A 65,637-nucleotide genomic window follows, 5' to 3' on the forward strand; every position below is an offset into this window, starting at 1 on the left:
CATGACCTCCTGGTTCATGGGTTGACACAACCACTGAGCCACACCAGCTGCGTGGTTCCAGAGATTTGATGTGGCCATCTTTTGGGGACTCCCATGTAGTTTGCCACAGGGCAGTGCCCTGACATAAGAAACATGGGTCATAGCACATGCTTTGACACATGTATGCAGGCAGCAGCCAGACACCAATAGTAACTCAGAGGCATAAACCAACCTCTGCATTCTGAACACAGACACAAACACAGAGACACAATGACACCAGCATCCAGACCCAGAGCAACACTCTCCAACACAGTATCTCAGACACACAATGACCCCAACCTATAGAAACACACATGACATTGCATGAGACCTGACCTCCAGACATGCTGCAGCCTGAGCATACGTGTGCTAGGTCCAGAAACACTCCCCCCCTGTGTCCAGCCACCTGGAAACTAACGCAAGTATCTTCTCACCTAGAACAAGACACAGACACACCCTGACACTGATGTCCAAAGGGGATGTTGCCCGACATACATGGTCAACGACATACATGGTCGCTCGGACACACACCTAGCAACACTGACACATCACATACAAGGACATGCAGACTTACACAGGGAGAGCGGACAGCCTTGGATGTACCTCTGGGCACGCACGCTGACCTCTCCCAAAATCCTGTGTCCATGCGGGAAGGACATCCTCTCTCCTGTGGCCACACAGGCCTCTGATTTCCAAGGGAAGGACTGACCACTGACCCTCCACAGAGTGCCCCACCTTGCCTCTGCCTCATGGGGAGACCTTGGCCTTGAGGAAGCAGATCCTCAGGGTCCCTGTGAGAAGTGGACCTCAAATGTGCCATCTTTTGTGCCATGCCCCCAGCAGTGCAGCCGAACCTGCTCCAGGGTGGAGGGTGGGGTCAGTGTGCGGGTGGGTGGGAAGGGCCTCAGGGAAGGAGGTGCACCTTGTAACTTCGTTTCCAACTAGCACTCCTTCCCCTCTCGCATTCATTCCCGCGTCCTGGTGGGGTTGCTGTCCATCACCCCCACACCTGACACCAGCTTCCCTGCAGGGCGCCACGTTCTGGGGCACAGAGGAGCAAGGCAGTGGCCACTGCCCAGGAACATCCCATCCCAAAGCAGACAGGCTGGTCTAAATGGTCAGTAGACCCAGCGGAGCGCGGCCTCACACGCCAGGAGCCAGGTCCCGAGGGTGGCCACGGGCAGAGGTGTCCAAGGCTGGATGGGAGAGGCCGGACTCTGCTCTGCAGGCCACGGCCGCCACGGCCAGCTCAGGTCCCAGGACCCGGCGGCCGCACCTTCTCAAGGCCGGACGGAGCGGCGGCCGGTGGCTTCCATCCGAGCGCGCTGGGCTCGGGCAGTACCCGGCGCCCCTAGGGTGCCTCAGTTTACCCCACTGTCTGAAAAAGCGTCTCCCGCCCTATGGGCAGCATAACTGGCCACTTCGTACCGGAGGCCCGGCGGAGGCCCCCCTAGCCCCGCCAGCCGGCCGCCCCCTCCCTCCGCCGCGTCCCTCGCGCGCGCAGGATACCGCGAGAGTCCCGCCCCCCAGCTGTCAAAGGTGGGAGGGGCGGGAGCGCGCATGTGCGCAGCCCGCGCAGCCCGCGCCGCCGGCCCCGCGCCCGCGCCCGGTCCGCCCGCCCGGCCCCGGCCCCCGCCCCGCCTCCGGCCCGCTGGGCGCCGCAGGTAAGCGCCCGGCCGCGCCCGGCCCAGGCCCCGCGCAGCCCCCGCGCTGGCCGCGCCCCCGACCCTGACCCGAGCGCCTGTGGGGGGGCCGCGCCCGAGCCCCCGCCCGCCGCCCCACGCCGCGCCCGCCACCCCCACCCCCGCCCCACGCCGCGCCCCGCGCCCCGCGCTGGCGCTGCGGCTCTGCCTCCTCCTCCTCCTCCTCCTCCAGAAAAAGTCGCCATTTTGGTTCACTGCCTACCCCCCTCCCCAGGCGCCGCGATCGGCCCTTCCGGGGCCAGGCCGGGCCCACCCCGCGCAGGTGACAGGTGTGCCGCGAGGTCAGCCGCCAGGTGTGCATCCCCTGGCCAGCTTCTTAGACGCGCCGGGACCGCAGCTGGGGTCCAGGGCCGAGGGGCCTTGCCGTTGCCCGGCTGGCTGCCTGTGGTCAGCGCGTGGTGCCCCCACAACCCAGCGAAGGTCCCACCTTTTCGTCCTTACTGGGCCCTCCGGGAGGGTGGAAGCCCTTTCTCCTGTTGTGCGAGTTGCAGGCCTGGATGGAAGGAGGGTCTCTGCCTCCTAGGCCAGTCCTGGCCCCAGGCCCCCCAACTTTGAATTGTCCTCAAACTGGATAAAGACTGGAAAGGGGGTCCCAGCAGGAATCTGCACCAAAGGCCACTTGAGGTCATCATGGGACTGGGGTGACTGATGTTGGAGGGTCTCCTTTGGAAGCTGCAGTGTGAGGCCTTTCAGAGAAGTTTGTTCAGACCTTTCTAGACCTGGAACTCTCTCTAGGGCCAGGACATGGGCACCTCCTTGGCAATGGGCAGTGACTGTACTGACCTCTGACCTCAACCTTACCGATAGCTTCTGTAATTCCCTTCCCATCCTCTCTGATCTAAGTTAGTGAGAAACTGCCAGGAGAGGGGTCACTTGTTCACAGAGCCCCCTACCCACCCTCTTCTGCAGGCTTGGGTGTCCTCATTAGAGGACCAGGGGACTGAGCTCAGAGCCCTCCAGTTCTCATGCCCATGCAGGCCCAGCTCACGTGGCGAGGTGTTCCCTGTGGCTGGTGGCCAGTAGTCTCTGAGTGGTGCTGGTGGCCCTGTAGATGGGGACAGAGAGGTTCCAGGGGGTGGAGGTGAGGAGGTCAGCCAGGTGGAGGTTGGCCGAGGAGCCCAGCCTGCATGAGGTCTCCATCGGGGTGGAGGGGCCCCAGCAGGAGCAAACAGAAGAGGATCACGTAGGAAGGATCCACTAGCACAGGGACCAGGACCCGGTGCCGCAGGGTCCTCCTTCCTTGGTCCTGCCTCTGGAAAGGGACGCACGTAGTTGGAGAGTGGTTAGGGGCCCTCAGTGCCCGCACTGGCCATCTTCCATCCGTGTCCTGGGGAGAAGGATCCAGGGGCGCCTGCCTGGGTAGGGTGGCATTGCCTTGGGCCTGGGTGGGGCTGAAAGGAAGGTGTCCCAGGGTGCCCGGCCAACACAGCCTGGTGCCAACAGCCATGTGGCATCGTAATTGGCCCCAGAAGGAATGCTGTTAGCCTGCTGCCCGAGCACCTGCCTCTCCTGGGGCCACCTACCCGGTGCTGGGCGTGAGGTGCGTGGCTCTCGGCACCTCGGGGCTGTGTCCAGGACTCATGGAGCCCATTGGACCTGGTGAGGGTCTCAGGAGGGGTTAGATCCTTCCGAGCTGATGGGGTCTCCTAGGGAGAGCTCAGCTGGGCAGTCACTCCCCTAAACTAGAAGCCCCCCATCACCTGCTTTCCCTGTGACCAAGAGCACAGGCAGGCTGGCTCCCTTTTCTGCAGCCAATGAGCAGGTCTGTTTGGGGGGCTGGGGGAGGGTGTGTGCAAGGACAGCCATTTCAAGTCCTGAGAGCCGGTCCTGATGGACCTCACAGGTCTGTCCACTTGCTCTGCAGCAATGACTGATCCTTTCTGTGTTGGAGGCGGCCGCCGGCTCCTGGGGTCCAGCAAGAGTGGGTCTGGGAAGGATGGCAGCCAGAATGAGGCCCGGCTTCCTGTGCGGCATGATCCAAAGCTGGGTAAGAGGGGTCAGGCTGAGGTCAGCTCCAGGCTGTCACAAGCAGCAGTGCTGAGTGTGGGCCACCTCCTGAATATCCAGCTCCCGGGTCCAGGTAGCTGCCTGGGCTCCTGAGAGCCTTCCCAGGGTGGGGGCAGCCAGGGGCCCTGGGTTCTCGTCCTAGGCTGACGACAGCCTTCCACCCCCACCCCATGCCCCATGAGGGGAGGGAGGCTTCCCCCAGGCCTCGCCAGCCTCCTGGAGAGCAGGTAAGATTCCAGGGAGCACAGCTCCAAGCCTTGATGTGCCGTGTGCTGCAGGGTTGCCGGTGTCCCGGGGTGGGCAGACAATGCCTAGCCAGGCCCCACTCTGCTTTGACCCGGGAAGTCCAGCCAGCGACAGGACAGAAGGGAAGAAAAAGGGGCGTCCGAAAGCTGAGAACCAGGCCCTCCGAGACATTCCCGTGAGCTCCCTGAGGGCTGGGTGGGGCTCATGCTGGGGTCTGCCTGTTAAGGCCATTGCCCTGCCTTTGCTTGCCACCCACATGTCCAGCACCACGCCCTCAGCCCACATCAGTGGGCCACTCTGTGCCTAGGGATTCGTGGTGTGGCCCGGGGCCCCGTGGACCATGTTCGTGGGCCCCTCGCGAGCACCCTCACTGCTCAGGGTGGCCTGGATCTTGCTGCGGTCCCAAGGTCGAAGGGCTCCTGCATTCTGCCTGCCCTGCAGGCCAGGGCAGGTGCTGAGTCTGGGGCTCGGGTCAGCAAAGGCCGGGGTGGCTGAGGGTCAGCAGCCTGGCCTTTCCCACGCCAGCTCTCCCTGATGAACCAGTGGAAAGATGAATTCAAGGTGCACTCACGGGTGAAGTGTCCCAACTCAGGGTGCTGGCTGGAGTTTCCCAGCATCTACGGGCTCAAGTACCATTACCAGCGGTGCCAAGGGGTAAGGGGCTGTGGGCTGGGGAAGAGGAGGCCTGAACCCACCCTGCCCAGCTGTTGGCTTGGGTGTGTCTGCACAGAGGCCTGGGCAGCCCATCCCACGCCTGCCCTCTCCACCCAGGGCGCCATCTCAGAAAGGCGGACCTTTCCCTGCCCCTTCTGTGAGGCCGCCTTCACCTCCAAGACCCAGCTGGAGAAGCACCGGATTTGGAACCACATGGACCGACCCCTGTCTGCCCCCAAGCCTGGGCCAGTCAGCCGGCCAGTCACCATCAGTCGGCCCGTTGGGGTCAGCAAGCCCATCGGAGTGAGCAAGCCTGTCACTATTGGCAAGCCCGTGGGTGTCAGCAAACCCATTGGGATCAGCAAGCCAGTGACGGTCAGCAGGCCTGTGCCGGTCACCAAACCAGTGCCCATCACCAAGGCTGTGCCGGTCACCAAACCAGTGACGGTCAGCAGGCCTGTGCCGGTCACCAAACCAGTGACGATCACCAAGGCTGTGCCGGTCACCAAACCAGTGACGGTCACCAAACCAGTGACGGTCAGCAGGCCTGTGCCGGTCACCAAACCAGTGACGGTCAGCAGGCCCGTGCCGATCACCAAGGCTGTGCCGGTCACTAGACCTGTGCCAGTCACCAAGTCTATGCCAGTCAGCAAGCCAGTGCCAGTCACTAAACCAGTGACCACAAACAAGCCGGTGCCGATGACAAAACTTGTAACGGTGACAAAACCTGTGCCGGTCTCAAAGCCCGTGCCGGTCAGCAGGCCCCTGGTGGTCGGTAAGCTGCTGACAGTCGGCAGGCCCCTGGCCATCAGCAGACACACACCGTCCTGCAAAATGGTGCTGCTGACCAAGTCTGAGAACAAAACTCCTCGGGCCACGGCCAGGGCCAGTGGAAAGAAAAGGTATGGGGTGCCTTCCAGGTCAGGGGTGGGGTGCTCACTGGCTGCAGCCTGGGATAACGGCCCACAGCGCGCCCCTCACCCCCCTGCCTCCTGCTCCGTACCTCCCTTCCTGCAGGGCTGCGGAAGGCCTGGACGCCTGCCCCCTCCCACCCAAGCAGGCGCGGTCAGAGAGCGGGGAGTGTGGCCCAGCCACCACAGGCCAGGGCTCAGCCTTCCAGCCCAGCACAGACCCCAGCAGTGGCCCCCTTTCTCTGGGCAGCAGGCCCTTGGGGGGCAAGGAGGTGCCAAGGGCCACAGGCCCTGTGTCCCTGCCTGAAGAGGGAGCCGAGCGCATGAAGCACAGTAAGACGGGGCGAGGGGTGCGGCAACAGCCAGGATGGGCAGCGGCCAGCCTCCCGATGGTTATTTGACCAGATCTTGGCCCTCTTTTCTCTCCCCTGAGTCAGGAAGGAAGCAGAAAACACCCAAGAAGTTTACAGGGGAGCAGCCATCCATCTCAGGAACCTTTGGACTCAAAGGTGAGGCCCCAGTCAGCCAGGCACCTGTGGGACGGGGTCCTGCACAGGTGTGCTCAGGCCCTTGGCCCACACCTGCGCCACCCACATGTGCACACAGGCCTGGCCAAGGCGGAAGACAAGTCCCGAGGCTACCGTGCCAAGAAGCAGGAGGGGCCTGGCCCCGAGGATGTCCGAAAGAAGGTGCCGGCCCCTGCCAACACTGTCAGCAAGGAGGTGCCGGCCCCCGCAGCCCACTCAACCCAAGGTGGGGGCCACTGTGTGGCGGGGCACAGGCTGGGTCTTGACTGTGAGGTGGTTACTGGACCACACAGAGGGGGGCTGAGTGTGGACCCCGGGCTGTGTGCTTGGCGTTCAGGGCATCTGGGAGCCCAGGACAGCCCCTGAGGCCCTGGCTCTGCCCCGCAGGTGGCCCCGAGGAGCAGTGGCAGCGGGCCATTCATGAACGGGGGGAGGCTGTCTGCCCCACGTGCAGCATGGTCACCCGGAAGACCCTCGTGGGGCTCAAGAAGCACATGGAGGTGTGTCAGAAGGTAAGGCTGCCCCAGGGGCTTCTGTGGGGAGGTGCCCAGAGCAGCTTCTCATGGGTCACCTGTCTGCAGCTGCAGGATGCCCTCAAGTGCCAGCACTGCCGGAAGCAGTTCAAGTCCAAGGCCGGTCTCAACTACCACACCATGGCTGAGCACAGCGCCAAGGTACGCCACAGGGCCCAGCTGCCATCCCGCCTGACCACTGCCACTGACCACAGACCTTCCCTTCATCTCACCCACCCTGCCAGCCCTGCCCACTCACCTTTCACTCCCACACTGCCTGCCCACGGACATCTGTGGCTCCAACTCGGGGCAGGGGCCCAGTGGGGATGGGGCACTGAGGCTGGGCCTGCCCCCCAGCCCTCTGACACAGAGGCCTCCGAGGGGAGTGAGCAGGAGGAGCGCGAGCGACTGCGCAAGGTGCTGAAGCAGATGGGGAGGCTGCGCTGCCCCCAGGAGGTCAGTGGGACAACAGGTGGGACAGGGTGGGGCGAGGCACAGCCCCTTGCTGGCCTCTTACTGACCTGTGACCCCCAGGGCTGTGGGGCCGCCTTTTCCAGCCTCATGGGCTACCAGTACCACCAGCAACGCTGTGGGAAGCCTCCCTGCGAGGTAGACAGTCCCTCCTTCCCCTGTGCCCACTGCGGCAAGACCTACCGCTCCAAGGCCGGCCACGACTACCACGTGCGCTCGGAGCACACGGCCCCGGTGAGTGGCCAGTCCTGTCCTTCAGGCACTGAGCATGTGTGCCCCCCACTTGTTCATGCGCCCTGCCCACAGCACGCGCCTGGCTCCCCGCACCTGCAGGCCATGTGGCTCCTGTCATTCACCTTGGCCTCCTCACCTTGCAGCCCCCCGAGGAGCCCCAGGACAAGCCCCCTGAGGCCGAGGACCTGTTGGGTGTCGAGCGGACCCCCAGCGGCCGCATCCGCCGCACGTCGGCCCAGGTGGCCGTGTTCCACCTGCAGGAGATTGCAGAGGACGAACTGGCCCGAGACTGGACCAAGAGGCGGATGAAAGATGACCTGGTGCCTGAGACGGCTCGGGTGAGCGCCTGGGCTCTGAGCAGGATGTGCCTCCACGTGGGGTTCCCTGTGATGGCCCTGCCCCTGTGACCTGGGCCAGCGTTGACCTCGAAGGCTCGGATCTCCTTGTGGAGGGTACAGCTGAGGGCCTCTTTAGAGCAGTGGGAGTGTCGCTGTCAGCTCGGGCCCAGCTGCCGGGGCTCACCCCGGTGCCTGCCTGTTTTCACAGCTCAACTACACTCGGCCAGGCCTCCCCACACTCAACCCCCAGCTGCTAGAGACGTGGAAGAACGAAGTCAAGGAGAAAGGCCACGTCAACTGTCCCAATGACGTGAGCTGGGGCAGGCTGGTGGGTGGGCATGGGGACGCTGGGACTTAGGGACAGAGAGCCCAGGTATGGCCCTGGGTGACAGCCTTCCAAGTGGCCAGCCTCCCTGTGGTCCCTGGGCCTCTGCAGGGTGCTCAGACAGAACCCTGTTGGCAGAGAGGCCTCGACCTCAGCCCCCGAGGCCCAGCCTGCCCACAAGTCTCCATGGGGTAGGAGCTATGATTTGTGTGGGGGCGCTGCCGGGAGGTCCTCCCCATGACTGTCTCCTGCCCAGTGCTGTGAAGCCATCTACTCCAGTGTGTCCGGCCTCAAGGCCCACCTCGCCAGCTGCAGCAAGGTGAGTCCCAGGCTGTCCACCATGTGCACAGGTGCTCAGCGGTGCCCCCGGGGCCCCACACGTGGAACATGCGGGCTGGCCTTTTGGGCAGCCTCCTCCGTGAGCCCAGGACTAGCTGGTGCTCCGTGACCACCTCAGCCCAGGACCCTTTGCCACCCCCCAGCTACAGACAGAAGTCAGTCAGTCCCAAGTTGTTCTGCCCATGGCTCCTCCCATGGGTGCCAAGGGGCATGCTGACCTGCCTAGATAAGCCGGGGCCACCTTCCCGTAGCTGCAGGTGGGGGAAGTCCTGGGCCAACCCCTGGGGCTGGGCTGCCGTGTCTTGCAGGGAGACCACCTGGTGGGGAAGTACCGCTGTCTGCTGTGTCCGAAGGAGTTCAGCTCTGAGAGTGGCGTCAAGTACCACATCCTCAAGGCCCACGCAGAGGTGGGTGGCACAGCCTGTGCGAGGGGCCGGGGGCCTTGTGCCTGGACGGACTGGGCCGGGGGTGGGGGTGGGCGGTGATGTTTGAGTGAGAGGCCAACGTGGGAAGACCGGGTGCCTCTTGTGCTTCTCGTCCATGTGGCTTCAGCTTCCTGAGGGCCGAGAAGCTCGGCGCCCTCCGTCCCGGGGCCTCCACGGCTGTTTCTCTCCCCCAGAACTGGTTCCGCACTTCGGCAGACTCGCCTCCCAAACACAGGAGCCAGGAATCGCTGGTATCCAGGAAGGAGGAGAAGAGTCTGGCAGGCGGGAAGAAGCGGGGCCGCAGGCCCAAGGAGCAGCTCCCAGAGGAGCCTGCGCCCAAGATGCACCCCCGCCAGGAGGACTGGCCCCCAGGAGGCAGAGACAAGGGGGCCCGGGGCTCCACTGGCCGGAAGGTGGGAGCCAGCAAGTCCCCCGAGAAGTGAGCATGGCGGTTGGCAGGGCCTGGCCCCATGCTGGCCGAGCCCTCCTCTGTCCAGGGTAGGGTAGCTAGCTTTGGGATGCCCTGCCCGCCAGTTCCCCAGCCCCACCCCTGCCTCCTCCTCTGTCCAGTGGGGCAGCCCTGCTCTTCTCCGTGAAGGCGGCCCTTCCCTGGCAGGCTGCTGCAGGCACACCCGGGCTGGGCTCCCTGAGAAGGGCCAGGGGCAGTCACAGAAGTGCAATCGCCTGGAGGGACATTCATGGGCCTGGCAGAGCCTGGAGGGGTAGAGGGAGGGTCTGCAGCCTGGGCCTCGGTGCCATGGGGGTGGTGCAGAGTGGCCAGATGCCTTTTGGCCCCGGGCACGTGAGCTGCGTGCCCCACCTGCTTCCTCAGGCCCAAGGCTCGGGGGTCCCTGGTTCTGGGCTGGGTACCTCAGCAGCCTCGCCTCTCTACCCAACACTGGAACCCCAGCACCCCCAGCTACCTCCCTGGACAGACCCTGAGTCTGACCGCTGCCGTGCTGACCTGATGGTCCGTCCCCGTCACCCTTCCCGCCTCTGGTTCCTCAGCTTCTGTTCTCTACCTCTCCAGGCCCACCCTCCCTGCCTGTGTGACCCCTGCTGTGCTTGGGCCCCCCCCCACACACACTGGCTTGTGTCCATTCTGGTGGGGAGAAAGTGGCCCCGCCCATGGGCTCTCTGCCATCCCCAGCGGTACTCCCTGCTTGGGGCAAGGGAGGGCCTCTGGTTTTCCGCTTGCAGGGCTGCAGGAGCTGGGGCCATGAGGAGCACGCTCCAGCTTTGCCGTCACTGCGGGCCTGGCTGGATAGCCTGATAGGTTAGGGACAGGCCAGTCTGGGCCCTGGGCCGTGGGCAGGTGGGGCAGGGAACAGCCCAGCTCTGGAGTGACCACTGCAGGAAGCAGCCTTCTGTCTGCTGGTCTGGTTGGCCTGTGGCCAGGTTCCTGTGGGAACACCCTACCCTTTTTGTGCCTGCCCCTCTGTCTCTGGTTGTGTGGTCTTTCGGGAGAGCTGAAGGCCAGGGAGGGCTTGGCCAAGGTCACAGTGGGTTGATGGGAGCTCTGGGCTGTCTTGGCTCCCTTTGGGGCCTTGAGGACAGCTAGGCCTGCAGGCTGGGGTTCCGGCTGGAGTCCAGGGCACCTGGAGGAGTGGGTGGACACCTCTGGCCTCCTCCCTGGGCCCCGCCTCCCAGCTGTGGCATTGCCTCGGGGAGGAGGACACTCGGTGGCACTGGGTTTGGATGGAGGCTGTTTTCCACAGGGGGGGGTGGGCTGAGGGCTCGGCCTTGCCGATCCTGGACGATGTGAATTTGGATATTTTCCTGTGTGCTTGTTCCTCCTGGGTGTGCAGTGGATGCCAGTCTTGTGGCTGTGACAAGTAACAACCTTTTTTTATTCTGTTTTTTATACAAAAACTTACAACAATCTGACATTTTGGTGCTAAGGGTCTCCTGGTGCCAATGGTGGATCTGGGGGCTGGGCTAGGGTCCCTGGGGCCCCTCCCCTGCTCAGGGAGGCAGTACTGACTGGGCACCTTCCGCCCCAAGCTGCCATCCTCACCCAGCCCTGGAGAGGAGGGCTCCAAGCTGGACTGGGCTCTCCTCCCCCTGCATAGGGGCCAGGTCACTGTGCTGCCTGCCTCTGCCTTCTTTGTCCAGAGGCTCTTCCTGGGCAGCCCTGGCCTGGTGGTGTAGGGAGGGGGTGTAGAGATGTGGATCCTTCCTACTCACACGTATGGCACATGGGAGTGACCCAGTGTCAGTCAAGGTGGGCGCAGGGGCGGGGCTCTGGGACAGAGGCTTTCCTTCCTGTGCCCTGGGTGTCACTGTGGTGCAGAGCCGGTGGCGGAGGTGGGTCAGGCAGCCACTGCAGGGGCAGCCTCGGGAGGGAGGGGAGCGGGAAGCAGGCGCTGACGGGAGCCCCGGTACACTTTCTCCGCCCTTGTCACCAACGGCTGGCGGAGGTTGGACCTCAGCACCTCTACTGGGGACAGCCGCCTGCCCCAGCCTCTCAGGTACTTGGCCCTTGGGGTGTGGGGGGCTGGTTTTTGCTGGGGGTGTTTCCAGGTCACCCTCCAAAGTCCACAGATGGTCCCTGGAGTGGGACTCCCGCCTAGATGTGTGGGAAGAGGCGGGGTCTTGGAGAACTTGAAGTTTAGCACTTTACCCCCGTCTTTGTCTTTAGAGTGGGTGTGGGGCTGCTGCCCAAGGCGGCTGGTGGTTGGACCCGCCTCCCTGCTCCCCTGGCTCTGGCTGGTGAGTCAGTGGCAAGCTGGATGCAGAGGCCTCCTCGCAGGGGCAGAGCCCTGGGTGGCTCAGCAGGACCTGCCCACCTCCACTCTGGCAGGAACACAGCCAGGTAACCTGGCCTTGGCTGACACCTTCGGTGAGAGGGTCCCGAGTGGCAGACTCCGGGGTGTAGTAGGCATGGACTATGCCCGAGACCCAGCCCAGGGCATAATGCCGGGTCCCTTTCTGAAGATCTACCTCTGGCCCTGCCCACCCCCTTGCCCTGAGAACAGGAAAGGGCTGACACTTCACACAAAAATAGGATGCACTTTATTTGCTTGTGCAAAGGCAGATGGATGAGGGTGTCTCCTGATGTGACGGGTGGCCCTCAGACGTAGCCTGCCCCCCCGCCCCGCCCCGTTCCTCTAGTTCAGAAGGGAAAGGACGGTGCACCCTGACCTGCGGGAGGCAGGCTGTCCCCGTGTGTCCTCGCTCTGCCTGCCTCAGGAGGCTAGTCCTGGAACTGAGGTTCAAGGGGGCCGGCCAGTTCCTCCCGCCTGGCAGCCACACATCCTGTACTTTGGGTTTCTTGGTTTAGTTTTTTTAATGCCAGTTCTCCGTACTTAAGTGCATTTTGAAAGAGAGGTCCCAGCTATCCCTTGTAACCATATATAAACATATATATTCTATCTACAAAGTGTTTATTTGCAAGCTGTTTTGACGGCGAGCTCGGGCCCTGCTCACCTCGTGACTGTCCCGGTCCTCGTCCCCGCCCCCAGGCCCTGAGTGGCACGGGCGGGCCATCAACTGTATGTATTAAAAATGGCTGTATCAAATAAATGTTTATTGATTGTTTTCCAGGGGTTGTGTGCGGCTGAATTTGTGGCAACACGCGGGGTAGGGTCCTTCCCCGGGCTGACGACGCCCCCTCTGGGGGGTGGGGTGGGGGCTACCCAGCCGCGTAGCCTTGTGGGATTTGTAGTCCGCGGGCCGCGCCGGCAGGCTCCGAACTGCGGCTCGAGCGGCCCTCCCCGCCCATTCGTCCGCGCTGAGGCCTGGAGCTCCATGGCGGCGCCTCCGGCCTCCGCCGACGCTCCCCGCTCGTCCCCGCCGCCCCCCGCGGCCGGAGACGGAACGGACCGGACGGCGGCGAAGAGCGAGGACCGGTAGGCGTGGCGGCCGAGTGCGGCCGGGGTCGCGCACGTCCCTCCCGTCCGCTGTGGGAGGGGCGGCCGCGGGAGCCCGAGCGCCCGCCCTGCCGCGGGCTGGGGCGAGGCGGCCTGTCTCCGCGGCGCACCGCACCCACGCGCTCGGGTCCCCGGCCGCGGTGGGAGGTCCCCGGCGGGCGCGGGCTGAGCCCGCAGCTGGGCGCCCCGGCGGAGGCTGGGCGGATGGAGCGCGTTCTGCTCCTCGAGGCTGACGGGTTTCTCTCCCGCGTGGACGGGCCTCGGGCACCCGGGCTGCCGCGTGTGCCTGCCTGACCCCGCGGCCGTCCGTTCTTCTGGGGCCCGCCCCCGCCCCCCGAGAGCCCAGCGCTCAGGATTCTGGGGGTCGCGTGGTGCAGGCTTGGTCCTCGGCCGCCCGCCTGTGGGGGAACACCCTCGAGGCTTCTGGAGGGGTTCGCGAGGCGACGTCGTGGGTGGAGTGGGCGGGGCCTGGCTGGCTGGGAGGCGGAAGCGGCCGAGAGGAAACTGGCTCCTGCTCGGGGCCTCGGGGCCGGCCACCAGGGGGCGGTGCAGAGCAGCGCTGGGCCGCGCCCCGGCCGAAGGCTGGCCTCCCTGCTGGTCCGCGCTGGGCCCTGGGAAGGCTCCGCGGGGGGCTCAGCCTGGGCTCCTGGGCTCCGGTGGGCCGTCAGGGGAGGGAGCCTCCAGGGCAGCCTGGGTGCTGCAGGGAGAGGAATGAGGCCCGGCGCCCTGCCATGGCAGCTCCTGCGGAGTGTCGGCTGTCCTCCTGGGCTCACACCCTCCCAGTGCGCAGCGACAAGAGCTGGGTACGGGGTGACGGCTCTAATAGGACCTGTCGGTGACACCTGCTGGTTCCAAAGAGTCTGATTTGGCCCAAGCTCAGAGGAGGCAGGGCCAGGCAGCTTCCTGAGAACAGCGCTCCCCGAGGACAGGTTGGTGGCAGCTCCTGCCCGGGCCTGCCCTGTGCACAGAGGACGGTCCCAGGACCGGAGGGCAGTGACTGGACGGCAGGGCTCTCTCCGGAGACCATGGGTCTGCCCTGGCGCTGCTCACCGCCCTTCCCTGACGCCGAGGCCTAGGGCCCCCCTGCAGTCCCTGCACCTCCCTGGAGGGCCCAGAGTTGGCTCTGCCGGAGTCCGGGGTCCCTGAGCCTCTCCCTGCCCACTGTCCCATCTCCTCCCACCTGTGGCCACACCTGTGGCCTGTCTATCTTGCCATCGTTTCCTGTGCCCGTAGAGGGTCAGCCCCATGAGGACAGGGACCTCGAACTCCCTTAACCCTGGCCGTGCTGGCGGACAGATGGGCACCTGTGGCGGGACCTGCGCTCCTCGGGCTGTCCTGGTTTGGTCCAGGTGGGGCGGGGCTGCAGCTGTGGGGTGCAGGGAGGCTGGCCCAGAGCATTGGGAAGGAGGGGTCCTGCCAGGGGCTCCAGGGGGGTGGGGATGCAGCCCCGTTCCTGCACCTGCCCCGAGAAAGACACCCTGAACCCTCTGTCCCTGAGCCCGGCCCTGGTGAACCAGCCCCCGTCTCTCCCCTACCCCTTGCCTCATTTTACTCACCCTCCCGGCAAACTTCCCTCAGCCGGGATGGGGTGTCAGGCAGGAGTGGAAGCCGTGGGTGCCTGCCCCACCTCTGCAGTCCTGCCAGCCTCCCTGGGTGTGGGCCAGCCCCTCATCTGCCCAAGCCCAGGGTCAGGAAGGAAGCTCCTGTGGGCAAAGCCGGACAGGCAGTCCCGCCTCCAGATGCCTCTGGCGGGTGTGGACACGCCCACGGTACCTAGGCAGGCAGGAGAGGCCCCTTTCAGATGTTTGACCCCTATCTGGAATTTTCTCTGGTGAGGTTCTGGCAGCCGTACGGATGTTGGAAGCTGAGTCAGGAGGAAAGCTGGCCCTGGCCGGTTTGGCTCAGTGGTTGGGGCATCAGCCCGCAGACCGAAGGGTCTCAGGTTCCATTCCCGATCTAGGGCATGTACCGCCATTGCTGGTTCCATCCCAGGCCCCGTTCGATCATGTGAGGGAGGCAACCGATAGATGTGTCTCTCTCACATTGATGTTTCCCTCTCTCGCCTTCTCTCTCCCCCCCCCCCCTTCTCCCATCCTTCCATTCTCTCTGAAAATGAAGGGGAAAGTCCTTGAGTGAGGATTAACACCAACGAGGAGAGCCAGCGACAGGCAGTGACCTGGCGGGAGGGAGGAGGCAGGACTTGTGGGCAGCCCCTGTGCTCCTTCAGCGACTCCCCTTTCTGAACCGCTCCTCTTCCGTGGGGGGCATGGCTGTGTCATCCCCCCACGCCGAGCACGGTGGCCTTGGGGGACATGCTGGAGCCTCGCTGTGGAGGGCGGAGCAGGCAGTTATTCTCAGATGCTCGGGAGGGTAGAGTTTCAGATTTGTTTATGCCTCTAGGAGGCACCTTGGGGACGGTGGGAGGCCCAGCCCGCAGCGGCGTTCACCTCAGCTTGGCCAAGACCTAGCTCGCTGCCCCTGTCCCGCTGGGCGCTCGGCCCTGCAGTGCAGGCGGGCCCGGGCTCTGAAGCTCTGTTCAGGGTGTTTCAGGGGTGCACGGTGGTCCTCACCACGCCCTGGGCCAGCCGTGTGCCAGCCTGTGCCCAGGGGCAGGTCACACCCGAGGCTGGCCTGTTCTCCAGCAGGGTCAGTGCTATTAATATCAGGCGAGTGCACAGCCCCAACTGGGTGATCCTCTTATGCCTGTGACCTCGGCTCTGGGGCCGGTGGTGAGAGCTGTTCCTTCGGCACAGGGGCCTGAGGGGCCTCCCAGCTGCTGGCTCCCTGCCTCCCAGTGGGTAGCCTCTGCAGCCGGGGGTCTGGCCTCATACTGGCTGCCCACCCACCCATGGAGGAGCAGTCACGTGGTTCCTGAGTTGTCCTAGGGGGCTGCTGTGGACCTAAGGTAGTGTGGGGTGCCCCTGCAGACACCTCGGATCACCTGTGTCCAGCCATGAGCAGCCCCCCAGCTTACCCTGGCATCAGGATCTCAGGGTGCTGGGCCCTGGGAGCAGAAGGCAGGTGAGTGGCAGGCCGCTGGTCCGCAGCTGTGGTGAAGAGCCCCGCCTCCCCTGCATCTCGTCGGTTCCTGTCGGGGGCGCTGCACGTCAGGGAGCAGGAGCCGGGCAGGTGTCGGGGCGGGAGGGCCACCGCCCGCAGGCACGGGGCTGCTCACTGCAGGCGGTCTGTCCCCCGGTCCTGTCTCTGGTTCGCCCCGTCGTCGTCGTCGTCAGCGTGCCCTGTCCGCCTGGGACGGGACGGGAACGAGGTCTGTGCGAGTTTGCCTATGGAAATCAGACGGCCGCGGTGAGAGGCTCGCTCTGAGGCACAGGAGGCTTTGTCCCTGGCTCCCAGAGAGCCGGGCTTGGAGAAGGCCGGGGCCGGGCTTGGCCGCAGGCCCCTGGCACGCCGAGGCAGGCGGGTTCCCGGCAGTCCTCCCTGGCCCGGGGAGGCGGCTGCCCGGGCTGTGGGCAGCCCCAGCCTCGGAAGTCGTCCTTGCCGGTGGTCAGCAGGACCTCAGTAGGATGCGGAGCAGGCACAGCAGGGACCTGGAGGCTCCCTCCAGAGGCCACCGGTCTGGGTGCGAAGCAGAGGGACCGGAGCGGTGCCAGCCCTGCCCTCCGCTGTCGGGGTCCGTTCTGCAAGGCCATCCTCAGCACGGCGCGCCCTTGCTGGCCAGGTCTTGCCCTTTGCAAACCATAATTTCTCGGGGTTTCCTCCCTGAGTAGAAAGCACAGAGGGGAGGGGCTTCCTTGTTGCCTGGATGGCTCCGTCTGCCATTTCCAGGGTGACCAGGGCCTGGGGACACCGTCTGTCTCCAGGGCGGCCGGTCCGTGCCAGTCTTGAGTCCCCCAGGCGCTCACGGTCCATGGTGGTGCTGTGGCCTGTCCCCACGCCTGCCTGCCACTGGGTCATCGTGGCGCCCAACGCCATGGCGATCATTAGCTCCGGGTTCTGAACGGAGCCCGAAGGTAATGGCCGTCCCCGCTGTGGGAAGCTGCCCCGCCCCCCCCGCCCCAGGGGGCCATGTGTCTCTGGCAGCGCTGCGGGCTTGCCTGCCCCTTCCCCTGCGGACATCGCTCTGCCCTCGGGGCTGTGGTGTGCCTGTCGCGTGGGGGCCGCGCTCCGCGCTCCTGCTGTCCCCAGCACGGGCACAGGGCCACCGGCGCTGCGGGTTGGAGCGGAGACAGGACTGAGCTGCAGCCCAGACCAGGACTTGGTCTGGTTTTTGATAACAAAGGGCAGAAATCCCTGTTCCAAATCTCGGTGCCCAGGGCAACCGTGGCACTGCTTCTAGCTCACTGTGCGCATACACGTCCCACGCACATGCGCAGACCGAAGGGCAAGCAGGCTGGCAGTCCACCTGCCGGTTTCACATCAACATCTTTGTTTACTTCTTGCCCGATCCCCTTCCAGGACCCCTCCCGTGTCCCCATCCGTCTCAGGCCTTTCCTGAGCAGGTGTCAGCCACCCAGAAGCCATCCCCGTTGGTTTTGGGGCCTCAGGCCAGTCACCACACTGGAGCCAGGCGGGCAGGATGTCCCCTCCCGTGAGCAATGCAGCGTGGGGATAGCTGGGCACAGGTGCTGCCTGCCTTTCCCAGACGGAGCTGCCACCTTGCGGCTGTGGGGCCTCCGCCCTCCGCCCCGCAGTTTGCAGGGTGCTGGAGGGCGAGAATCCGTGGCCTCCCCGAGGGCCTCCCAGCTCAGTCTCCCTCCCACATCCTCCACGCCACGGCCCTTGGCATGGACGGCACTCCCCCTGCATTTTCGTTGCGGTTTGCTGTCCCTCTGAGCTTGTGTGGACGGTGACTGAGGCCACAGGCCCTGCGGGTGGGGGCAGGTGGGTTTTGTGTGCCACCTCAGCCATGCCCGCGGCCCGCACGGGGAGGACGTCGCAGAGACGGCCACGCTGGGCCTGACGTGGCGGTGGGCGCGGCGGGGCCGCCGAGCGAGCCGCTCTCCTCCTGCAGCAGCAGCACCGAGGCCCTGGACAGGCTCCTCCCGCCCGTGGGCGCCGGGCGCTCGCCGCGGAAGCGCACCACCAGCCAGTGCACGTCCGAGCCGCCCCTGCTGCGCACCAGCAAACGCACCATTTACACGGCGGGGCGGCCGCCCTGGTACAACGAGCACGGCACACAGTCCAAGGAGGCCTTTGCCATCGGTGAGCCGGCTGCCACCTCCCTGTCACCCGCGGGCGCCAGGGCGCTCTCCGGCGGCAGAGGGCGGGCTCCCAGGGGCGGCGACTTGGTTGGAAGGCTCTCCGGCCCCAGCCCCTGGGACCCAGGTGTGCCGCCACCTCCTCTGCTCCCCGCAGGCCTGGGCGGCGGCAGTGCCTCTGGGAAGACCACTGTGGCCAGGATGATCATCGAGGCCCTGGACGTGCCCTGGGTGGTCCTGCTGTCCATGGACTCCTTCTACAAGGTGAGGTGCCGGCGGCGGCCGCTTGCCGGGGCCGCCCGCCCGCGCTGAGCGCACGCCTGCCCCCCTCAGGTGCTCACCCGGCAGCAGCAGGAGCAGGCTGCCCTCCACAACTACAACTTCGACCACCCGGACGCCTTCGACTTCGACCTCATCGTGTCCACCCTCCAGAAGCTGAAGCAGGGCAAGAGCGTCAAGGTCCCCGTCTACGACTTCACCACCCACAGCCGCAAGAAGGACTGGGTAGGCCCGGCCGCTGGGCGGGGGGCACTGGGCACACGGCGGCACGGGCGCCAGCACAGGCCCTTCCCTTTGCAGAAGACACTCTACGGTGCCAACGTCATTATCTTCGAGGGCATCATGGCCTTTGCTGACAAGACGCTGCTGGAGGTGCGGGCGGGCTCCAGGCCACCCTCCTGCCAGGACGCCCTCCCACGAGACTCGCCGTCGAGGCCTCCTCTGGGCAGGCCTGTCACTCACCCTGTCCCGTGGCACAGGGTCACCTGTCCTATCCGATATGTGGTCCCTGGGTGTCAGTGAGGAGCGGGCCCTCTCCCAGGAGGGGGTCCAGGATGTGGGTTTGAGCACACAGGGCAGGTCTGCCACCCACAGAGAAGATGAAAATGCCCTTGGTGGCAGACCGAGGGGCCACACTTCCTGGGTCTGGGCACAAGCTCTGGGCTGGTACCTCGGTTTCCTTTCTGTCCCCCCTGCACACACCACGTTCCTGTCGGTGTTCTCTCTGCTGTGCTCTGGGGTCCCTGCGGTTGCCAAGATCGCTGTGACGTTGGGGGTGGTGGGCATGGCTCATGTGCATGCTGGTGTCTGGGAGGGAGTCGCCCCTGCTGTCTGTGGGTCTGCGCAGGGTGCTCCTGACCCTGGGGGCATGGACAGCCCGGCCATTCCGTCCTGGCCCTGCAGAGGCTGTGCTCACAGCCGCTGTGCGCTTCCTGTGGGAATCCTGAGGCTCAGGCCCCAGGATCCCGCGACCCCTCGCACCCCCCATGGCTCCTTCAGGGGTTACCTGCTGTGTGCTGAGTGTGGGGACAGACCCCAGACTCACCGAGCCCTAGTCTCCAGTGTGAGAGCATCAGTGAGGGAGGCTGCCTAGAGGAGCGTCGAACCCGTGCCCTTGGACCAAACCTGGCTGACGGCACCCCTGCCCTCCAGACCCTCCATGTGCCGCGGGGCCTGGCTCGCTCTCGGGCTGTGCAGGAGCCAGGTCATGGTCACACGGCCTCGTGGCCTCTGCGTGCTAGCTTCCCCAGCAGTGGCTTCTCCCCTCCAGCTCCTGGACATGAAGATCTTTGTGGACACGGACTCTGACATCCGCCTTGTGCGACGGCTTCGCCGGGACATCAGTGAGCGTGGCCGCGACATCGCGGGCGTCATCAAGCAGTACAACAAGTTCGTGAAGCCAGCCTTCGACCAGTACATCCAGCCCACCATGCGCCTGGCCGACATCGTGGTGCCCCGAGGTGAGCCGCTGCGGGGAAGGGGCGCGCCGCCCGTCACCCGCCCGCCGGTTCACCTCCTGCCCTTCCCACCCAGGGAGCGGGAACACAGTGGCCATCGACTTGATCGTCCAGCACGTGCACAGCCAGCTGGAGGAGGTAAGCCAGCTGGCCAGGCCTGTGTCCCCCCCCCCGGGCCCTGGTCCAGCGGCCCCACTGCTCCTGCCGTCCTGCTCGGTCAGTCCTGTGTCCTGTGGACACAGCGAGGCTCCCTGAGAAAGTGGGGCTTAGGTGCGCCCCGGTGCTCCCAGCCTGAGCTCCTGTCCCTCCCACCCTTTGGAGGGACTTGGGTTTTGGTGCAAGTCCCACGTCCTGAGCACCCTTAGCGTGACCCCGACCAAAGGTCACATGTTCTGGGCTGAGGCCTGAGGCTCTGCCTGCCCAGGTCAGAGGGCGCCCAGGTCAGAGGCTCTAAGGAGCTGGCCCCCTCTTGTGACTGGGACTGTCCTCCCATGTGGCATGCCCATTCCTGGGGGGCGGGGGCGGGGCACACGGCAGCAACAGGCTGTCCGGTGACTGTGAGGTGAGTGTGCTGCCGCCATTGACGCACTGTTCCCTTGTCTCCTGTCACTGCCGCAGCGCGAGCTCAGTGTCAGGTAAGATATCCCGCACCTGTCCGCACAGACAGGCCTTCCCGGCACCCACGGCGCCAGGACCCGGGGCTGTCCTCGCTGCTGCGCCCACCCTCGGCAGCCCTGGTCCAGGCACAGGAGGGGGTGTGGTGGCCCCCACACTGCTTCTGCCTTTCCTTTGGGGCAGATGAGGAAACTGAGGCACAGGGAGGTTTAGGGACTTGTCTAGCCACAGGCACGACCCTCAGCAGCCAGAGGGCTGGGGTGTGCGTTTGCCTGATCAGAAGGGCTGGACCGCCCAGCCCTCTGGCCCCCCGCCCCCCGGGGCGAGTGCACAGACAGAGCCAGGAGGAGCTCTGGAAGGCCAGGGCGGCCAGCGAGTCCTGGGGTGCTATCCTGTCCTCACACAGTGGGCAGCAGGAGTGACCCGCTCTCTATGGAGTCAGGAGGTGCTGGGCTGAGCCACCTGGCGAGGGAGCCCCCAGTTCGTGCTCAGAGCCCCTAAGCGCCACTGTGCTGGAGCCGCAGCTGCTGCCACTGCGTGGTCCCCGGCTCACCAGGCCCGGCCCGCGGTCTCCTGGGCCGGGTCCGCTGCGAGCCTCTGCTCTGAGAAACAGTCTCCGGGGTTCAGGTCGGAGAAAACACCTCCGCACAGCCAGCGACCCTTCCCCTGCTCTGGTCCGCCACGGCCAGCAGCTGGCGCCCCACCTCCGCGGCCAGGAGGTGCTGCTTGTGGGTGGGCGGCATGGCACCCTGGGTCACCTCCTCCGGGGCTTCCTGCGTCCGGTCCTGGCCGCCCACCTCTGCTCCTCCCGGGCCACCGGGGGCCGGGCCCGCGCTCCCTGCTGAGTGGTCTTTTCTCTGTTCTCTTCCTCCTCTAAACCTGGGGTTGCCTGCCCTTCCCTCCCCGACACGCTCTGCGCCTCCTCACCTGGCGAGCAGAGGAAGCTGCGCTGGGATATGTGAGGACGAGTGCAGTGCTGTGTGCTGCCTGGCTGTGCTGGGGCTGCGCCCGCCTGCCTGCCCTCCCCCCCTCCCCTCCCGTCCCCCTCCCCCTCCCCTCCCCTCCTGCCCCTCCCCTCCCCTCCCCTCCCCTCCCCTCCTGCCCCTCCCCTCCCCTCCCCTCCCCTCCCCTCTCCTCTCCTCCCCTCCTGCCCATCCCCTCCCCTCCCCTCCTGCCCCTCCTGCCCTTCCTCTCCCCTGGCTACCCCTGACCCTTCCCGGTCCCCTGCTCCTGTTCCCTGGCTCCCTCCGGGCATGGGGCAGCAGGGGGAGCTTCAGCCAACTTTGTCCCCCTCTCCTGAGGGGCCTCCCATCCCCGGGGGGAAGGGTCAGGGCTGCCCCAAAGCTCAGCTGTTCCCTTAGAGCAGGGGTGGGAACAGCTGCCTGTATCTGGCCCTCGGGGTGAGTTAATTGCATGTGTGACAAAGCGCAGGCTGATGTGAAGTTGATAATTGTGTGTGGCCCACGGAGGAGGCTATAGAGATCCACGTGGCCTGGGGGGCAGAGTTCCCGCCCCGCCGTAGGGAGGGGTGTCCGGTGGGGACTCCTTGCAGGCTGAGGCCCCGCCCACTGCCTGGTCCCTGCTTCGGGGGAGGGAGGCTCCCACTGCAGCTGGCTCTTCACTGCCCTTTAACCTTGGCCTTGGCCTCGAGAGGGCGGGGCTATGGCAGGCCAGGGCCCTCCCTCCAGATGAACCCAGGGAGCCGGCCGCCCCGCCGCATCAGCCCAGAGTCTGGAGTGGGAGGACGGCCGTGGGAGAGGCGCTCAGTCGGTCTGTGTCCCCAGGGCCGCGCTGGCCTCGGCGCACCAGTGCCACCCGCTGCCGCGGACGCTGAGTGTCCTCAAGAGCACGCCCCAGGTGCGGGGCATGCACACCATCATCAGGTGAGGCCCTCGGCGGGCGGGCGGGCGGCAGGGCGGGCGGGCGGCAGGGCGGGCGGGCGGCAGGGCGGGCGGGCGGCTCTTGCTGAAGCCCCGCCCACAGGGACAAGGAGACCAGCCGGGATGAGTTCATCTTCTACTCCAAGAGGCTGATGCGGCTGCTCATTGAGCATGCGCTGTCCTTCCTGCCCTTCCAGGTGCGCAGGGCCGGGTGGGGGGTGGGGCCGGGGGGGCGGGGCCCCTCGTGCTCACAGCGCCCCCCACCTCTGTGCCGCAGGACTGCGTCGTGCAGACCCCGCAGGGGCAGGACTACGCCGGCAAGTGCTACGCCGGGAAGCAGGTGCGCTGGGGGCGGGGCGGGGCGGGGCGGGGCGGGCCCCGTGGCCTGTGAGGCGGGTCCAGCTCGGCGTCCCCCTCAGATCACTGGCGTGTCCATCTTGCGGGCCGGGGAGACCATGGAGCCGGCGCTGCGGGCGGTGTGCAAGGACGTGCGCATCGGCACGATCCTCATCCAGACCAACCAGCTCACCGGGGAGCCGGAGGTGCGGGGCCTGGGTGCGGGCGGGGCTCGGCGGGGCCGGGGTCGGGGTCCTCTGATGCTCTGGCTTCCCCCAGCTCCACTACCTGCGGCTGCCCAAGGACATCAGCGACGACCACGTGATCCTCATGGACTGCACCGTGTCCACGGGCGCCGCGGCCATGATGGCTGTGCGCGTGCTCCTGGTGAGTGGGCCCGGCGGCGGCGGGCGGCGGCGGGCGGCTGGGCTTCCCATCCTGTCCCTTCTGGCGCAGGACCACGACGTGCCCGAAGACAAGATCTTCCTGCTGTCGCTGCTCATGGCGGAGATGGGCGTTCACTCGGTGGCCTACGCATTTCCACGCGTGAGAATCATCACCACGGCCGTGGACAAGCGTGTCAATGACCTGTTCCGCATCATCCCGGGCATCGGTGAGGCTGCCAGGCCAGTGAGCGGGGCATGGGGGCCGCCAGCGCCCGAGTGCCCCACAAGGGTCTGCTGCTTCCTCTAGGGAACTTCGGTGACCGCTACTTTGGGACTGACGCCGTCCCCGAAGGCAGCGACGAGGAGGAAGTGGCCTCCACGGGTTAGCCGGCCGCCAGCCTCTTCCACTGCGTCCCCACCCAACCACCTGCCTCCTGGCCCTGCTTACCGAGTACAGACTGACCCATTCTAGTTCAACAACCTCACCTTCATACCTTATCTATATCTTTCAAAAATAAATGCATTTTTAGAAAAACTGAAATTCTGACCAGTAAGCTGGCGCTGGGAATGCTGTTCTGCCTGGGACTGGGCTTGGGCCTGGCCCCGAGCGGCCAGCTGCCTGTCCCCAAACTGCAAGGCAGCCGGGGGAGGTGGCGTCGGGGGACTGCCCTCTGTGGCGCCCTGGCCAGGCCGGCCTTGCCTCGGGCTCAGGGCCAGATTTAGGAGAGGGCAGAGCTGGGGCCCTGGCTCTCTGGATGAGCCACCCGGCCTGGACCTGGGGCCCTGGGTCTCGCGGGCAGCCTCTGCAGGCACCCGCCCCCACCCCCACGTGTGTGTACTAGGCAGGAGGCCCAGCGGAAGTCGGTGTGCGGGCGGCTGCAGGGGGAGTGATGAGCCGGTCCTAGCTACTAGCCAGAGCCCCAGTTGCAGGAGCGGGCCAGGGCCTCGGCGGGTCAGCCGTCCTCCACTGTGTGCAGCGTGCCTTCGCTGCTCCGGCTCCTCAGCCGCCTGGGGCAGGCCGCCTGGGTGAGGGCGCACGACCCTGATGTCTGGGCTGCTCTGGGTGAGCTGTCAGGCTCCAGCGCCCTCCCCCGCCCCCTCCGCCCTGGCTTCGGCCTCTTTCCTGTCCCCCGGTGTCTTTAGTCTCACCACCCCCCACAAAGGCCATGTCATGGAAAAGCTTGTCATGGGCGGAGACAGGAAGTCACTGGGTGGGGGCCGGGCCAAGGGTGGGCAGATAAAGGCGGAAGGGGTGGCCAGGGGCCAGGGACAGAGGAACGACCTGGGGCCCAAAGGTCAGCCGAGGGCTTCTCCCGATCCCGGTGAGTCTTCCCTCTCCCATGTCTCCCTCATTCTTGTGCGGTGTGCTGGGCACCTGGAGGCTGCAGCAGGCTAGCCCCTCCGGAGGTGCGACAGGGCCACGAGGCAGGGAAGATGCCATCCTGTCGAGCCAGGTTTCCCAGAGGAGGACTGGGGTGCACAGTTAGAGATAGCCGGACAGGGGTAGGTCATTCCTGGGTGGCCCCCCGAGTCCAGCAGGGGGCTGACCAGCTCCCAGAAAACAAACACACGTGCACGTGCCGACACCACCAGACACGCTCGTGCGGCAGCAGCCGTCCACCCGCAGACACGCATGCACATGTGTGCTAGGAGGAGAGGGTGCAGCTGCCCCCCTCACCCCCCCCCTAGGGAGACAGCCTCCCCCTCTTCTGGAGGGTCTATGGGACCTGTCTCCTCCAGCTGGGACCCTCATCAGAAGCAGCGCAGGGAGACCTGGCCACAGGTGAGGAGACTTCTTGGGCCCAATTCTTGCCAGGGGCCCCTGGAGTGGCGGAAGTGGGTCACCTTCCAGACAGTCATGGCGGAGGGTAATGGGGAGCCAATGGGAGGAGGGGCAATTCCTCTTGCACCTGGGAGCCTCCCAGGTTCCAAGGTCCAAAACTGTCCAGGGAACAGCACCTATTACAGCTACTGGACACATCAGTAGAGTCCAGTTTGAGGAGAAGACTCGGTGGTGCCCTCAGGGATGGATGAACCCACCCCGGATACCCTCTGACAGTCCGATTGGGGGCTGGGAGCCAGGTGGCCTTCGAGCTGCCTTTCTGAGCATCTGGGCCTCTCTCGCCTGGAGGAGAGAGGAGAGCGTGAGGATGGGGCTGCAGCCTGGACATACGCACAGAACCTGGGAGGGACGGTTGGGCAGGATGCAGACCTGGAGCCACTTCCTATACTGGTTCAGAAGCTTCTGGTGCACTCACGGGGAGGGTCCAGGAGGAGAAACCTGCCTGCTGAGCGCTCTGCCAGCTGCCCCTGGGCAGTGCCTCCAGGACTGACCAACCTGAGAATGGTGTCTCCAGGTCAATCTCAGGTTCGTCAGCCTGTGAGGTGCTGACCCTTCCCCGCAGTGGCTGCCACAGGCACATATGGTTGTCACACTGAGTCAGGCATGTTGCACATGCCCACAGGGTCTGGAGGGCTGGCAGGGCCTCATGGTGCCTCAGCTGGCACACCTGGAGGCAGGAAGCACCTCACTTGGATTTCTGGGCCCCAGGCCTGGTGCAGTCCCACGGGCATCAGGGTTAAGTCCTGGGAGAAGACCTTACGCTGGAGGCCGGGGGTTTTCAGACTCTTCAAGGTCAAGCTGAGTGTTTGGGGGGAGGAAAGGGGGAAGGTGCACAGGATTCAGAGGTGGTGGGGCAGGGGGTAGCAGGTGGATTTGGCTGTGCTTGGGTTAAGAGGGCAAGAAGGGGGCAATTCCCACATGGGGTTTGTGGGACCAGGTGTGTGATGGGGCTGGAGGAGGAACTGGGCTGGAAGCAATGGCCACTTCAGGGGCGATATACCCACCGGGGCAAATGCTAGGCAGGTGGGCCTACTCCAGGTGCGGGTCCCTTGGCACATCTGCTCACCAATGGGCTTCCAGCTAGGAGCCAAGAATCACCAGGTGCCACGTGGCTGGATGTGGGGCTAGCTGAGCCCTGACCTTCCCTCGGTCTCCATGCACCCCAGTCCCAGTGGGCGTTGAGGGCGTGACTGTCCGCCACCAAGATGGCTGGGGAACAACGCACTAGGGGAGAGGGGCCCTTGTCCCGGCGCTGGGGGTGGTGCCTCAGACACTTCCTAAGTTCTGGGGAATCAGCATCTAAACTGGGGTGCCCCGCAGGGGTTATCCCTCTGAAGCAGAGGCCTAGGGGCTCCACCTCTCTGAGACTTGGAGTGGGGGGCGTGGGACAGGGACAGGCAGCGCCACCACCGGGATGGGACCTCCGTCGGTGCGGCGGGCCCTGGCCCCTGCGGGGGTCCCCGGAGCCGACAGCTAGGGAGAACTTCACTTTGCGCGTGGACTGCACGTGTCCTGCGGTCCTCCCCGGGCTCCCCAGGTCCTGCCACGGTTATCGAGCAGAGGAAGTCCTCCCGTGGTCCTGGCGACCCAGGTCCCCAGGTCCCTGCTTGTCCTCGCCGCGGGAACCCATGTGTTCCTTGCAGGCCATTCCCTCCAGCTTCTGCAATAAACTCCTTCGAGTGGTCGTGCTGACTGGCACAGCCCACGGGGTCAGAGGGCACATCTGACGCAGCAAACCGCAGTGGTTTCGGAGCAACTAGTCCAGGAGGTCCGGGCCCAGGGCGCCCCGGGGACCACTCACCTCTGGGTCAAGCCCCTCCAGCCCGGAGCTCGGCGCTCGCCCCATCAGGTGGGTCCACCCGGACACAGCCCTAGGCCAGGTCCGCAGGGAGGGGGAGCGGGGAGGGGGTGAGAGGCTTCCGACAGGCCCCGCCCTTCCATGTAGACCACACCCCCTGCCAACACCTGCCTGCGGAGCTCCGGCTCCAGGTGACCTGGTCCCTGGTTGTGTCCCTGGCCGCGAGGACAGGGCTAGGAGAGCGGAGGGCTGGATTACTTCATGATGGTCCATAGAATCCCATAGAGAAAATAATGAATATAATTGTGGTTCTACCTAATTAGGATAATCAGAAGAGTAAACAAGCCCTAACTGGTTTGGCTCAGTGGATAGAGCGTGGGCCTGCAGACTGAAGGGTCCCGGGTTCGATTCTGGTCAAGGGCACGTGTCCGGGTTGCAGGCTTGATCCCCAGTAGGAGGCAAGCAGGAAGCAACTGATCAATGACCCTCTCATCATTGATGCTTCTATCTTTCTCTCCCTCTCCTTTCCTCTCTGAAATCAATAAAAAAAATACTTAAAAAAAAGAAGAGTAAACAATAAGGAAAAACGTCTCAGAACACTAAGGCTGGCAGGGAGGTGGGAGGGGCCTGCAGCCCAGGAAGCAGGGAGGCCGCAGCCCAGGGTGGGGCAGGGTGGGGCAGGCCTACTCCTCTTCGGTGAGAAACTAAAACCACCACGTCCAAAAGCCCAGCCCCAGCCGAAACCGGTGTGGCTCAGTGGATAGAGCTGGATAGAGCGTCGGCCTGCGGACTGAAAGGTCCCAGGTTCAATTCTGGTCAAGAGCATGTACCTTGGTTGCGGGCACATCCCCAGTGTGGGGTGTGCGGGAGGCAGCTGATCGATATTTCTCTCTCATTGATGTTTCTAACTCTCTATCCCTCTCCCTCCCTCTCTGTAAAAAATCAGTAAAACGTATTTTTTTTTTAAAAAAGCCCAGCCCCGAGGCACTGTGGTCAATTCAGCTGGTGGACACTGCTCAGCAGTGAGCACACACAAACCAGCCCTCCCTCCCGGTCAGGGCACAGGATGCTTCTTGGTGGGGCAGGCCTCTGAGCGGCCCTGATCGGGAACGAACCCACAACTTGGTTGTATCAGGACTGTGCTCTAACCAACTGAGCTACTGGGCCAGAGCCAACGCTGGTTAATTTTTTCAGAATGTTTTTGCCTTGCCCTGAGCGAAGACCAAAGGCACAAAGGAAGACCCACCCCTCCCCCGCAGACAGCGGCTGCCCACAGCCCGGGGCCTCCCGGCTCAGAGTGGCCTCCCGGCTCAGAGTGGCCTCCCGCCGTGTGTGCAGAGGGGACAGACTCATGGAAGCAGCGCTGGCACCTCTCACCTCAGGGGCAAGGCAACAGGCACCAAGGTGGTTGAAGTGCAGGGACATGGCTCCTCTCGCCGTCAGCGTGGTGGGAGGATGGGCCCTGCCCAGGAGATGCCCTTAGGAGGACTGGGCACCACCGGCTCAGAGACAGACGGCCCAGGGGGGACGGTGGTGTCCAGGAGTGAGGACCCGAGTTTTTGCCACAGGGATGTCCCGGTGGGGCAGGCCTCTGAGTGGCTAGGTCCAAAGGTGGGCATGGATGGAGCTGCCCAAGGGTCAGCACAGAGCCCTGGCACCGCTGAGAGGGCCACCACGCCCACTGTTCCGAACACTGGCAGCAGCTCACGCAGCTGGGTGGAGGGGGTGGAGCTGCTGTCTCCGGGGCGGGTGGGGGGGACGACAGTGCGGGCGCCCCTGCCTGCCGGCACACGCCCTCAGAGGGCTGCAGAGCCCAGTCCCAGGGCTCTCAGAGCTCCCTTCTTTTTCACTCCAGTCTCAGCATTTAGAAAGCGGAGGGGAGAGACATCCAGCCACCCTTGGAACAGGCAGGTGGGCGTGGCTTCCCCGCCCCCAGGGGACTGAGGAGGGACCCCCAAGGTGGGCTGGCCAACAGGATTCTTGCAGGGACAACTAAATAAGACACGCCTGGTCTGCAGTGAAAACATTTATTTTACAACAGTTATCTTTATTCTAGGTCAACATTCAGACATACAAGATGGAGGTCACTGTGGGGAAACATCCTAACCCGCCCGCCTGGCCCTCAGGTGTGCACGTGGGAGCAGGGCCTGGGCACCCCAGCTCTGCCAGGCTCTGCTCACAGGGCAAAGCCAGCGCGGACAATGCTTCCCACGCATCGCACTTAAGTTTTAAAAACAACGTCAATACATTTCAGTGCAAACTGCCTCCCTCACTTAGTGTGAAACGAGTCCATTTTCCAGGGAAACAAAGTCTAAGGGGTGGTAGGACCAGGCCGCTCCTCCTGGGGGCGCAGCACGGCCTGCTCCTCTCCGCGACCCCTGGGCCGATCTGTGGTCCCAACAGACTGTTTAGAACGCAGTTGGTCACTGATTGTATCTGATGCTTAGAAAATTGGTTTTAAATGTTCCAAAGTGGAATGGGTTTCTACCACCTCCCAGATGTCACACAGGACGGGATGGTGATGGGCACCCACCCCGGATAAGCTGACACTGCGGTGGGCCAGGCACCTCGCCCCGCCAGCTGCCCAAACTCTAGGTACGTGGCGGCGTCAGCGCTGTCTCCTGAGCAGCCAGCAGAAGAGCTCTCAGGACCCCCTCCTGCCCAGGCTGTTTTGGAGCCAACTTTTATTGTACTTGCTGCATTGCCCCTGGACAGCAGCAGTGAGGCCTGCTGCACGCTATATACATATACACATATGTACACACACGGATACACCACTGCCCACACCTGCAGCGCAGACGGCACTGACCGTGCCTGGCGGGCTGTAAAAATGTAGCTTTCGCCACTTCCACAGGCGGAAGGCTCACAGCCAAAGGAACAAAGCAAGCAGCCAGGCCGGTGCCGCACGGGCTACAGCGAAGAACACAGGAAGGAATGGATCAGCCACCTGCCTCACGCCCGCCACCGCCCCGGGAGGTGCGCCGAGATGAGAGCCAGGAGGGACAGACAGGCCCTTCCCCGTCCCTCCCGAGAGCCTGGTGTGGGGAGGCCCAGCACGCTCCCCGACTGCCGGCAGCACCGTGCAGGCTCCTCGAGCACAGACGGCGAAGCCCAGCGGCGGACAGCGTGGAGACACTGCCTGCTCCAGCCACAGCCACCCCGACCTCTTCCTCTACCAGGTCCCAGCGGGGCGGCTGCACTGACGGTGGGACAGCGAGGGAGGCACACACACCGAGGGTCATATCTAAAGCAGTTTGAAACGAGAACAGAGCCAAAAGGAAGACAAGGCGACACATCACTGAGCAGAGAGAAGCCTACACACCAGCAGCTGCCGTCAGACATGCTTCCCGCAGGGACAGGGAGGGCGCCCACCGCACTGGCTGCCGCCAGGCCAGCCCCCTTGGAACCGGATGGGCTTCCTCTTACACAGACCCCACACCCCTGGGCCACACACACTGCCTGCCCAGCTCTGGAAGGCCCAGGGCGGTCCCCACTCGGCAGAACCAGTGCCTCTCCAGGCCAGGCGAGCAGAGGGAACGCACCGGCCCTTCGCACTCGGGAAGGCCCTGCCTCGGGGCCGCCCGCGGTCCTCAGCACCGTCACGCTGACCTCGTCGGACAGACTCAGGCCCGCCGTCGTTCCCACGCCACCCTGCCCGAAGAGCAACACTACGCTGCCACCGGCGGCACCTGGCGGGGACGCAGTGACCCACGGGAGGCCGGCTGGGTGGGGTTTTAACTGGGTTCTTGGTCATTCCTGGGAACAGCAACTCATTTCCTAAATCACTTCCAGGAGCTCTCCGGGTGGACCGCGGCCAGCGGCTCCGGCTGAATCCTGGGCTTCGGAACCGGGGTGGGCACAGGGATGGCCTGGTCTCACCTCCTCCCTCGTTCCCCGGTGGGTCAAACAATGAGTTTCTTGTCCTTTTAGGAGAGGCCTGGTTTTAGCAAATTAGTTCTAATTCAACATCACAGTGCAGAGATACCCTCTCCTTGGACATCTTCATGATCACTAACTACAATGAGCAAAAAACCAAATGGGACCAAGCAGCTGCCCAGGCCCTAGGCTGGCCTGCAGGAGAGCCGGCGGGAGGGGCTAGGACTGAGGGTTCTGCCAGTGGCCACCCCGCCCCCAGCTCTGGCTAGCACAGCCTGGCGGGCAGCAAGGGCCACAGGGGAGGACAGTGGCTTCAGGAACATGTCTGGTTTGTCTGAGCCAGGGAACCATGTCGCCCAGCGCTCCCCGGTTTGTCCTTCACTCTCCTGGGGATGCAGCGACACAGGAGCAGCGAGCACATTCATTCTGCAGGCACCAGGCCCACGGGGGCCCCGTGAGCCTCCAGAGGCTGGTGTAGGGCCAGCAGGGAATCTGCTATTTGGTACATCGTAACCCACATCTCCTCAGTCTCCAAAGCAGGGGCACCACCCACCAGGCCTGGGCCGGAAGGAAGGACGGACGTGCAGCAGTTCACAAAAGGCTCTGCCCGCAGCAGCAGTGAGACCCCGGTCTGGCTGCTGGCTCACAAGCCTAGGGCACCAGGCCCCCGGGGCCACCTCTCCCACGCCAAGTGTGCCTCTGACCCCGCGACCTCCCCAGGACCCGGAGCAGCTGCAGGAAGAGGGGGGGCAGGGGCTCGGGAAGCAGAGAGGAGGCTGGGCAGCCAGGCGCCACCTGCAGCCTGGACTCAGCCTGACTGGCGATCTGGGCCGCAGCTGCCACTGTGGTGCTTCGACATCCAAAATGGTTACCAAGAGGCCACAGGGCCTGGAGGGACGCGGAGGCTGACGCGGAGAAAGGAGAGGGGAGACGCCGGTTGTGGCCATCGACCCAGCTCGTGGCACAGGGGACTCAGGCTAGATCCAGGCTGAGAGGAGGTCTCAGATCAGGAGCTCCCACAGTCCCCACAACACCCTCACCCCCGGAAAAGTCCCGTCACAAGGCCATGCACACAAGGTGAGCAGCAGCTGCACGAACTGTCCTTGCTACCAACACCCGGGGACGTGACAGTGCAGAGGCCCTACTGGACCAGACCACAGCTCTGCAGGCAGCACCTGCCCCGGCACAGGAGCACGGAGCAGGGCGGCCCCTCCCACCTGCTGGGGACACCACACCACGTGGCCAGCTCATGGCAGCGACCTGACAGCCCAGGCGGTGCCGCCACTGCTCTATGCGGTCTCGCTGCAGCACGTCCACAACACAGACAGACATGGAACAGACCCCACACATGCTATTAGAAAGGAAAAACAGAAGACGGCGACCGTAGCTAAACTGCTTTAAATACTGCATGCTACGCACTTCACGTGTTGGGGTTGGCGGGTGGGTGAGCACAGGGGCAGAGGGTCCTTCCCGGGCCAGAGCGGCTCCCTCCCGCCTCTGTGACTACAGTTCATGATGCTAAGGTCGAAGTGGCCGGTGCTGATTGATCCGCACGTCACAGCTTCTCCTGAACTTAATTGAACCCGTCGGTATGGTAGCTGGGGTGGGACTCGGCCGTGAGCTGGGTGGTCTCTGTGGCGGACGCTGGCTGTATGACAATCGGCGTGTCTGTGGCCTCTGAAAAGCAATCACATGCATGTTCATCGCATGAGGATGGCGGCCTTCCGAGTGCACCACGTGCCCTGCCGACACGTCCTCCTGTGACAGCGCTCCGTCGCTCTGCTGGGTCAGAAGTGGCAGGACGAGCACCGGGAGGGAGAGGCTGTGTGCTGACCTCCCCCAGCGTGCCCACCTCGTCGCCTCGGGCCGCCGCTGGCCGAGGCGCCCCCCGCCTGCTTGGTCCCCAGGACTACAGCTAGCGCAGCTGGCGGGCAGGGACAGCCCCTGCGTCTGCTTTACCTCCGAGTCCACGTTCAACCTCAACGGGCCCAGCTGCCACACACATCCTGGCCCCATGTCAGTGCCCTCCTGTTTGACAAGACAGTTGGACATGGTTGAGGGCCCATCCTGGCACCACCCCACGCACGCAGGCCAGGCCCTGGGCGGCACTCACCCCGCTCGTCCGACTGCAGCTGCGCCTCCAGGTCCTCGGGGGACACGTAGAACTCGGTCTCCTCGCCCTCGGGCGCCTTGGGCTTGCACTTCCCGCAGCAGCAGTTGAAGCAGCAGCACAGGCAGCAGCAGCAGTAGCAGCAGGTGAGGAGCCCGCAGAAGACAAACAGGGCCTGCGGGGGGAGGTGGGTGCTGGCTGAGACGGCTCGAGACTGGGGACTCCCCAACAGGGCACCCCGACACACCTGCTGTCACCCTATGAGAGCGACAGACAGACAGACAGGCGGGTGCTCCTATTCTCCTCCAGATCGAGGAGTGTAAGAAAGGGCCAACATGGGAGTCAGGAGAGACAGAGCATCCAGGTGGTAAAAAGACCGTTCACAGAGGGACTGCGAGCAGCCCTGGCAGCGGGGCTGTGGGCTGTGTCCTCACACCTGACGGGGGCTTTGAATGAGGAAAGGAGGGTGATGCGAAACGTTCAGCGGACAGGCACACAACTGCCCACACTCACACGGGATGAGCGGGGCACGGCCACCCCCCAAGCACCACGGTCAGGAGTGCAGAGCACACGATCATGCAGGGACCAGTGAGCCCGGCACCTGCCGCCCCGTCACTCCACGTCCTCACCTTTGCCCACCAACTGGACAGCACGAAGTAGGTGTTCACGTTCTCCTCCCCGAACTGCTCGGCCACGTAGAGCCCCAGGGAGCCGTACTTGTCGTAGATGTTCCTCTTCGTGGCGTCCGTGAGGATGGTGTGCGCGTTGTTGATCTCCTTGAACTTGTCTGCAGCCTCCGGGTTGTCAGGGTTCTTGTCCGGGTGATATTTCAGGGCCAGTTTCCTGCAGACCAAAACCATGGCTTGGTCTCATGTTTCATGTTCACCCACTGGATGGAGGTGCCAGTGGAAGGAGCATTTGCCATGACCATTCCACTTTCCTACTCTCCACAGAAGTCAAGAAGGGGTGGGTCAAAAGAAATCTCTGCCATCATTTCGAACTTTCCACAGCCCAAAGGCAGACCCTACCCTGACCTCTAGTGTCCGAGCGGCTAACTGCACACTTCAGCACAAAGCAACAGGCAGGGGGTCTGATCAGGCACTTTGCTGTGTGTTTAGTCATCACAGCTTCACCAATGACATCGCACCTAAGGGTTCCGTTCAGGTTCAGCCTGGAGGTTACAACAGGGCAAGCGGACTGTCACCACCGCCTGGAACCAGTCAGTCATTCAGCAGCCAACAGCCCCTGCTCAGCCGTCAGAGCTGCTTGCTGCACGACTGTCTACTCCAGGGCAGACAGTCTGACAAACATTAATGCGCTAATTTTAAGCTACAAGGGAACACACCACACATACAAAGATGTTAAATTAAAAATTAAAAAAATATATATGGTAGTTCTTGGTCGGTGCCAATCACACCCACGAGGCATGGCTCTTACCGGTAGGACTTTTTAATGTCGTCTGAGGTTGCGTTCTTGTCCAGCCCGAGAACATGGTACAGCGATTCCCCAGAGGTAGAGAGTGAGCGCTGTCGCTGGTCAGCCATGGTAGGCTAGTCTACAAGAAAAATTCAAAGAAAACTCAAAAAGCATAAAGTGTACAGACACAGCACTCAACCACAGCACAGCAGTTTTCAATTGTATGTGCAGAGGGCTGTGATACCACTTCCCTAAGTTGACTTTCAAAATTAAGTGGGTTGATTGTAATCCGTAGAGCAGAGAGTATGTATAGCTAAAAGAAAAATGAAGGGATTGTCAAAATGGATAAAAATGCAAGAGCCACTCACTATGCTGTCCAGAAGAGACAAACCACAAAGAGAGACCCTCTGAACACCTGAGAGAGAAAGAGAGGGAGAAGCAGGTACCCTACAGCTGCAGACCCTTAATGCTGACCCCCTTTCCCGCAATGACAGAGCGAAAGGTAGACCACCCCAGGCACTGAGGCCTGAAGGACACCATCTCAGCTGTTATTCCAGGTTGGTCCTGGGAGCGTGTCTGTGGAGCATCCACTTACTCCGCTGCCATTTTTTCCTTAAGAACACTATAAACACCACGGCTAACTGATTCTTATACGACACCAACCTCTACAAAACATACACTTCTTACTTTTTTAAAATATATTTTTTATTTCAGAGAGGAAGGGAGAGGGAGATAGACAGAAATATCAATGATGAGAGAGACCATTGATTGGCTGCCTCCCGCACGCCCCCTACTGGAGACAGAGCCTGCAACCTGGGCATGTGCCCTGACTGGGAATCGAACTGTGACCTCCTGGTTCATGGGTCGACAATCAACCACAGAGCCATGCCAGCCGGGCCAGATTATACACCTTTTAAAAATCACAGCATGCCCCATGTTCAATTATCCACGAAAATATATTGGTCACTGAGAAACGAGACGCTATTGCATGCGCACTAGGAGAGCACGTGTCAAAGCGAGGATGGGGTGTGAAGCACTGGAGCGCTCCCACGGGCTGCGCCCCCTTCAGGACAGTCTGCAGCGCTTCACCCACACTCATCACAGGCCCAGCAACTCCACTGCGGGCGTGGCTCTCACCTACGCCCGCACAGACTTACACACGAAGGTTCACAACAGCCACACTCTGGAAACAACCCACATGTCCGTCAGTGAGTGAGTGGATGGACAAAAAGGGGTCTAGGGTAACTCACTCTGGGCCCCTTCCTGCTGCCTTGCAGCAGAAAGGCCATATACCCCCCAACTTTGTCTCCCCCAATACATTTTGTTTTCTTCCCACCAAAGAAAAGAGGGGTCTATACAAACAGGGATACATCCTGAGTGGACCTGAGAGACTGAGAGTGCCGCCCAGGAAGCTCCTGCACACGCAGAGCCATCCAGAGCGCAGACCGATGGCTGCCTGGGCGTGGCAGACGGACAGAGCTCCCGAGGGCTCCGGACCCAGCATGCCACTCCCTGGCAATTTATCCAAGAGAAGAGAAAACACTCCCAAAAACCTGTGCACAAAACGCTCACAGCGGAATCAGTCCGATTCCTCCAACTGAATGGACCATTTACTCAGCAATCACAGAACTGCAGACGCACAGACGAGGTGAGTGTGAACGGGAGGGGGGCGCCGGGCAGCAGCAGGCCCCGTGGGCTGGTTTGTTCGGTATCTTGACCCCAGAGGCGGACATGCACACCACACTGAGAAACACAGCAGCAGCACACAGTCACAGTGGAAGCGGAGAATCTGGGTGGCACTGGCAGACAGAACCCTGGTTGTGATATTAAACTAGTTTTGCAAAATGTTACCACTCTGGGAAACTACATGTGTGTGAATCTACAATTATCTCAATTAAAATGACAATTACCAGTGAATTACCAGACCAGTTCCAGGTGACCTGGTTGGTTTAGACCAGTGGTTCTCAACCTTCCTAACGCCGCGACCCTTTAATACAGTTCCTCATGCTGTGGTGACCCCCAACCATAACATTATTTTCGTTGCTACTTCATAACTGTAATTTTGCTACTGTTATGAATTGTAATGTAAATATCTGTGTTTTCCGATGGTCTTAGGCGACCCTGCTAGCGGTTCTCAACCTAAGACCATCGGAAAACACAGATATTTACATTACTATTCATAACAGTAGCAAAATTATAGCTTTGAAGTAGCAACAAAAATAATTTTATGGTTGGGGGTCACCACAACATGCGGAACTGTATTAAAGGGTCGCGGCGTTAGGAAGGTTGAGAACCACTGGTTTAGACCTTGGGAATCAGCCCGAAGTAGAGACAGATACATATTGTGATCAGCAGCAAAGGTAAAGGCAGTCTGAACGTGTGAGCAGCTATGTTACCTTCCCTGCTGCTGATTAGCAAACAACGCGCTGCCGTTGCAGGAAATTCCTGAGCGAAGCTTCAGTTGCCCACAAAGGAGGCTTCAAATCTCTCGGAAAAAAAACCTGCCCGGCAGGAATAAGAAAGGCACGGAATACAGGCAACTGACAAAAAGTCAGAGACGAAGTGACAGCCAAACCAGACCCAAAGGAAACAACTGGTGTGCAGCCGAGGCCCCTTCAGCCGAGGCCACACCCAGCCACCTGGCAGACAGGCTTCCATCACCGAGGAAGCTCCCTGGGGAAGAGGGAAGACTCAGCTGCAAGTGGACGGCCGACCAGGGAAAGTCAAAGGAACGGAACGCAGGTCTGGGGACAGGGCTGCTCCGCACCCCACAGGACACCCCTCTGTGGAGGAAGGAAGCCAAGGAGGAAGCGTGACGGGGTGGAGGGGCTGAGGCCCGCAGGAGAGGCCAGGCAGGCCAGGCGCTGCTCTACACGCTCCCCCTCCCCAGGCCTCATTACAACACAACATGCAAATGTTAAGTGACAGGGAATTCACAACAGACAGCAGGAGGGCACAGGATGGTCACCAGGGTGTGCTGGCACCTCAACCTCCTCCAGGGCCCCCGGGGACCGTCAGCCTGGTGGTCCCTGAGTCCAGGGGTCGGGGCTCCCGCCACCTCGTGAGGCAGGTGCTACAGCAGTATCATCGCTGAGGAGAACGAAGAAGCACAGAGAAGGAAAATCATTATCTGAACCTAAACCGAAGGGCATGACCTTTCGCCCTAGGGACACCGGGTAAGCCACCTGACCCCTGCTGAGGGCAGAAAATAAAACAAGTCTCCCTCCCCCAAAAAGGGTATGTTGGAATCAGGACACGAGGATTCCAAGCCCAGATGTGGGCAAGTTGGTACAGGGCTCTGGGAGTCTGTCCTTAGTCACTGCGGACAGAAACAAGGACACGCACCCACCTCACAGCTGGGCTGGCACAGAGCCAGGGACCCTCATACAAAGCAGGGATCTGGGCTGATGTTTACCTGGCATATTCTGGCCAACTCTCCACCACGACGTACTGTGCCTCTTTAACCCACAGAAACACAGCCCGCAAGTCTAACTACAACTCCTATGGCACTGGTCCCAGAACTGTTCTGGAGAATACAGATGCGACAAAGTATTTTTTAAAATATATTTTATTGATTTCAGAGAGGAAGGGAGAGGGAGAGACAGAAACATCAGTGATGAGAGAGAAGCATTGATGGGCTGCCTCCTGCACGCCCCACACTGGGGATCGAGCCTGCAACCTGGGCCTGTGCCCTGACCGGGAATCGAACCATGACCTCCTGGTTCATAGGTTGTCGCTCAACCACTGAGCCATGCCGGCCGGGCATGACAAAGTATTTTTTATTCTGTTACTCAGTGCCTGCTAAATACTTGACCTCTAGACCCCACCCATGGAAAAACATCAATAATTAATACTGCCACATCCAAACTAATGCTTTTATTTAAAATGCTGCACTAGCCGAAACCGGTTTGGCTCAGTGGATAGAGCGTCAGCCTGCGGACTGAAAGGTCCCGGGTTCGATTCCGGTCAAAGGGCATGTACCTTGGTTGCGGGCACATCCCCAGTGGGGGGTGTGCAGGAGGCAGTTGATAGATGTTTCTCTCTCATCGATGTTTCTAACTCTCTACCCCTCTCCCTTCCTCTCTGTAAAAAAAAGAAAAAAAAAGAAAAAGAAAAGAAATAAAATGCTGCACTGCCCGGCCAGAGTGGCTCAGTGGTTGAGTGTCGACCTATGAACCAGGAGGTCACAGTTTGATTCTTGGTCAGGGCACACACCCAGGTTGCAGGCTCAATCCCCAGTGTGGGGTGTGCAGGAACCAGCTGATTAATGAATCTCTCTCATCATTGATGTTTCTCTCTCTTTTCCTTCCTCTCTGAAATCAATAAAAAAATCTACCTATACTAGAGGCCCGGTGCACAAGATTTGTGCACTGGGGGGGGGGGGGGGCGGGTCCCTCAGCCCGGCCGGCTTAGGTCCAATCCCCCAGGAATCAGGCCTAAGCCAGCAGTCAGACATCCCTCTCGCAGTCCAGGGTTCTCACAGTCCAGGACCCCTCGCTCCTTACCGTCCCTTGCAGCAGAGGCCGGAGAGGCCCCCGCCATCACTGCGGTGCTTGCCAGCTGTGAGCCTGGCTTCTGGCTGAGAGGCACTCCCCCTGTGGGAGCGCACTGACCATCAGAGGGCAGCTCCTGCATTGAGCATCTGCCCCCTGGTGGTCAGTGTGCGTCATAGCAATCGGTTGTTCTGCTGTTCGGTCAATTTGCATATTATGCTTTTATTACACTAGGGGTCCAATGCATGAATTCGTGCACCTTGAAAGGAACTGTTGGCCGCAAGGCTGCAGTGGGCACAAGGGCAGGTCTCGGCCCATCCACCATGCCCCTGCCCAGCCCCTCCCACCGTAGCGCCAGTCCCCTCTCGTCAGCAGCCCCACTCCCGCCGCCACTGCTCCCACACGCTGACAGCGCGGGCCCTGCTCGCACCCACTGACAGCACAGAGTAATTGGGGCCAGCACCAGCAGCGGGTGCAAGCAGCGGCTGCTATCCTGATTGCCCCTCAGGAGCAGGGGGAGATGGAGAAGCCCTCAGGGGCGATCAGGCTGGCAGCTGCTGATGGCCTGAGCGATCGGGACCGGCGCCGGCAGCAGGAGCGAGAGGCGGCTGCCGGGCCCAATTGTCCCTCAGGAGCAGGGGGAGGTGGAGAAGCCCTGAGGGACGACCAGGGCCGGCAGCTGCTGCTCGCACCCGCTGATGGCGCTGAGTGATTGGGGCTGGCGCCAGGCACCAGCAGCGGGTGCGAGCGGTGGCTCTGGCGCCATTAGTGGGTGCGAGCGCTGGGCGGGACCATGGCATGTGGGAGCAAAGAATTTTCAGTAACCACCAGAAGCTCGCCCCGATGACAGCGACCGGTGCCCTGTCTTGGTCTGGTGCCCCCACTCACCTGCTCCACCATCCGGCCATGGCCGACGCCGGCCATGTTCCGTGCTCTGCCTCCTGCTGCCGACACCCGCCAGCGTACATCATAGCAACCGATCGTTTCACTGTTCGGTCTATATGCATATTAGGGTTTTATTTATAGATAGATAAATAGGAGGATATATAAAAGGCTAATATGCAAAGCATCCCTTCGGGAGTTTGATCGGGAGTTCGATCGCTTGCTATGACGTGCGCTGACCACCAGGGGGCGGTGCAGAAGGAAGGCAGCTGGGGAAGGAAGGCCCCGGCCGGCAGCTGGAAGGCCCTTATCGGTCCTGATCGCTGGCCAGGCCTAGGGACCCTACTGGTGCACGAATTCCATGAGCCGGGCCTCTAGCATTTAAATAAGTAAAAGTAAAATGCTGCGCGAATACCTTTGGAAGGTGAGTATCTGGTAATCGGGTTGTTTCTGGGAAGGACCAGGGACCAGAAGCTGAAAGACATCCTTTGCTGAACAGCATTTCTTTATCTAACCCTACACCACTGCTTCGTTTTTAAAATCACGTTCATGGCCATGCTGTTCTGTATTGTTTGAATTTTTAATAAACCCATGTATCGTTTTCATAAAATGATAAAGTTGTCACTAAGAAAATGAGCAGATAGGACCTCCCCTCACGTGCCTCCGTGTCTGCCACTGGAGGCAGCACTGAGAAGGGTCCCTTCCAGGAAGCGTCAGTCACAGCAGCTGTGGGGTCACTGAGTGTGCGGCAGCAGGGAATGGAGAACCGGATCTGTTCTGCGCAGGACCCTCCTCTCTAATAAAAATAACACAGCAACACAGCAGTGGAGTAGAGCAATCCCACACACACACTGTGTACCAAACCATGAAGAGAACCTTCTAGGGCAGTGATGGCGAACCTATGACACGTGCTGACACGCGTAGCCATTTCTGATGACATGCGGCCGCCTCAGCGGCCACATGCCAAAGATGAAACATTTGCTGCTCCTGAGGATGAAACATTTGCAACTAGAGTCTTGGAGTTAAACTCTAGTCGCAAATGTTTCATCCTCCCCTATTAGACACTCTGTGCCGGAGGTCTGTAGGCCAAAACAACAGAAGTCCGGCACAGAGCGTCTAGTTCTGGGACTTCCGGTTAAGCCGGGATCTTTGCCCTCACTTCTGCCGGCAGAGCAGGGAGCAGCGGAACGCAGCGGGGGACGCATCTCTGGGGGCCCTGCCATTACCAGTAACCAAATAACAGCTAACCACAGCAACCATTATCTACTGTTCTGGGGTGTCATGGATTTCTAATCCATCATTACTGAGATAAGTGAGGGGGAGGCTGGGAGAGGCGAGGGTTTGTGGCGTGCTATGGGTGCCGTTTCCCGCCATTAGAAATAGCAGCAGCCATTTTAACTCACATAAGGAACACCATCTTGCTCCATAGTGCAGACTCCATTTCACCACTATTACTGTTGTGCATCCTTATTAACCCCTATTTCTGCTTATTAACCCTGCCCTTTCCTAAAAGACAGTTATATGCACCATTTTGTGGTTAGTTAGGCTAGTTAACCCCTAACTGCCTGCAGGCCTAACAAGCTATCTATAACTCTATCTTCTGTCACTGCCCCCCTGGTGGAGAACCCAAAAAATAAAAAACTAAGGTTAAGTAAAGGAAGTGGTAGTAGCAGTGGCCGACCCTTTCAAGAGACATGGACCGAGATGTATGGCTTTATAGAAAAAAATGGCAGATCATTTCGCGTTCTATGTACTGAAACGGTAGTAAGCAGAACGTGGAATATAAATAGACATTTTGAAACTAATCATTCCCAGCTCTTGGAAAAAAGTGAGGATGAAAGGAAGGAATACATTTCCAGGCAGCTACACCTTTATAAGAGCCAATCTAAAGAGAGACATAAGGAAGTGTAAATATTTTTTGATCTCTCTTGATGAAACTACTGATGTCACATCACATGCTCAGTTGGCCATTATTGGTCGATATTCTGATGGTCTCACAATGAGAGAAGAGTTGATAAAGTTAATATCAGTGTCAACAAGTAAATCAGAAAGTGAAATATGTAAGGTTGTTATACAAACATTTCGTGACCTAAGCATTGATATCTCTAAAGTTGTGTCAGTGACGACAGATGGGGTACCAAATATGGTGGGGAAAAAAGTCGGATTTGTCAAATTGTTTACAGAAGCTATTGGACATCCGATTGTGCCTTTTCATTGTATTATCCATCAGGAGGCTTTATGTGCCAAGGCAGGATTCACCGACTTAATGTCAGTTGTTACAAAAATAGTTAATTTAATAGCTGCTTGCCCCCTTCACAAGCGAGAATTTTCGGCACTTTTACTGGAGGTTGATTCCACCTACGGTGGACTGCTGATGTACAATAATGTAAGATGGCTGAGCCGAGGCAAAGTTCTTGAGCGCTTTGTGGAGTGCTTTGAAGAAATTAAGGTATTTCTTGATGATAAGCATCTGGGAAAGTTTCCTCAGCTTAATGATGATAAGTGGGTCAGCACCCTGATGTTTTTTACAGATCTCTCTGTTCATATTAATGAACTGAACTTAAAGTTACAAGGTTTTGGCAAAAGTATTGACGTTATGTTTGGATACATAAAAGCTTTTGAAAGTAAAGTTAAAATTTTCAAGCGAGATGTAGAAACTAAAACTTATAAGTATTTTCCTCAAGTAACAAAGTATTTTGAGAAGGCCAGTGCAGCTGTACAAAATGAAATGGAACTCTTGCATATGAAGTACCAGCATGTTTTAGACTCATTACTTGACCAGTTTAGTGATAGATTTAGTCAATTTAGAAGTCTAGAACAGACCATGAAAATAATTAAGTATCCTGATGTAGTAGTCTACAGTAGTTTGTAATTAAATGGTTTCCAATGGATGCAAATTAATGATTTGGAGATGCAACTTGCAGAATTTCAAGACAGTATCTGGGCTCAGGTGTTTGTCGACTTGAGGTCAAAGCTTGAGAATCTGGAAAGGTGCCGCTTGGAGAATCAAGAGGAGTGCCACTACCACAGGAAATTTGGAATGCCTGGAACCGACTACCAGACACTTTTAGCACCCTGAAAAATATAGCAATGGCTTTACTCACAATTTTTCCCTCTACATACTTTTGTGAGGCCTTATTCTCGGCGTTAAATAATATCAAAACCAACAAAAGAAACAGATTGACAGATGAAGTTAGTAGCGCTTGCTTGGGCCTGAAGTGTACAAAATACCAACCTTCAACTGAAGATTTAGCCAATGAAATTCAGCAACAAAAAAGTCACTAATAGGTAGGTTAGTTAAAGAATTCCCCCTCCCCCTCACTTATCTTAGTTCACGGCACCCCACACAAGCTAAATAATATCAAGACCAACAAAAGAAACCGACTGACTGATGAACAAAGAAGTCACTAAGCAGGTAAGTTAAATATTTAGTTTTTGGTTTATTGAATACAATTATATATAACAATTATACATTTATGTTATTTAAACTATAAATATCGCGAAATAATGTTTTTTCCTCAAAGTGACACACTACCCGAGTTATGCTCAGTTTTTTGGCGAAGTTTGACACACCAAGCTCAAAAGGTTGCCCGTCACTGTTCTAGGGCAAGAGAAACATTCTGTAACTTAATTTCACAAGCACAGCATACACCAAAACTCAATGAAATTTAGTTAGTATCTGTCCACTTCGAGGTATGCCAATTTTACCTGCATCAGAAAAAGGGGGCAGCTGTCCTGGCCCGTGACTCAGCTGGCTGAGCATCGTCCTGTGCACTGAAAGGTCTTGGGTTCAATTCCCTTTCAGGGCACACACTCAGGTTTTGGTTCCAATCCCCAGTTGGGGTGCCTGTGGGAGACAACCACTCCATGTTTCACGCTCACATCAATGTTTCTCTCTCTCCCCCTTCCTCTCTCTCTAAAAGCAATAAAAGCATGCCCTCCAGTGAGGACTAAAAAAAAAGGGAGCAACTGTTGTAGTAGGGTATTTGTTCCCAAAGCCAGTTAGATACCAGAAAATAAACAGGAGCATAAAGTCTCCAGTCTCTGCACACCTTCGCGGGGCAGAGCTACACCCACTTGCTCCTGTGGCGTCGGTAACCACAAAGCAGCTGCTACAAACAGCATTCAAACTGGTGTTTTATATTTTGAGTCAGAAGAGGAAATAAATGGTGTCCAAGCACAGAAATGGCTAAATTAAATTTCTACACTGTGTCACACACATTTCAAAAGTTAGCATCTTGTTATGGATGAGCCACTATCAGGCAATGTGTACGTTTAAGTTTCCTGTTCAACTGGAACACAGTCTTGAACCACAAGACAGATTTAACCCACAAATGGAGATCTTGTTTTATTCTGAGGGAAGGTGATGGCAAAAGGGAGACAACAGTGGAGGAGAAAACAAGTTCTGTGAGGTTTTTTGTTTGTTTTATATTTTCATTTATTTTTAAAAATATATTTTACTGATTTCAGAGAGGAAGGGAGAGGGAGAGATAGAAACATTAATGATGAGAGAAACATCAATCATTGATCAGCTGCCTCCTGCACACCCCACACTGGGGGTTGAGCCCACAATTCAGGCATATGCCCTGATCAGGAATCAAAATGTGAACTTCTGGTTCATAGGTTGACGCTCAACCACTGACCCACACCGGCTGGGCTTAAATTTTTATTTATTGATTTGAGAGAGAGAGGAAGAGAGAGAAACATTGACTTTTTGTTCCACTTTTTGTTGCTGTTCCATTTATTTATGCATTCATTGGTTGATTCTTGTAGGTGCCCCGACTAGGGATTAAATCCAAAACCTTGGCGTATTGCGATGACCCTCTAACCAATTGAGCTACTTGTCCAGGGCCTTTTTGTGAGTTTGGTTTTTTTAAAAAATATATTTTTATTAATTTCAGAGAGGAAGGGAGAGGGAGCGAGAGAAACATCAATGAGAAGAGAGAATCATTGATCGGCTGCCTCCTGCACGCCCCCCACTGGCGATTGAGCCCGCAACCCGGGCACGTACCCTTGACCAGAATCGAACCCGTGACACTTCAGTCCACAGGTCGACACTCTATCCATTGAGCCAAACCAGTTAGGACTATGAGTTTTGTTTATTTTTAATCATTACATTCAAGCCTTGAAAAGTTATTGTCTTCTTTTCTTAAAAATCCTCACTCGAGAATATGTTTATTGATTTTTTTGCTGTTATTGTTAATCCTCACCCGAGGATATTTTTTCCATTGATTTTTAGGGAGAGCAGAAGAGAGAGGGAAAGACAGAGAGAAACACTGATGTGAGAAAAACACATTGATTGGTTGCCTCCTGCACAATCTCTCCCTCCTACCCCCACCCTGCCCCACCAGAGCCTGGGCAGAGGAGCCTGCAACCAAGGTACATGCCCTTGACTGAAATTGAACCCGGGACCTTTTGGTCCGGAGGCCGACGCTCTATCCGCTAAGCAAAACTGGCTCGGGTTGATTTTTTTTTAAACATCCATCGGTTGCCTTTCCATACACACCCCAGCCAGGGATCGAACCCAAACCTCTGTGTACACAGGAAGATGCTCCAACAGCGGAGCCACACTGGCCAGGGACCACCAGTTGTTAGAAGTAGCACCTCACCACTGTGCTTTACCTAAACCTGTTTCAATTAAATTTCAAAGGCATTTCTGAGACCCAAGTCAAGATGTGGGAGCAGCCATGCCGCCTGAACTACATACCACAGGTCCATGCCAATCCTCACCCCAGGAGGGTTCAGCCCGTGTGGCTGGACTTTCCTGAGTGACACTGCATCTTTAAGAACACACACAGGGCACACCTGCAGGTCTGTGCGACCTGGTGCAGCCGCTACCAACAGCAGGAGGCCTGCCACAAGCCAGTAACACAGGAGCAGGCGTCCGGTGAGCGCAGGGGTTCTGCCCGTCTGCCCTCCCCGCCGCTGTCAGGGTCCAAGGCTCAGCTCTGCTTCCGGCCACCCCACTCTGGAGCTTCCCAACACCCCCAGCTGCGGCAGCAAATCACAGCCCAACACCAGCCTCTGTATCCCCAGCCAGGCTGATAGGTGACGAGGTGATGGGACCAACCCCTCCTGGGCAAAGGCTCCGCCGACCTCCCTGCTCCCTCCTACCCAGACCTCTGCGAGCACGCCGCCCTGGGCAACCCTTCCTGTCAGCCTGCCCCACGCACACCAGCAGGGCCCGCTGCCTTATGTGGAGCATCCTGGGCCGTGAGTATATTGTCTGTGCTATTAGTTTGTTTAGCCAACATTTATGAAGCATCTGCCATGCCCCACACTGTCCTCCAAGCTGGGATCTGCCAGCGAACAAAATAAGCAGAACAGACAACACCCCTGTCCGGTAGGCATGCCCCCGAGACGCACGGCGCCAGCGAAGACAGCGCATTCTGTGTGCGCGCTGCGCGCTGACCAGCGGCGCCACGGGAGCTCCTGCGCCGCGCATCCTGACTCGTGTTTGCAGGTCCCCTCAGCACAGAGCAATGGTTTATAAAGTTGCTGTTGAATTCAACCTACTGCTGGGGGAAAACCATATACCAATTCTGGAAAAACAGATTTGAAACTATCTTAAAAGGAAGTCCATTTCTGTTCCAAGTGTTTCATTATATGACTGTACACGGACTAAGCGGAGCGTAGGCCATGCGCACAGCGAGCACCGGCCCGCCCCTCCTCTAAACACCAGGAAAGCAACGAAGCCTTGACACTTGCTGCACCGTCCACTGTCCCTGTTCACATCACCTGATTAGCGCCCTTGCTTTAAAATTTGTTCTGGTATGTTTCTCCCTCAACTATTTAGTTTAATTTTCTGAGCTTAACAAATGGTCTACCACTGTGGGCAGCCTTCTGTGAGCTGCTTCACTGCACGTGCTGGACGTGGCTGAGGTCACTCATTCCGGTACCGGACAAATGGCACGCTGTGAAGTGACCACAACTCATCCATCCACTCTGTCCGGAGGTGCTGCGAACGGTGCTGTCCGCACATCCCGGAGCAGTGCGGGTGAGGGTCCTGAGGGCGGTGCCCGGCACGGAAGCCCCAGGGGAGGCTGGCTCAGGAGGGGGATGCAGAAGTTGTCAGCAAGAGTGAACAAACTGTCACACGGCAGCAAACAAGCACCAAAGGCACTCACATCTCCCTTCCTCAGGAACCCAATGAAAACTACAGTGAGACGCCACCACACACCTGTGACTCCCCACTGCAACCGCACCCACCAGCTAGACAGCTTAAAAAGACTGGCGAGACCAAGAGCTGGCGAGGGTGAACTGGACCCAGACTTCACACAGCTGGGGGACGCGGAATGGGCCGGCCACTCTGGAAGACTCTAGAAGTTCCTCATAAAGTAAAAACCAGACTCATCACATGACCCATAAATCCCACTCCTAAGCATTTACCCAAGAGAAATGGAAATGGTGCTCACACGGAAGAACCTGTTGGTGAATGGGTGTCATCGCCAAGCCCAGAAACACGTGTCCTTGTGAACAGGGCAAGGGACACTGCCGTCCCCATTCCAGCCGGTGACTCTTAGAGCACCGAGCGGCGAGAGGCCAGTCAGCGCCAGGGCAGGGGGCGGCCAGGTCCTCAGAAGGGTGATGGTTATACAAACCTCAGACTGTACATAAAAAAGTCCATTTTCTTCAATGTTTATTGAAAAGTAAAAGAGAACAAAGAATCTGGGCTTGTACTTTATGTTTTATGATTTACTTTTCTAGTCAGTCATTTTCACGGAAATTTGCACAAGTACCAGCAGTCTGTGACATTGGAAATTAAATATAAAAGCCCGGTCCTTCACCACACACAGTTCGGGAGGAATAGACGCAGGGTATGGGACTACCTGTGGAACTCCAGGGTCCCTGGCAGGCTCGATGTGTCAAGGATGCCAGCTGCTGCCCACTCCTGCACTGTACCTCCACAATGATACCCTGCCTAGCCTCTGTCACCTGCTCCTGGGCAGCATGGCATGCCGCTGAGATGCACAGAGCGCCAGGGAAGACTCGCCATGGACCCACCCCCCACAGGCTGCTGAGACCAAGTGCTCTGAGCAGTCCGTGGGTGGTGCCATTCCACCATAGCCATTTCAGGCACACAGCTGTGGGTGGCATGGGCTGCACGCACACGGCCGCACGCTCACAGGTTCTTAATGTTCATGTAACTGAACACACCAAATTTTTGTGAACTTACCCACTTTCCCCATCTTTGTTTTTGTCCAATAAATTTGTCTCAATCCCAAGGTCAAAAATAAACTGTCCTATACTTTCTACTAAAGTTTTGTCACCCATAGGCGGTCCGATTCATTTGGACGTGAGACAGCCCAGCGCCCGAGTCCCAGGAGCCCCGCGTCCCTCCAGCTCGCTGTAGATGCCCGATCGTTGACCAGGAACAACACGGTTTGAGCTGCATGCGGTCTTCCAAAGACCTGCGCAGTCCAACCCATGTTCAAGGTCAAAGCTGCAGTTGGAAGGCCTCGTATGCTGAGGTTGACGTACTGTACTTTCCGGCGTATAAGATTTTCCTGGGTTAAAAAGTCGTTTTATACGCCGGAAAATATGGTATACTGGACTATATTGATGGGATCAGATATAATGGATTAGATATATTGGACTACCGTATTTTCTGGTGTACGCCCAGTCGTCTTATACGCCGGCAAATACGGTAGTTATGTGGGATTTTCCACTGAGCAGGAGTCGTCACCCCTAACCCCGCGTTGGTCCAGGACCCACTGTATTCTATTCCGTTCTTAGCACACCTCATTCACTTCTGAAGTTATCTGAGTTAGTCTCCAAAACTTCTACAAAAGCTACAAATGCTTTGGTATTTCTTTTTATTTTATTTTAATCCTCACCAGAGGATATTTTCCCATTGATTTTTAGAGAGTGGAAGAGAGAGGGAAAGACAGAGAAATATCAATGTGAGAGAAACACATCAATTGGTTGCCTCCTGCATGTGCCCTGACCAGGGCCGGGGAGGAGCCAGCAGCTGAGGCACATGCCCTTGACCGGAATCGAACCTGGGACATCTCAGTCCGCTGGCCAAAGCTCTACCCACTGAGCCAAACCGGATAGGGTGGTATTTCTCTACACATCATTAGATAACACTACTTAAAACAACTGTTAATGTCAGCATCCCCAAGCCAGGTTTTATGGCCTGAAGTCTGGGTGATGCTGACCAGTAGCATGAAGGCCACACTAGGGGTCCTCACTGCCTCTGGGGATGTGCTCCGAGATGCAGAGGCCCCCCAGGACTGCCACGTCTGCCCTCAGCCTCCCCGACAGGCAAGAGAAAGCCAATGAGCTGGGAGCAGGGTCCCTGGTCCAGAATACACGCAGCGTCCACAAGTGGAAGTCATGTCGAACTTTGTGGATCTTCAGGAATAAACTCACATACAAGCAAGTTCAAAAAAATTTTAAATATATTTTATTGATTTTTTTAGAGAGAAAGGGAGAGAGAGAGAGAGAAACATCAATGATGAGAAACATCATCAATCGGCTGCCTCCTGCACGCCCCCCACAGGGGATCGAGCCCACAACCCAGGCATGTGCCCTGAATGGGAATCGAACCAGTGACTTCTTGGTTCCTGGCTCAATGCTCAACCACTGAGCTACACCAGCTGGGCAAGTTCAAATTTATTATCACAAAACACAATGTCAATGTCTTTGCCTTGACAAGGTGTAAAGGGAAAGGACGGACAAAACTCGGAAGAGAAGGGGAGGAAGGAAGAAACACCTTTACACTCCACTTGGAGAGACATGTGCTGTTGACAGGGCAAGACCGAGCCATGTCACACAGAGACCAAGAGACCACGCAAGCACCCGAGACAGCCAAGGGGGGCAGTTACATGGGGACGGGGGCAAAGGTAACTCGTGAGGTGACGAGCCAGAAAACAGTGGCACTGGCACGCAGTGACCACCAGCAAACCCCTCTGGGAAGCAAACTGCTGCTCAGCCTCGCACACCCTGGACCCAACCATACAGACAAAAACTCTGCTAAAAACAAAAATACATCTGGTGTCTCAAGACAGCTATGTCTAATCCTCGGAGGAATCTTCATTTAAAATCCACACTGAACTTGTAAGACTCCATGGCCAAAGGACACTGAAGCGCCTTCCTGTCAGGAAGGAGCAGCTGCTGACAGTGCTGGGGACAGTGAGAAGATTCAGAAAACTACCTGTTTGAATGTGTAACTTTGAATTTAATATTTATTCCAAAATAAAATAATACGCTGCGGATCAGAAGGAACCGGCCAAAAATGGAACTCCACAGACATATCTGACAATGTTATCAGCAAATGTGTACGGCATGAGAGGACGCTCGTGTCACAGCTGTCTGTTACCTTTATTCCCAACCTCAAATGGATTTCAAATGTAAACGATTCCTAAAGTCGCTGGAAATACAGGATCCCCAAATATTTCCCCTTTCCTCCTTCACTCTGAAAATAAAAATCAACAGTGATGCTCAGCCTTAGAACAGAGAGAGAGAAAAAGGTAAAATGGATCACTTGTTTAGGGACAACCGCCCCACAAATCTTCAAAGAACAAGAGAAACAATGAACCTAAGTCCCAGGCCAAGGAACTCACCTACAGAGAAGAGCAGCTAACAAGCATTTTCACAACGATATGCACTATGCTTGGTCACGGAAGAGTGTCTTGTATCCTGGACTCAAAGAAAACAAGCATCCTGGCCTGGCCGGAGTGGCCCAGTGGAGAGCCTGCGGACTGAAGGGCCCCAGGTTTGTTTCTGGTCAAGGGCAAGTACCTTGGTGGCAGGCTCCTCCCCGGCCCTGGCCCTGGTTGAGCACGTGCAGGAGGCAACCAATCAATGTGTTTTTCTCATATCAATATTTCTGTCTTTCCTTCTCTAAAAATCAGTGGGAAAATATCCTCAGGTAAGGATTAAAAAAAAAATAGAAAAAAAAGAAAAAAAAATCTGCCCTCCTGACTCACAAGGTCAACAGGAAGCACCAAGCCTGGAGCCTGACCACCAAGGGCCGGGGACCAGAGCAGCCACCTAGCGGAAGAGAAATGCCTGACCCAGGGCCCCACCAAACACTCCTGACACAACTGTGATTCCCTGGCCGCAGCATTCCCCACAGCGACTACCGCCCTACGACCATGACCAGAATCAAACTGCTGCACCGAACCTGGTCTGAGACCAAGTGCCAGGTGCACCTTGACAGTCCACCTGTGACAGCCGCCTACTGTCAGAGGCAGCGAGTGTCACAACCCAGGAACACACCTAAAACAGAGCCAGCACGCGGGACAGAGCTCGCCAGCACTGCTGCGATTGCACCAACTCGGCAGCTACCACCAGGGGGCTCACTGTGCGCAGACATCACACGTGCCCGGAACCCCCGTGAAAGCGCCCGAAGTCTGCGGGACAGGCACCCAGTCCAGGAGGGTGTTGTGGGGGCTGGAACCTGGCTGTGCCACTGACGGGCTTAGTGACTCGGGCAAGCTACCAAACACTTCCCTGCCAGCTCCTCCACACGGGGTGCGTGTGAGCCAGCCTGGGTAGAGTGCTTGCGACAGAGACACAGTAAGCACCAGCCATGATGATGAAGATCTCCAGTGTACAGGTGAGAAGACACACTGAGTGATATGCTCGGGTCACAGTGCTGCGGATCGGTAGGGTTGTGATCCGAATCCAGTACAATCTGACTATCAGTTACCGTTGTACACACAGGGTAATTCTCCCTAGTTCTGAGCACAGATCTTGCCTTCTTTTTTTTTTTTTTTGTATTTATTACCTGGAGAGGCATAGTATCAGTTTTATTGAGAAGATCTTGCCTTCTTGTACATTAAGTTTTATCTGAATATGTATTTTACTAACCACTTATTTATTTTTAAATAAAAATAAATATGCATGTGCACTGGCCAGATAGTTCAATTGGTTGAACCAAAAAGGTTGTGGGTTCAATTTCCGGTCAGGGTACATATGGGAGGCAACCATTCGATGTTTCTCTCCCTCCCTCCCTCTCTCTCTAAAATCAATGTAACCTCATGTGAGGATTAAAAATAACACTAATAAAAATGTGTATGTACACAGGTCTGTAATGTCGGTTATGATTTTTTGATGCGGAGCTCCTGTTGCATACGTTTAGATGTAAAAGGTATTTTCCTTTTCCGGGGAAATCTGTCTTGAGAACTTGAGGGGACATCTAATTAGGGGAAGTTAACTGAGCTCAACAGACTTGAGGTGAGCTGTCAGCTGGGTGGCCATTCTGAAGGGAGGACAGGTCACCGGCCCATTCAGGGAGCAGACGGTGGGTCTGATGAAGTGGCGGTGTATCTAGGCATGCTTCACCACGCCGACTGCAGCCACGCTGAGGTACGCCGTGAGTCAGAGGTGCAGATCACAGACACCTGGAGAGATGTGCACATTTCCCCAAAGGAGAGCAGGTCAGGGGCATGGCCCTGCCGTCCACACATGTGCATCACAGCCCACAGCCCACAGCCACCAACACAGCCCCTCAGATGACACGCTGTAGTTGCCCTTGACATTTCTATAAAGGAAGAGCTGCCTGCGGGAAAGATGCTGCTGGCACCAGCCACTTAGGGCTGCCCAACTGCCAGGCAAGGCCAGAGAAAACGGCGCCGTTTTAAGAGCTGTAAATCCTGTGTGCTGTCGTTTTAACGTGTGTGTTAGTTATCTGTGTGTATTCTTCAATACCACACCTTTATACTAAGGAAATATGTAGCTCTCAGTTTCCTTATCTATAAAATTGGATAATAGCTACCTTGCAAGGCTGCCCTAGGGATTCTGGCTGATGCACACTTAGTACAACCCATGCCTGGGGGGACAGAAGGCAGCCTCAGCGAGTTTCATGACAAACTGTTTCAAACAGGGAGCAACTTTACTTGGACTAGTTAAGAAATACTTCACAAAACCAAGATGGCGGCATAGGTAAACACCTGAACTGCTGCCTCGCACAACAAATTCAAAACTACAACTGAAAGACAAAACGGACATCATCCAGAACCACAGGAAGGCTGACTGAGTGGAAATTCTACAACTAGAAGGAAAGAGAAAAACACATTGAGACTCAGAGGAGCTGCAGAGGTATGGGGGTGCGCGCGCGGAGAGGGCTGGCAACTGAGTACGCAGCTGGCTTTCTCAATCGGGAGGGAGACAAAAGCTCCCGACTGCTCTCAACTCCAGTTCCAGGCGAGACTCTGGGGACCCAGACTCATACAGGGAGAAACTGGGCTGTCTGGCAGCGGGAGAAACTCGAGGGCGGCTTTCTCTCAGAGGTGCTTGCAGCGATTACTGCGGGACACTGAGACCCTGGGGCCTCTTAGGGCAGGGCTGACGGGAAGCCAGTGCTGGTTGCTCCGCCCCATCCAAGCTGAGCGCAGTGGCTTTTGCATATGGATGGCCTGGTCCTTTGAATTCTAAACTTACCTAACAAACTGCAGCTGAGTCAGTGAGACCCAGAACATCCAAAAGAAGGTCTAAGGCCTTACAGCAGCTTGCATTGCTTCACAGCTGGGCCACATCTGGGCACCTCCAAAACCCAAACAAAGAGAGGAATCTGCAGATCTCTCCGCAGCTCCTGCTGGGTGGCCTCAGGCAGAGGCTAAATTAGCACCTCCTTGGAGATCCAAGAGCCAGTGTACCCAGAGGTCAGAGTGGGACCATCCAGATTACAACTCCTCAGATCCATAAGGCACACACTCAGGGGGCAGACTCAGTGAGCACCAAAGCCCCACTAAAGCAAGTCTTGCCTCATAAGGGTGTCTCCAGCACAGAAGTTCTCCCATCGTAGACACAGCTGATCCTCACAACCAATTGACCTGGAGGTCAATTCCTCCCAGTGATACCAACAACAATCAAGGCTTAACTACAACAAGACTGTGCACACAGCCCACAAAGGGGTGCACCAAGAGTGTCCACCTCAGGTAACTGGGGAGGCTGAGCCACTGGGCCCTATAGGACACCTAGCACACAAAGCCGCTCTATCAACACAGGGAAGCAGCTAAAATGTGGAGACAAAGAAACAGGTCACAAATGAAAGAAATGGAGGAAAGCAAACTACTGGATATAGAGTTCAAAACCACGGTTATAAGGTTTTTCAAGAATTTTCTAGAAAAGGCCGATAAATTTAGTAAGACCCTTGAGGATATGAAAAAGGACCAACTAGAAATTAGGCATACACTGACTGAAATAAAAAATAATATACAGAGATCCAAAAACAGACTAGAGGATCGCAAGAATCAAGTCAAAGATTTGAAATACAAAGCAGCAAAAAACACCCAACCGGAAAAGAAAAAAGAAAAAAGAATCCAAAAATATGAAGATAGTGTAAGGAGCCTCTGGGACAACTTCAAGCGTACCAACATCAGAATTATGGGTGTCCCAGAAGAAGAGAGAGAGAGCAAGATACTGAAAACCTATTTGAAGAAATAATGACAGAAAACTTCCCCCACCTGGTGAAAGAAATAGACTTACAAGTCCAGGAAGCGCACAGAACCCCAAACAAAAGGAATCCAAAGAGGACCACACCAAGACATATCATAATTAAAATGCCAAGAGCAAAAGACAAAGAGAGAATATTAAAAGCAGCAAGAGAAAAACAGTTAATTACCTACAAGGGAGCACCCATACGATTGTCAGCTGATTTCTCAACAGAAACCATGCAGGCCAGATGGGAGTGGCAAGAAATATTCAAAGTGATGAACAGCAAGAACCTACAACCAAGACTACTCTACCCAGCAAAGCTATCATTCAGAATTGAAGGTCAGACGAAGAGCTTCACAGATAAGAAAAAGCTAAAGGAGTTCATCACCGCCAAACCAGTATTATATGAAATGCTGAAAGGTATTCTTTAAGAAGAGGAAGAAGAAAAGGTAAAGATAAAAATTATGAACAACAAATACATATCTATCAACAAGTGAATCCAAAAATCAAGTGAATAAAAAATCGGATGAACAGAATAAACTGGTGAATATAATAGAAACAGGGTCATAGAAAGGGAGTGGACTGACAATTCTCAGGGGGAAAGGGGTGTGGGAGGTGTGGGAAGAGACTGGACAAAAATCGTACACCTATGGGTGAGGACAGTGGGGGGTGGTACGGGCAGAGGGTGGGGTGGGAACCAGGTGGAGGGAAACTATGGGGGGAAAAAGAGGAACAACTGTAATAATCTGAATAAAGATTTATTTTTTTTAAAAAGAAATACTTCACAGATTACTGTCATCTTTAAACTGTAGAATTTCCAGTTTCATTTCAAAATGAAACAGGACTATTCAAGTTTACATTAAAAAAGTTTTAATTTTACATGTGATGAGACTCCTGAGTCAAAGTATAAGATAAATACAGTCTAGTAAAAATCTCTATCTAGCCCTAGCTGGTTTTGCTCAGTGGATAGAGCATCGGCCTGCAGACTGAAGGGTCCTGGGTTTGATTCCGGTCAAGGGCACGTACCTCAGTTGTAGGCTCGATCGCCAGTAGGGGTTGGGCAGGAGGCAGCCAATTGATGATGTTCCTCTCTTATCAATGTTTCTATCTTTCTATCCCTCTCCCTTCCTCTCTCTCTAAAAAAAAATCAATAAAAACATATTTTAAAAAAAGGTCTATCCAGAACACAACTTTTAAAAAAATGTTTTTATTAGTTTTCCAAGAGAGGGAGAAAGATACAGAAACATCAATGACGAGAATCATTGACTGGCTGCCTCCTGCACGCCCCCTACTGGGGATCGAGCCCGCAACCCAGGCCTGTGCCCTAGGAACAGAACTGTGACCTCATCTGGTTCTTCTGAGTCTCATCTGGTTCTTCCGTCAACCACTGAGCCACGCTGGCCGGGCCAGAACACAACTTTGTTAGTTCATTTAAAAAAGAGGCGAAACCGGTGTGGCTCAGTGGATAGTGGATAGAGCATCAGCGTGCGGACTGAAGGGTCCCAGGTTCGATTCCGGTCAAGGGCATGTACCTTTGTTGTGGGCACATCCCCAGTAGGGGGTTGTGTAGGAGGCAGCTGATCGATGTTTCTCTCTCATTGATGTTTCTAACTCTCTATCCCTCTCCCTTCCCCTCTGTAAAAATCAATAAAAACAAACAAACAAACAAACAAACAAAAAAACAAGAGAGGCTTACTGGTTTCATGAACTCATGAACTTAAGAAAGTCCACTTAAACTAAACATTTAATTTTATTTATAACTAAATTATTTTACTTCAGGATTCATTACTCTTTATTTTAGCAATATATAACTACATTCTTCCTTCTTTCCCCCCAAACATCAATGTGAGAGAGACACATGGATTGGTTGCCTCCCACACTAGCCCCAACCAGGGCTGGGGGTCAAGCCTGGAACCAAAGGACATGCCCTGGACCGGAACTGAACCTGGGGCCCTTCAATCTGAGGGCCGATGCTCTATCCACTGAGCCAAACCGACCAGGGCCTATATTCTTATTTTAAAGGGAACAGCAATGTTTACTGCAACTGGGAAAAAATCCCAGATTTTAACATCAAACCCGTAGCATCAAACTGTTAAAATCCCATGTAGGTGAAGAGGAAAGATACGCTGACAGAATATAAACTGGGAAATATATGGCAAAAATTATAAAGTTTGTACTCTTTGACCCCAAATTTTCCCTTAATTACCTTAGAGAAACACTCTCACAATAAGACGCTCCTATATAATAAAGAAAAATTAAATGGGACTGCCTAGTTAAAAAACAAACATATGTTATGCCGCTAATCTCTTCCAATAATTGGAGTAAAAAGAGTAAAAGCCGGCAGTGGCACGTGCCCTCTGCAGAGCAGGGAGCCCAGCACTCCTGCCCATACCTGCAGCTCCTGGGGCTAGCACCTCCAACCCGGGAGCCTCCATCCCAGCTGGGGCTGTCTGCTAGGAGCCCAGGGTGTTGCGCCCCTACCACCTGAACTCAGCCCCATGGCTAGAATAAACAGGCGATTTCAGTTCTGTTGGTGTTGGTATCACGATGACACATTCCCCTGCACCCTAACCAACAGTGCACAGGGCAAGGAGAGCTCTCTAAGAAAGGAGCTGCCTCATGGACAGAGCCAGGGCGGGGCACAGCTGATAGGGCAGCCGGTCAGCATTCCAATCCTCTGACTCCCAGAATGCAACTTTATAACCAATTGGCACAGATTTTCTCCCAACACAGCAGTGGAGACACCAAATGACTGTACATTTCACCCTGTAAACCGCCATGTTTGCTGGTGACACGTGTTCAATGTAGAAACATTGTAAAGACAATAAAATTACAAATAACCCATGAGGATGAGTAAGTTCATTCACATTCATATATTCAAGGAATAGTCACAATCACTCTCAATGTATCAGATTATTTAAAAATATTACCGGGTTTAACATACAAAGGTTTCTGCCACAGAGCTGTTTTAAAAACCATTCATGTAGATAGATGTGGAATGACGTTAGAATCAGTAAACCTTTAATGTACACAGATCAGTCCTGAAAAGGAAATTGCTTAGGGTGCCATTTCGGACACACAGCTGGGGCTCACTCCGTACTTCCCTCTTCGGAAGGAGGTGCTGTACTTCATTTTGCAATTTCAGTGTTAACTACCAATATGTTTGCAAAACTCCTAGAATTTAAAACAATTTTATTTGCTGAAGACCTAAACCTATTCATTCTGCCAGACCAAGAGGCAGAATGCGCTATTTCACTGGCACAACTTACACAAACAAAATTAGTCTGAAGAATAAGGAAAGACTAAATCTAAACTAAAGGTTGTTTGGTCATCTAATCCTTAAATCTCCCAGGTGCCCGATAACAGACCAGGCTAATCCTCTCCAGGGGATGTCATTACCTAAGAGCTGGCTCTGGCTTAGCATTTCCTTCACAAGGTACAACTGCCATGGTTTTTCGGCATCTTTGTTACTTATATTCAGGAAGCAGTTGATGAAGTATCTTTCCATTTATCACCTCCTGAACTCCCCCAACTGCAGGCAGGGCGAGTACCCACACCCTCATCTCTGTGGTGCCCTCACATGAGCCCTACCAGCCTTGTCTCCTTACAGGGAGGAAATCCTGCACAGGCTCCAATGACACAGAGAGAGAGGGCTATGAACAAGCAGGAGGTGTCTGCAGTTCCAAACGTCCTCATCTGACCATCAAGAGAAGAAACTCATGAGCCTCATTTTAGGACTGCAGGTTTACCTTGGATCTGGAGAGCACCATCGAGAGCGAAGAGTCAGTCTCCTGTCTACTTCTTGTGCAAGGACAGGCATCAGGCTTGACACGGGTCTTTTGAAGACACCGGGGCCCATTTCCTCACTGGCCTGAGCCTTCGTGCTCGAGATAAGGTCTGCCTACAGCATCACACACGCCACGCCCTGCACAGACTTGACAGAGTCCAGGCATGTTCCAAGGGTCACTGTATCTGTGTGCATCACGTCCACCTTGCTCCCTGGCTTTAGAAGCAAACTCCCACCTCATAAAATTCTTCCTATCCGGACCCAGTCTCACTGCATTTTAGTCATTCATTCAGCTAACACCTGCACCCAGGACAGATGTGAGCCTCTCATGCCGAGGGCTCCAGAGACACACCGTAGCAGCTGGTTATGGGGGATTCTGCAGGGTGGTCAGAACAGGAACCTGTTCAGGAGCCTGAATTCAAGTTCCAGGTCTGAGGGTACCGCACACCTGAGCACCCTCTGCAAGTGAGGGGGACTCAAGGACCAAAATGGCTGAGAAACACGCAGCACCCATTCAGTACCTGCACACGGACAGTCACCTCAGGAGCACAGGAAAACCCACTCCCTGCAAGTTCACGTGGGCATGAGGGAAAGTTCCGGGCCCGCAGTCCCGAAGTTGTCAGCGCCGGGGCAGTCTCTGGAAGAGCTCACTGACACGTGGCTCTGCTAACGGATGACTCCACTCACTCCACTTCATTGACAAATGCCACCAAGTATTAAGACAACATGTAGGTTTTGATTTTTGGGGGGTAACCAAAGACAAAATTTCCCAATGTATTAACAGTGGCAGGTCTGCTTTTAAAACCGTTTAATTTTAATATATATTTTTATTGGTTTCAGAGAGGAAGGGAGAGGGAGAGAGAGATAGAAACATCAATGATAAGAGAGAATCGATTGAGCCCGAAACCTGGGCATGTACCCTGACCTGGAATTGAACCGTGACCTCCTGGTTCATAGGTCAGCACTCAACCACTTAGCCTCGCTGGCTGGGCGAAAACCTTTTTATTTTGAAATCATTATAAAAGTTGAAAGATTTACAGGTCGGTCCCAAGCACCTCTCCAATCTGCCTGTAACTGACTGTCCCCCCTCAGAACCCGTGATGATGCCCAAAGGTCATCACACCTATCACGATTGCCAGCAACTGCTCTCTGCACAAAACAGCCTCCCTATGGACCTTACCTCGCAGTAAAATATTAAATTTAACAAATACATTAAGTAGATCACTAGGAGATTTAAGTGTTGTGGGGAAGTCAGGGGAGCCCTGGCCTCAGGGAGCATGAGGGAGAGGAAGCAGAGCATTCTGGGCAGACTCCAGGACAAAACATGTGACTTTGTTCAGAAACCAGCAAAGAAGTGATGAGGGGGAGGAGTGAGTCAGGGGCTGTGGTAGGAGACGGGGCACAGAGGGGCACAGAGGGGTGGAGGAGGCTGACAGGCATCCTCCCCAAAGGGTTCCTTCCCATCAGCAGGGGTCCCTCCACAAGGCTGTCTCCTCCACATGCGCTCTGGGCCTAGGGTCCTGGAACACACATCTTGTTGGAGTCCAGCAGTGGTCACCATGCCATCCACGATGACCAATAGGAGGCAGAGCCATCTACATCGCCCAAGCACAACTGCCACAGCCACCAGAGCCACCCCGAGGCCCAGCTCTGCCCCAGGTGAAAGGAGACCCACACACGCCCAATCCTAAAGTTTCCCGAAGCCCAGAAATCCTGGCTCCTCATTTCATCTCCCAGGACACAGAACTCAGTCCCGAAGCTCATGGCAACCTTCAGCAAGAGAAGCAAGTGAGTAAACCTAAGACCTTAATGCAAGCCTGGCAAGAGATGGAGCAATTTTTGATGTGATGTTCTTGGCATCAAGACGGTTTTTAAACACAATTAGGTGAGGACAGATGTGTCTAGCAGTTCAGACACAGCACCTCCGAGGTTATGACCAGCTGGTTAAAACGTCCCCAATCCAATCCAAACCTGAAGACAGAAATGAAACGGAGACTTCTGCTTCCGTTCTCTGTAGGCCACAACTGAATGAATTCCGGGGAAACATCTCTTAGGCAGTGAGACGGGGAGCCCTCCCACACTTGACCCCCGCGCTGGAATCCCAGCAGACACTCACTCAGGAAGGAAGACCCTCCAGGCGTCCCGGGGACGGCGGGGCGGGGATGGCGGCGCGCGCCGCGACCTGGCAGGACCTGGCTGGACAGGAGGCTTCGCACCCGAGACCCCCAGCGCCGCCCCACCTGTGTGTGGACGCTGCCCGCTGCGTCCTGCGCCCCCGAGGGTCCACCCGGCAAAGGCACGTGTGGGGCCGGGGTCGCGCGGTGGCCTCACCTTTCCGCTGGCCCGGGGGTCGCCCCGCCACCGGACCTCTCCCAGCCGCGGCCTCCACCGCCCCGCCCGCTCCCGGCCCCAAGGGAGGGTCGCCATTTCCAGCTGCGGCGCGCGCCCCCCGCCCCGAGGCCCGCACATCCGCGGCCCCGCCTCGCCCCGCGCCGCCCCCCGCCCCGAGGCCCGCACATCCGCGGCCCCGCGCCGCCCCGCGCCGCCCCCTGCTCCGAGGCCCCGCACATCCGCGGCCCCGCGCCGCCCCGCGCTCCGAGGCCCCGCACATCCGCGGCCCCGCCTCGCCCCGCACATCCGCGGCCCCGCCTCGCCCCGCGCCGCCCCCTGCTCCGAGGCCCCGCACATCCGCGGCCCCGCCTCGCCCCGCGCCGCCCCCCGCCCCGAGGCCCCGCACATCCGCGGCCCCGCCTCGCCCCGCCGTCTTCCCGGACTGACGGGAGGCCCACTGGGCCCGCCACGAGCTCACCTGTCCGCGCGCCCGTCCGCCCCGCCCGCTCTGCTCCGCGACGCTGGTGGGCAGCCGGCCGGTGCGCTCCTCAGCCGGGGCTGCGCCTCAGGGACCCCGGGCAGAGGTGGTGGCGGCGGCGGCGGCGGCGGCGGGGGCAGCGGCAGAGGGCGCGGGAGCGGCACCGGCAGAGGCGGCGGAGGCGCGCACGCTCACGCACGCATCCGCACCGGCGCGCGCGCCCCCGGAAGGACGTGGGCTTCGCCTGTTCTAAGCGGCCGGCGGGGCCGACCGCGCGTGCGCCCAGAGCGCTAGGCTGTGGCCCCGCCCACCCGGGGCGGGGTCCTGGGAGCTGTGGGCGGAGCCGGCTCCAGGTTGCTAGCAGCGCCCGCCTCCAGACAGCGCCTCCGCTGGTCTCAGGCGGGTTGGCAGGTGCCACGGGGGGCCGCGCAGCGGGGCGGGCATTGGTCTTGCAGCTGAGTTTGCTCAGCGGTTTACATAAGAGAGAAACAGAATTGTTCTTGTCAAAGAACGGGAGACCACTGGTATGAAATGAGCCACAGGCCGACACCCCTCCACCCAGCCACTGTGTGACTGACATTTGCTCATTCCTGGGGCGAAGAGATGGCACTTCCTTCCTTCCCGCTCAGCCATCAAAGTGCCCTTGCCATCGTCCAGACACCCTCCCAGAACCACCGCAAACAAAGCCGTGGAAGGGCAGAACTCACCTCCCTCCCTACTTAGCAGGTGCCAGCCTGCTCATCCCATTGATCCCCAGGGAGACCTGCTCATCACCCTTTCCTATTTAGACTCCCTTTGAGCGTAAGAGTCCTACCATTTATCATGTGCCTGCCTGTGCCCAGTACACTGGTATTGTCACTTTCCACCCTAGAAGCCACCCAAACAGACCTGGTCAGTGCGCCTGCCTCATCACTTCCACTTTTGCCCCACTGGCCATTTTCCCCTCAGAAACCTGATGACATCCAAGGCTTCCTAAGACACTGAGTAAAATCCAAACTGTTTGCCAACAAGCTCTGCCCTATCTGTCTTCTTCCACCTTTTGCCATCAAGCTGATCTTGAACTGTCCAGTTTGCCACAGGCGCCGTGCCTGTAAGTGGCAGAGAGCTCTGGAGATATCCTGGCAATCATTCCATTGAGCAGCACCAGGCAGGCAGCAAGAAAAAGGCCCATGGAAACCAAGGAGCAGAAAGACCCGATATCTGTGTCTGTTGATTCAAGAGGATGAGAGATTTCGGGCCAGAATTGAGTGGAGAACAAAGTAGACCTGGTATCACTTATAGATTGCAGCTGTGTTCAGCTGTGTTGGAAGCTGCACGAATGAACAAACCAGGCCTTAGTCCCTCCGTGACCCAGCAGTTGTGCTGTAGGGATACTCTTTCTAAGAAAACGTTCCCAAATACAGAAAAAGGTGTATGCATTGTGATGCTCTTGATGTTATTTAGAACAGTGAAAATGAAAACCTGCCTACAGATACAATGAAATGAAATAATGTAGTTATTAAAAATAGAAACAAAGGCTACATAACATGAGACAATTCTTGTGATGCCTCCTGAAAGTAAAATGAGCAAGATGCATGATATATAAAAAGTACATTACAGCCCTAGCCGGTTTGGCTCAGTGGATAGAGCGTCGGCCTGCGGACTAAAGGGTCCCAGGTTCAATTCGGGTCAAGGGCATGTACCTTGGTTGCGGGCACATCCCCAGTAGGGGATGTGCAGGAAGCGGCTGATCGATGTTTCTCATCGATGTTTCTAGCTCTCTATCCCTCTCCCTTCCTCTCTGTAAAAAAATCAATAAAAATATATATTTTAAAAAGTACATTACAAATCCTATCTAATAAAACAGTAATATGCAAATCATCACTCCGCTACACTCACCAGCCACGCCCACCAGCCAATCAGAAGGCGAATATGCAAATACACTTAACCAAGATGGCTGCAACCTCGGAGAGCCTTGGATGTTGGAACTGGGATATTGGAGCCGAAGATCAGAGGGGAAGATCGGAGCCGCGGGGGTCCCCCACAGGTGATCAGAGCCAGCTGGGGGTCCCTGCCCAGGGCCCGAGCCTCAGCCAGAGGCTTGAGGCATTGGCTGGGGGCGGAGCTGGGCCATTGGAACCAGCTGGGGTCTCCTGAGGTGATTGGAGCCAGCTGGGGGTCCCTGACCAGGGCCCAAGCCTCAGCCAGAGGCTTGCAGCCTTGGCCATTGGGGCGGAGCCTGGCGATCGGAGCCAGCTGGGGTCCCCTGAGGGCGATCAGAGGCAGCTGGGCGTCCCTGCCCAGAGCCCGAGCCTCAAACAGAGGCTTGCGGCCTTGGCTGGGGGTGAAGCCAGCTGGGGGTCCCTGCCCAGGGCCCGAGCCTCAAACAGAGGCTTGAGGCCTTGACAGGGGCAGAGCCGGAGATCACAGGAGATAGGTGTGAACTACAGAGGAAATACCTTTTCTGACCGCTCATTGGCTGAGCTCCCTGTATGCCACTGGTAATATTCTTAGTAACTTGGGTATAAGAATCCAAAAAGGTGATCTAGGGCTTTTCCACCACACTCCTGGAGAAAAAAACAAAGGTCTGCTGCTGGAGGGCTAAGAAATGTCATATCCTGCCCTACACGGTTTGGCTCAGTGGATAATGCCTAGGTTTGCCAACTGCAGAGTCCAGGTTTGATTCTGATCAAGGGCAGGTACCTAAGTTGTAGGCTCCTCCCTGGCTGGGGCCCAGGTCAGGGCTCATGAAGGAGGCAAGCAATCTAAGTATTCCTCTCACTTTGATGTTTCTCTCTGTCTTTCCCTTTCTCTTTCACATTCTCTAAAAGTCAATGGAAACATATACTCAGGTGAGGATAAAAAAAAAAAATGTCATATCCTATGAAAGACACATCTTGAAAATGCCTAAAGAAAGTTGTCATTTTTTCTTGGTGAAGGGACTGGAGTCCGTGTTGATGAAAACACCTTGGAGGCTGTGGTGACTGGCAGTGGCTCCAGCAGCGGGGTGATGGGGCTGGTGCCTTTCCCTGATGAGCCAGGTTGTCTCTCACAAAGGGAGGCCAGACTTCCCCTGAGGGCTCCCAGTATGTGAGAGGGGGCAGGCTGGGCTGAGGAGACCCCACCCCAGTGCACGAATTTTGTGCACCGGGCCCCTAGTATCTTTATAAACAAACTAGAGGCCCAATGCACGAAATTCATGTGCGGGGGCGGGGGGGGGGGTCGCCTCAGCCCAGTCTGCAACCTCTCCAATCTGGGACACCTCAGGGGATGTCCGACTGCCGGTTTAGGCCCTATCCTGGCAGTTGGATATCCTTCTCACAATCCTGGACCACTGGCTCCTAATTACTCACCTGCCTGCCTGCCTGGTTGCCCCTAAATGCCCCCCTCCCCCGCCACCAGCCTGATCGCCCCTCCCTGCCTCTGTGTGCCGACCTGATCGCCCCTAGCTGCCCCCTCCCTGCCGGCCTGGTTGCTCCTAACTCTCCCCCACCCCACCAGCCTGGTTGCCCCTTACTCCCCCCCCCCCGCCAGCCTAATCGCCCCCAACTGCTCCCCCTGCCGACCTGGTTGCCCCCAACTGCAACCCCCCCGCCGGCCTGGTCGTCCCTAACTGCCCCCCGCCAGCCTGGTCGCCTCTTACTGCCCCCCATCCCGCCAGCCTGGTTGCCCCCAACTGCCCCCCTCTGCCGGCCTGGTCACCCCCAACTGCCCCCGCTGCCAGCCTGGTCGCCCCTCACATCCCACACCCCCCCGCCGGCCTGGTCCCCATTCAGCCTGCTGTCCAGTCGTTTGGTTGTCCCTCACTAACTCCCCTGCCAGCCTGGTCATAGGCAGCCATCTTGTGAGGGTTAATTTGCATATTGCCCCTTTATTATATAGGACAAACCAACTCTGGCTGGGTAGCTCAGTTGGTTACAATGTTGTCCTGATATGCCAAGGTTGCGGGTTCAATCCCTGGTTGGTCATATATGGGAATCAACCAATTCTTGCGTAACTGCAACAAAAATCCCATGTTTCTTTCTCTAAAATCAATTTTTAAAAAAAAGTTTTTATTGATTTCTTAAGAGAGAAAGGGAGAGGGAGAGAGAAAAACATCAATGATGAGAGAGAATCATTGATTGGCTGCCTCCTGCATGCCCCACACTGGGGATCAAGGCCGCATTGGGGGCATGTGCCCTGACCAGGAATTGAACTGTGACCTCCTGGATCATAGGTCAACACTCAACCACTAAACCATGCTGGCCGGGTTCTAAAATCAATTAAAAAAAATTTTTTTAAAGCATTTTCTCTAAACAAATAAGTCAACCTGTTCAGGAAGGATGCCTGTCAAATGTGGACAGAAGCTACAGTCAGGCCCTGTGCTTCACATGCCCTTTAATTGGGCAAGTCTGACCCCATTTGTCTCACTCCAGGTTTTGCTACCCTTTAAGGCCAGCCCCAGTGGTGCCCTTTGCTCCACCCACCTCACCACTTCTGCCTCCGAACTCTCAAAGCTCATCACACACACCCCGGTTACTTAGGAAAACGCCGTCTTCCCCCGAAAACGGAAGTGCAGCTTTAGGACGGAGTCCACGTGGAATTCACCCTTGTACCCTACAAAAGCAGACTTTTAACGCCCAGGCCATTTCCCTCCCGCGCCCCCGTTTTTTCTTTTGCTTATTTTTGTTAATCCTCACCCAAGGATATTTTTCCACTGATTTTAAAGTTGTTAGAAGGGAGGGCGTGTGGGAGAGAAACATTGATGTGAGACACATCGATTGGTTGCCTCCTGCACCACCCCAACCAGGGCAGGGATTGAGCCTGTGCCCTTGACTGGGAATTAAACCCGTGATCCTTGGGTGCACAGGCCAACACTCTAACCACTGAACCACACCAGCCAGGGCCCCAGGCCATTAAAATGCTTAACAAAGACTACGTGAAACCCCTTCCAACATCAATGAGGGTGAATGCGGACTGCTGGCTGCCATGTGCTCTCTGCCCTCGGCACCAGCTGTTGAATGGACTGTCATGCTGGGGATTGTGAGATAACTGGAAGGCACCAACTTTTCCTGCTGTTACATCGGGGGCAAGCCTGGTTTTCTGACCCCAGAAGTCTAATGTTTCCAGTAAAGGAGTTTCCTACTGTGAACATCAGGAATGGGCACATGCGAAGCAGCGGGCAGCAAGGAATGGAGGCTCTCACACAAGGGCCTTAGAGGTGGGTGCAGCTGGCACTCAGGGCACAGCAGCAAGGACACTGTGTGGCATCTTTGGAGCAAGAAGGGGAAGGGAATGAGAATACATTTTTACATGAAGGAACACTGGACATGGGACAAATAATAATAGTCACAGAGGCTGGGTGGGGGAAGGGCAAGGGAACAGGCAGGTTTCTAAGCATGCCTTGTCATCATTTCAAATCACCTGAGTCCCCATTAGAGGCAGGTCTGCCTTGGCAGCTGTTTGCCAACCGGACATTGCTGTGCCCTCAGCTCCTCTTCTTCTTTTTGAACTTTGTCATGTACCTGTCATTATCTACATGTGGTTCCAGCTCTAGAGTGGGGTTGTGAGGATAGGTCAACA

The 65,637-nt window shown here is 57.5% G+C and overlaps 3 protein-coding genes and 1 non-coding gene across 8 annotated transcripts; 3 read left to right on the plus strand and 1 right to left on the minus strand.

Moving 5' to 3' along the window:
* The first annotated feature begins 3,587 nt into the window (after positions 1-3,587).
* Positions 3,588-9,213, plus strand: ZNF512B (zinc finger protein 512B). Its single transcript, XM_054723700.1, has 16 exons — positions 3,588-3,708; positions 4,007-4,149; positions 4,500-4,628; positions 4,746-5,530; positions 5,646-5,872; positions 5,977-6,048; positions 6,146-6,292; positions 6,454-6,578; positions 6,648-6,740; positions 6,936-7,034; positions 7,113-7,283; positions 7,427-7,621; positions 7,830-7,931; positions 8,203-8,265; positions 8,594-8,692; positions 8,905-9,213. The coding sequence occupies exons 1-16, from the start codon at positions 3,588-3,590 to the stop codon at positions 9,151-9,153; spliced, it is 2,820 nt and encodes a 939-aa protein (XP_054579675.1). The 3' UTR covers positions 9,154-9,213.
* Positions 9,214-12,378: 3,165 nt separating this feature from the next.
* On the plus strand, positions 12,379-23,229 carry UCKL1 (uridine-cytidine kinase 1 like 1). Of its 4 annotated transcripts, none has more exons than XM_054723702.1 (15): positions 12,379-12,561; positions 17,555-17,745; positions 17,899-18,005; positions 18,075-18,245; positions 18,321-18,392; positions 19,291-19,480; positions 19,554-19,615; positions 20,096-20,112; positions 21,877-21,975; positions 22,076-22,169; positions 22,250-22,312; positions 22,392-22,514; positions 22,588-22,695; positions 22,765-22,921; positions 23,002-23,229. In XM_054723702.1, the coding sequence occupies exons 1-15, from the start codon at positions 12,461-12,463 to the stop codon at positions 23,079-23,081; spliced, it is 1,635 nt and encodes a 544-aa protein (XP_054579677.1). In that variant the 5' UTR covers positions 12,379-12,460; the 3' UTR covers positions 23,082-23,229. The 4 variants fall into 4 exon arrangements, with proteins under 4 accessions (XP_054579677.1, XP_054579676.1, XP_054579678.1 ...); XM_054723701.1 differs by lacking the exon at positions 20,096-20,112 and adding an exon at positions 21,031-21,050; XM_054723703.1 differs by lacking the exon at positions 12,379-12,561 and adding an exon at positions 15,510-15,603.
* Positions 23,230-25,009: 1,780 nt separating this feature from the next.
* On the plus strand, positions 25,010-25,086 carry MIR1388 (microRNA mir-1388). Its single transcript, NR_129085.2, has one exon. It is a non-coding gene; the product is annotated as a microRNA mir-1388 (primary transcript).
* Positions 25,087-28,348: 3,262 nt separating this feature from the next.
* DNAJC5 (DnaJ heat shock protein family (Hsp40) member C5) lies at positions 28,349-60,315 on the minus strand. 2 transcript variants are annotated; one of them, XR_008557613.1, is made up of 6 exons: positions 60,097-60,315; positions 33,759-33,876; positions 32,951-33,164; positions 32,325-32,496; positions 32,171-32,239; positions 31,815-31,888 (listed from the first exon to the last, which is right to left on the minus strand). XR_008557613.1 is itself a non-coding variant. In XM_054723783.1 (5 exons), the coding sequence occupies exons 2-5, from the start codon at positions 33,863-33,865 to the stop codon at positions 31,785-31,787; spliced, it is 597 nt and encodes a 198-aa protein (XP_054579758.1). In that variant the 5' UTR covers positions 33,866-33,876; positions 60,097-60,315; the 3' UTR covers positions 28,349-31,784. The 2 variants fall into 2 exon arrangements, 1 of the variants encoding a protein (XP_054579758.1); XM_054723783.1 differs by lacking the exon at positions 32,171-32,239 and having other exon boundaries at positions 28,349-31,888.
* Positions 60,316-65,637: the final 5,322 nt, after the last annotated feature.

The sequence above is a fragment of the Eptesicus fuscus genome, chromosome 12, assembly GCF_027574615.1.
Source record: "Eptesicus fuscus isolate TK198812 chromosome 12, DD_ASM_mEF_20220401, whole genome shotgun sequence".
Taxonomy (NCBI): domain Eukaryota; kingdom Metazoa; phylum Chordata; class Mammalia; order Chiroptera; family Vespertilionidae; genus Eptesicus; species Eptesicus fuscus.

Coding starts and splice junctions, on each gene's coding strand:
- ZNF512B (XM_054723700.1), top strand. CDS start 3,588: ATGACTGATCCTTTCTGTGTTGGAGGCGGCCGCCGGCTCCTGGGGTCC. Junction 4,150..4,499: donor AGGCCCTCCGAGACATTCCC/GTGAGCTCCCTG, acceptor TTCCCACGCCAG/CTCTCCCTGATGAACCAGTG. Junction 6,741..6,935: donor TGGCTGAGCACAGCGCCAAG/GTACGCCACAGG, acceptor CCTGCCCCCCAG/CCCTCTGACACAGAGGCCTC.
- DNAJC5 (XM_054723783.1), bottom strand. CDS start 33,865: ATGGCTGACCAGCGACAGCGCTCACTCTCTACCTCTGGGGAATCGCTG. Junction 32,497..32,950: donor TGTCCAGTTGGTGGGCAAAG/GTGAGGACGTGG, acceptor CTCCCCCCGCAG/GCCCTGTTTGTCTTCTGCGG. Junction 31,889..32,324: donor GCTGCAGTCGGACGAGCGGG/GTGAGTGCCGCC, acceptor ATTGCTTTTCAG/AGGCCACAGACACGCCGATT.
- UCKL1 (XM_054723701.1), top strand. CDS start 12,461: ATGGCGGCGCCTCCGGCCTCCGCCGACGCTCCCCGCTCGTCCCCGCCG. Junction 12,562..17,554: donor GCGGCGAAGAGCGAGGACCG/GTAGGCGTGGCG, acceptor CTCCTCCTGCAG/CAGCAGCACCGAGGCCCTGG. Junction 22,696..22,764: donor TGGCTGTGCGCGTGCTCCTG/GTGAGTGGGCCC, acceptor CTTCTGGCGCAG/GACCACGACGTGCCCGAAGA.